The sequence below is a fragment of the Ornithorhynchus anatinus genome, chromosome 6 (assembly GCF_004115215.2).
Source record: "Ornithorhynchus anatinus isolate Pmale09 chromosome 6, mOrnAna1.pri.v4, whole genome shotgun sequence".
In the NCBI taxonomy this organism is placed as follows: Eukaryota; Metazoa; Chordata; class Mammalia; order Monotremata; family Ornithorhynchidae; genus Ornithorhynchus; species Ornithorhynchus anatinus.
Genome location: NC_041733.1, coordinates 18,771,742 through 18,825,575, shown reverse-complemented (window position 1 = coordinate 18,825,575; position 53,834 = coordinate 18,771,742). Strand labels below are relative to the sequence as shown.

The following is a 53,834-nucleotide window of genomic DNA, read 5'->3' as shown; positions in this document are numbered from 1 at the left end:
AGCGATGCCTGTCAACCTGAGTCCAGTCAGTGGTCGTCTCACGGCCTGACGGCGGGCGAGCCCCGCGGGGAGGCGTCGGGGAAGGGTACGTCTCCCCCCGCGGGGGGGACATTGGTTCGTTCCGGGCGGCCTGAGGCGAGGAGGGGGGGGGAAGGAGGCCGCGGTTGGCGGTTTCACTTCCGGGTCGTGCGAACACAACTTAACCCGGAAGTGGAGGCCGCGGCGGCGGCGGCGGCGGCGGCGGCGGCTGTGAGGGAAAGCGGCGGAGGCCGGAGCCGAACGGCAGCGGGGTCGCCCTGTCCTTCTTCTTCTCCTCTTCTTCTTCCGGCGGGGCCGAGCTCCCCGCGGGGACGCGGCGCAGGGAAATCGAAAGCGCAACCGAGCGGCGCGGGGCAGGCCGGCCGCCAGCCTCAGGTGGGAGCCGCCCCTCCCCCCTCCCTCCCTCCGTTGTCACTCAGGCGTATTTCTAATAATAATAATGTGGGTATTTGTTAAGCGCTTACTATGTGCCGAGCACTGTTCTAAGCGCCGGGGGAGACCCAGGGGAATCAGGTTGTCCCACGTGGGGCTCCCAGTCTTCATCCCCATTTTACAGATGAGGGAACTGAGGCCCCGAGAAGTGAAGTGACTTGCCCAGAGTCACCCAGCTGACAAGTGGTCGAGCTCTTCCTCAATGCAGAGCCCCGCGCTAAGCGCTTGGAATGAACAGTGGGGCGGCCACAGAGACCGTCCCTGCCACGGCTCTGCTGTCTCACCTCGGCCTCTCCTCGGGGCCTCAGCGACCTCCTCTGTCGAATGGGGGAGGAAGACGGTTAAATATGGAATAATAACGGTGGTATCGGTGAAGCGCTTACTATAATAGTGATGTTGGTGTTTGTTAAGCGCTTACTAGGTGCAGAGCACCGTTCTAAGCGCTGGGGGAGATCCAGGGGCATCGGGGGAGGCTCCCAGTCTTCATCCCCATTTGACAGATGAGGGAACTGAGGCCCAGAGAAGTTAATAATAATAATGTTTGTATTTGTTAAGCACTTACTAGGTGCAGAGCACTGTTCTAAGCACTGGGGGAGATCCAGGGGCATCGGGTTGTCCCACGTGAGGCTCCCAGTCTTCATCCCCATTTGACAGATGAGGGAACTGAGGCCCAGAGAAGTTAATAATAATAATGTTTGTATTTGTTAAGCACTTACTAGGTGCAGAGCACTGTGCTAAGCGCTGGGGGAGATCCAGGGGCATCGGGGGAGGCTCCCAGTCTTCATCCCCATTTGACAGATGAGGGAACTGAGGCCCAGAGAAGTTAATAATAATAATGTTTGTATTTGTTAAGCGTTTACTTTGTGCAGAGCACCGTTCTAAGCGCTGGGGGAGATCCAGGGTCATCAGGTTGTCCCACGTGAGGCTCACCATCGTCATCCCCATTTGACAGATGAGGGAACTGAGGCCCAGAGAAGTTAATAATAATGATGTTGGTATTTGTTAAGCACTTACTATGTGCAGAACACTATTCTAAGTGCTGGGGGAGATCCAGGGGCATCGGGTGAGGCTGACAGTCTTCATCCCCATTTGACAGATGAGGGAACTGAGGCACAGAGAAGTTAATAATGTCGGTATTTGTTAAGTGCTTACTATGTGCAGAGCACTGTTCTAAGCACTGGGGGAGATACAGGGTTATCAGATGGTCCCACGTGAAGCTCTCAGTCTTCATCCCCATTTGACAGATGAGGCAACTGAGGCACAGAGAAGGTAATAATAATAATAATAATGTCGGTATTTAAGTGCTTACTCTGTGCAGAGCACTATTCTAAGCACTGGGGTAGATACAGGGTCATCAGGTTGTCCCACGTGAGGCTCACAGTCTTCATCCCCATTTGACAGATGAGGTAACTGAGGCCCAGAGAAGTGAAGTGACTTGCCCAAAGTCACACAGCTGGCAAGTGGCTGAGCTGGGATTTGAACCCAAGACCTCTGACTCCCAAGCCCTGAGCCAAGCTGCTTCCCAGCTGATTACTGCTTCAGCCTCCTTGCTGACCTCCCTGCCCCATCTCTCCCAGCTTCAGTCCGTACTTCACTGCTTCCCGCATCATTTCTCTGCAAAACCATTCAGTCCCCGTTTCTCCACTACTCAGGAACCTCCAGTGGTTGCCCACCTACCTCCACATTGAGCAGAAATTCTTCACCTTTGGCTTTAAAGCACTCAATAACCTTGCCCCATCCTATCTTACCTCGCTCACTTCCTTCTTCAAATCCGCCCGTTCATTTCACTCTTCTAACGCCATCCTACTTGCCGTAACTTCATCTCGTATATCTCGCCGCCCAAGTCCTTGCCCTGCCTCTGGCCTGGGACTGTCTGTTGCCGAATTGTATATTCCAAGCGCTTCGTACAGTGCTCTGCACATAGTAAGCGCTCAATAAATACTATTGAACGAATGACTTCCCCCATCACTTCGGACAGTCCGCCACTCTCCTTACCTTCAAAGCCCTATTCAAATCAAATCTCCAAGAGACCTTCCCCGACAGAGCCCTCATTTTCTCTCTTCCCACTCAGTTTCTGCGTCACCCTTGGTTTTATACCCTTAATTCACCTGTCCCACCGTCCCACAGCACTAATGTACATGTCCGTATTTACTTATCGAACACTCTGTTGTATTTACTGAGTGCATACTGTGTGCAGAGCACCGAACTAAGGGTTTGGGAGAGTGCAATAGAGCAGAGTTGGTAGATATGCGCCCTGCCCACAATGACCTTTACATTAATGTCTGTCTTTCCCTCTAAACTAAGTTCCTTGTAGGCAGAGAACGTGTCTTTCGACTCTGTTGTATTGCACTCTCTCAGTTACTTAGTACAGGACTCTGCACAGAGTCAACGCTCAATAAGTATGATGGGTGCTGTCCAAAGTGGTGAGAAAGTCCCAGAGAGGCCGTTGTTTGGGTGAGAAGATGAGGAGTTCTGTTTTGGACACGTTAAGTTGGCGGTGTGGACGGGAAATCCAAGTAGAGGTGTCCGAAAGCCAGGAGGAAATGCGAGACTGTCGGGTAGGAGAGAGAGAAGCAGCTTGGCTCAGTGGAAAGAGCACGGGCTTGGGAGCCAGAGGTCATGGGGTCTAATCCCGGCTCCGCCGCTTGTCAGATCTGTGAATTCCCTCATCTGCAAAATGGGGATTAAAACTGTGAGCTCCACGAGAGACAACCCGATCACCTTGTATCCCCCCAGCGCTTAGAACAGTGCTTTGCACATAGTAAGCGCTTAACGAATGCCGCCATCATCATCATCCTCGTCAGGGCTGGAGATGTAGATTTGGGAATCATCCACATAGAGGTGGTAGTTGAAGTCCCTGTCCCACATGGGGTTCACAGTTTAAGTTGGAGGGAGAACAGATATCTACTCCCCATTTTACAGGTGAGGAAACTGAGGCCCAGAGAAGTTAAGTGAGTTGTCCAAGCTTACTCAACAGGCAAGTGGTGGAGATGGGCCTAGAACCCTGGTCCTCTGATTCCCGGGCTCTTTCCGTTAGGCCGCGTTGCTTCTCTGATGGAGTTTAGAAACTCTGGAGGTCTTAAAAAATAGGACAGAGTTACCCATCTGTTTGAAATAGAATGCCTGCCACTCTTAACCAGAATAGGGGGAATGGGAAGGAAACTGGCCAGCCTCTCAAATTTCCTCTTATCTAGACAGTTTTATAATTACAGTTGTTTCCCACAGGTAAGGAAAATATCCAGTCTAGACACTGGTGTTGATGGATAATGTTGGGAACCTGACCCATTTGTGGACTTAACGTGCCAACCAGGCTAGAGTCAGGACCATGAAAGATAGAAGCCTGGGTCTCTAGTTCATTTTCCGCAAAAGAGAAGGTGAGTTCCATCCTGCCCAACTCCTATCTGTCACAGAGATGAGTGAATTTTATCAGGGTTGGGCTCAGTCCTGTGATTTCCGTCACCGTGGCCAGATTTAGCGCTGGACTACTTTGGAAATCTGGATTCGTGATGTTTGGCATATTCTGGGGTGCCAGTTTTAGGAAAGTTGGTTCTACCCAAGAAATGATAGAATTATTAGTAGAAATAGTATTTATAAAGTCCCTAGAGTATACAGAGCACTAGACTAAACGCTGGGAAAGAAAACACTTGAGAACTACATACGATCCGTGGCCCCCAGTAGGATCACAACCCGAGAATAGAGGTGAACCAAAGACGCAGAAGCAACAATAATGATGTGTGGTATTGCTTAGGCACTTACTGTGTGCCGGGCCTCGTACTAAGCTCTGGAGTAGATACTAGAAGCAGCGTGGCTCAGGGGAAAGAGCATGGGCTTGGGAGTCAGAGGTCATGGGTTCGAATTCCGACTCTGCCACTTGTCAGCTGTGTGACTGTGGGCAAGTCACTTCACTTCTCTGTGCCGCAGTTACCTCATCTGTAAAATGGGGATTAAGAGTGAGCCTCACGTGGGACAACCTGATTACCCTGTATCTACCCCAGGGCTTGGAACAGTGCTCTGCACATAGTGAGCACTTAACAAATACCAACATTATTATTATTATACAAGGTAATTGGGTTGGACACTCCCCATCCCACTTAAGGCTCACAGTCTTAATACCCATTTTACAGATGAGGTAAGGGGGGGGCCCAGAGAAGTTAAGTGACTCGCCCAAGGTCACACAGCAGACAAATGGCAGAGCCGGGATCCAGGTCCTTCTGACTCTCAGGCCTGCGCTCTATCCACTAGGCCACACTGTTTCTCCAATGAAACAGTGAAATCAGAAAAATAATAGAGCAGGGCAGTGGAAAGAGCATAGGAATGGAAGTCAAGAGACTTGGGTTCTTATCCCTGCCCTGCCACTGGCCTGTCATGTGACCTTGAGTAACTCCTTTAACCTCGCCATACCTGTTTCCTCTTCAAAAGTAGTGTGCCTAGTGGAAAATGCAGATTAAGACTGGGAGCCCTATTTGCAGCGTGGTTCAATGGAAAGAGCCCGGGCTTGGGAGTCAGAGGTCATGGGTTTGAATCCTGGCTCTGCCACTTGTCAGCTGTGTGACTCTGGGCAAGTCACTTAACTTCTCCGTGCCTGTTACCTCGTCTGTAAAATGGGGATTAACTGTGAGCCTCACGTGGGATAACTTGATCTACCCCAGGGCTTAGAACAGTGCTCTGAACATAGTAAGCGCTTAACAAATACCAACATTATTATTATTATTATATGGGACAGGGACTGTGTTCAACCTGATTGCCTGGCACATAGTAAGCACTTAACAAATACCATTAAAAAAAAATTGGTGAGACGATACCTGCTGTCTTTGGGACCGCTGGGTCCGATCTGGTTATTCTGGTTATTCTGTATCTACCCCAGTGCTCAGCGCAGTACTTTAGCACCTAAAGATAGCAACAGAAATAATGATGCTTATTAAGTGATTACTAAATACAACAAGGGATATAAGGTATTGTGGATTGAGGAGGTGGGTCCCCCAATGACTGGCCCAGCTTTCCCAGTGCTGCTTCCCCTCCTGGCCGGAGGAAGAGGGACTGATGGAAGTCCGGCAGGGGAGGGGACGGTGTTCTTTCTCCCGGGCAGCAGGTCCCTGCCATTCTCTAAGGCTGTGGGTTCACCTTGCTACTGCTGCTTTCTCACCCTTGGGCAGCGGGGAGGTGGAAACGGTTCCCTTGGAAACACACACACGCGTATGCACTTTCTCTTCCAGGTCTGTGACTTTCTTGGATGAACGGGAATCAGAGGAATCACGCTTGTGAAATGGTGCAGCCAAACGGGGGGCCGGCGAGTGAGTTCGAGACCCTCAGGGAAGATTCTTCCCTGGGAAAGTCAGCCATGCTGCACCTGCCTGCAGACCAAGACCCTCAAGAGGCCCTACAACGGTTCCTGGTAGAGAACCAGGAGCTGAGAGGTGCGAATTCTTCATTCTAGTAATAATAATAAATAATAACTGGTGCCATGTGTAAGCGCTTACTACGTGTCAAGCGTCGTTCTAATTGCCGGAGTAGATGCCAGATTGCACACAACCTCTGTTCCACATGGGCTTCACAGTCTAAGTAGGTGGGAGGACAGGTTACAGTTTTTCGGAACCGTCCCCATTTTGCAGTTGAGGAAACCGAGGCCCAGAAAAGCCAGTGACTTGCCCAAGGTCACACAGCGGGCAAGTGGCGGAGCTGGGATTAGAACCCCGGTCCTCTGACTCCCAGGTCCTTGGGGTTTCCCCTTGGCCGTGCTACTTACCTAGTCTTAGGAGGCCAGTGGAAGACCCCAACCTAGTGGTAGGTGATCCCTTTGAGTTTCCTCATCCCCAGAATCTTTAGGGCGCATCCTTGTGAAGGAATCTGCATGGGACAAAACAAAACAGATGCAATTTGGAGAATGAATTGCGAGCTTCCATTTTTTAAGGATGCAAAAGGAAGCAGGCTTGTTTATGATTCAGCAGAAGCGGGCATAGCGGGGAGTTCTTTGTGAAGTGATTTTTTTTTTTTCAGATGGGTCAAAAGCCATTTGTTTAAGTTGGCACAAATATGAATTTGTGGCCTGGAGAAGGTGTACTTGGTGTGCTTCTCGTCGGGCCTGAAAATCTGCCCCTCGACAGCTGATTCTTGGGAGTGCTGGGGCTCATCTCTGCTCCTCACCTTCCCTGCCAGCCTGCCTGGACTCCGGCCACTGCCACGAGGGTCTCCGCCAGGCAGCAACACCAGCTGGAGAGAGCTGATGGCTGGAGAAGCCCAGTTGCTTTTTGAGGGCAGTGGCACTGGAGTGGATCCCATGCCCGCATCGTGCTCTTTTAACATTTGGCGACGGGAGGTTGAATAAAAGATTAGCCCCGTGCAGAGATACTTAAGTCAAAAATCGGTCTTTCCACTCTAAGTACACCTGAGCCATCTGAATCAAGCCCAGGGGCCTCAGCTGGCACTGGCTTCTGTTCCCAGGAGGTGGTAGGGTTGACTTTAATTGACAGGGACACTGAAGCACTTTAAGATTATGCAACTTGTTCTTCACTGAGTCCTTGCTCCTTCTACCCCAAAAAGAAAATCCTCATCCATCCGTCTTCTCACCGCTCCTCCCGACTGACCCGCCTCCTCTCCCGAGGGGAAAGAACCCAGTCCTGGGAGTCAGAGGCCCTGAGTTCTGATCCCTGCTCCGCCACTTGCCTGCTGTGTGATTTGGAGCAAGTCACTTCACTATGCGCTAGGGAGAGTACAATATGAATTAGTAGACATGATCCCTGCCCACAATGCTACACAGCACAAATGAGAGAGGAGATAAGTTTTATGAGATGAGAAAAGGGCTCATCAGTCAGTCTCCAGGGGAGCTTACAGTCCAGAGGAGATCAACATCAATCAATCAGTCAGTGGTATTGAGCACTTACTGTGTGTAGAGTGCTCCATCAAGTGTTTGGGAAAGTGCAATATTTGTTGGTAGACATGTTCCCTGCCCACAACAAACCATGCAGTGTTGAGACACCTGGGTCATGGGGATGAATGATTATTGATCAATAGAGATTCTTTCTAAAAATGAGCCATGTTAAGGGGACACATTGCATCAAAATAAAAATAATTTTGGCATTTAAGTGCTTACTATGTGCCAGGCACTGTACTAAGCGCTGGGGTGGGTCCAAGTAAATCGGGTTGGATACAGTCCCTGTCCCATATGGAGCTCACAGTCTCAATCCCCATTTTACGAGGTAACTGAGGCCCAGAGAGATGAAGTGATTTACCCAAGGTCACCCAACAGATAAGTGGCAGAGTTGGGATTAGAACCCATGACCTTCTGACTCCCAGGCTTGGACTCTATCCACTGTGCCATGCTGCTTCTCAGGAGCAAGGACGCGTGAAGAACAAGTTGCATAATCTTAAACTGCTTCAGTTGCCTCATCTGTAAAATGGGGATTGAGACCGTGAGCCCCACGTGGGACAGGGACTGTGTCCGACCCAATTTGCTCGTATCTACCCCAGTGCTTAGTGCAGTGCCTGGCACATAGTAAGTGCTTAACAAATACCACAATAATTATCATCATCATCATAAGAAAAGAGGGACCTGTCAAGTAAAAGTAAGCAGCAGTGTGGCCTAGTGGATAGAGCACAGACCTGGGAATCAGAGGACCGGTTCCAATCCTGACTCTTTCATTTACTTGCTGTATGACCCTGGGCAAGTCACTTAACTTCTCTCTGCCTCAGTTATCTGTAAAATGGGGATTAAATCCTCCTCCCTCCAATTAAGACTGTGAGCCCCATGAGGGACAAGGACTGTGTCCAGCCTGATAAACTTGTATCTGCTCCAGCACTTAGAACAGTGCTTGATGTAAGCACTTAACAAATAACATTAAAAATATTTATATTTATACACATAAATATGTAATGTCTATATGAGTATAGATAAAACCTATCTCCTTCCTCATTTTCACTATGTAGCAAATCACATACCATGTATTTGTATATACAACATATAACATATGTATATCAATCAGTGGTATTGAGTGCTTACTATGTGCAGAGCACTGTTCTAAGCACTTGGAAGAGTACAATTTAGCAGAATTAACAGACACGTTCCCCACCCTTTGCTACATAGTGAAAATGAGGGAGGAGATAGGTTTTATGGATGAGAAAAGAGCTTGTCAGTCAATCAGTCTATCATATTTTTTGAGCGCTTACTCTGTGCAGAGAGATGCAGCGTGGCTTAGTGGAAAGAGCACAGGCTTGGGAGACAGAGGTCATGGGTTCTAATCCCGGCTCCGCCACCTGTCAGCTGTGTGACTTTGGGCAAGTCACTTAACTTCTCTGTGCCTCAGTTAAAAATGCCATATGTAAAATGGGGATTAAAACTGTGAACCCCATGTGGGACAACCTGATTACCCTATGTCTTCCCCAGCGGTCTGAACAGTGCTTGGCACATAGTGAGCCCTTCTAGACTGTGAGCCCATTGTTGAGTAAGGATTGTCTCTATTTGTTGCTGAACTACTTTTCAAGCGCTTAGTACAGTGATCTGCACATAAGTGCTCAAGAAATGCGATTGAATGAATGAATGAATGTACTAAGCGCTTAGGAGAGTACAATGTAACTACATAACAGACACCTTCCCTGCCCACGATGAGTGTCCAGCCTAGAACTAGTCACGTGGAAATTCGGGGGACAAAGCCATGAACTAAGAAGCCCAGCAGAGGCCTGCCATGCTGAAAGAACAAGTCTTATCCTCCCTGACTGGCTATGGAATCGACAGAAATGACCAGAAGGGCATTAGTCGTCGGTTGTCCAGTTAACTCTTCCCTCTCTTTGTCTGTCGTTGTCAGAGGCCATCCGGCAGAGCAACCAGATGCTCCGGGAGTGGTACAAAGAGTTCTTAAACTTCCAAGCCAACCATAAAGAGGAGAAGGAATTTCTAAGGAGAAAATTTCAAGGGGCCCGGAACCTGGTGGAGCGGCTGAACTTGGAAAAGATCGACTTGAAGAGACAGAGGGAGCGAGCTCTGCAAGAATTGGAGCAGCTGAAGCGAAGTCAGAAGGTAGGGAAGAGACGTCCACCATGTCAGGGCTGGAGCCGAAGCCTCTCCCCGACCACTGGCTGGACGGCTTCCTCAACCCGAGAGGCCTCACCAGCGGGCCGGACTCCTCACTTGGTTCCCACTCTTCCTCAACCTTATCCCACAGCTTTTGGGCGTCCTGTCAGGTCTTGAGTCAGTAGTTGGTGAGGAAGGGATTGAGTTCTTTCTTGATCCCACTGCTGTCACGTGGCCTGATACTTGGAAATCTAGAGTTTAATGTACCTTCTGGTCATCCTTTTGTAAGGTTCAAAGTACTACAGAGAAGAAGATCAAATTTTGTAGGATGCTAAATTCTACAGTGAAGTTTCTAGAAGAAGTATAGCCTAGTGGAAAGAGCACTGGCCTGGGAGTCAATTCATCTCCCAGTTGCTTGCTGGGTGACTCTGGGCAAGTCACTGCACTTCTCTGTGCCTCAGTTCTCGTATTCTCCCTCCTACTAAGACTGTGAGCCCCATGCAGGACAGGGATTGCATCCAACCTAATTGACTTGAATCTACCCGAGCGCTTAGAACAGTGTTTGACGCAGAGTAAGTGCTTAAATGCCATAAAACAAAACAAGCAAATCTTCCGGTGCCTCAGGTGTGTACCTGGGTTGGTCAGGCAGTGTCATTTCCCTGTGCGTATATCACTTAGTTGTTGCAAACAATTAGAAATATATACCTTTCAAATCATGGCAGGCAGCCCTGGCCTTTGTAATCTTCTTTCCGTTCCTCTTGAAGTTGGAACTCCTCTTTTTTCTTTGTTGGGGAATGCTTGCTAGGGAAACTTTGTTTCCTACTGGTCCAGAGTTCGGTCTCACAGTCTCTTAATCTGAGAGGCCCATATGGGACAGAGACCGTGTCCAGTCTTCTCATCTCATGTCGAACCCAGCACTTTGGCACTCTGATCAGCACATGGAAAGTGTTTAACAGATGCCCCAAAAATTATTAAGAATACATTTATATCAAAGATTATGGGCAGAGATTCAGCACTGGCTGATGCAAGAAGGAAGAGGGATATTTTGAGACACCCAGGATATATAGTGTAGTTACGGAAAGACTGGAACAGGTGTGAGGATCTGGAGCCAATACAAAATGTCAGAGCTTTTCTTTGAAATGCTACTTTGAAATGCAGGATTGTAATTTTAGGAAGTGTAAAGAAACCGTATATCAAAGACAGGATGATTTTCGTTAAGGGCAAGGACACACTTAAGGAAAAATGACCCAGATTCAGGGAATAAGCTCAGAAGAAAGATCTAGCTGTCAGATTAGACTACAAACTGAGTAGGAGTCAGAGATATAATGCTATTGTTTTAAAAGTTGAAAAAATATTTGGAAGCAGTAAGAACAAATCATTCTTCCACCCTGATCTGCCTTTCCCAGATCCTTAATAGAGTGTTATGTCAAGTTTTGATACTCTGTTGTTTATAAACGGGGTGGGGAGGGGAATGGAGAGGGTTCAGGGAACAGCAACAACATTATTCAGATGCTGGAAATCTAAGTCCTTAGAGGAAACCTGAAAGGAGTTGGGGTTAGCAAGCCTTGAAGTAAAGAAGGCTCTGAGGCTTTAGCTATGCAGAGCAGTCCCGTCGAGTAGAACGTGGGGCTCTTTCATAAACCTATTACCATCTCCCTCTTTCCAGCTTGCTGCCCTAGGGACGGAAGCACCGGTTTTTGAAGACACAGAAACGGTCACACTCACCAATGAGCTGGTTGATCTTGCCATGGTAGGCTCTGACTCTTCCTTTGCAGGGAAGGGATATATATATATATATATATGTATATATAAAATAAATAAATTGGACCAATTATTATAATAATATACAATTATATTATAATAAATAAAATGGACCGATATATGTCTGTCCATTTTATTATTGACCTAGCTGTCAATATTTTGATAACCTCTCCCATCGGAGTGCACACTCCTTGTGCGCTGGAAATGAATGTCTCTTGGATATTCCCAAGCATGTAGTGCAGAGCAGTACACTGTTCCTACCGTTTTTATTGTTATATTGTCCTCTCCAAAGCGCTTAGTACAGTGCTCTACACGCTCTAAGTGCTTAATAAAGACAGTTGAGCGAGTGAATGAACGAATATTACATTTCCCACGAAGAACTGGTGATGAACAGTCACCTCTCTCCCTCCCGCCTGCTCACAGGTGCCTGGTGAGAAGACAGACTATCTCCAGGCTCTGAAGGAGCAAAAAGAACAACTAGAGAACCATTTGCAGCAGTTGCAAAAAACTAATCACAGCCTTCTCATGGAGAAACTGGCCCTCTTGACCGAGAACCAGGAGCTGAAGTTGAAAGTGCCCCCGAGGCAGCCTGAAGAGCCACGTCTCAAAGTCAAGGTAACGAAGGAACTGGGGCCGATCCTAGAAGGGCAAACAGCCCCCTCAGCTTCCTCCCTCCGTTGGGCAGCTGAGCCTAGGGTGATGGGCAGTCACTCTCCCGTAGCCTGATGGGCAAAACCAAACTGTAAAGGGGGTGAGGGGATGGGTGAGGGGAAAAAAAGAGGGAGAGAGAGCGAGCCTTATTGAAAGCACATTTCCAAGAGGCCTTCCCTGATTAAGCCCGCCTTTCCTCTTCTCCCACTCCCTGCTGTGTCACCCTGACTCGCTCCCTTTATTCATCCCCCCTCCCAGCCCCACAGCACTATATACATGTCTGTAATGTATTTATATAAATGTCTCTCTCCCCCTGTAGATTGTAAGCTCAGTATGGGCAGGGAATGCATCTGTTTATTGTTGTATTGGACTCTCCCAAGTGCTTAGTAAAGTGCTTTGCACACAAGCACTCAATAAATACGATTGAATGAATGATGTTTGGCTGAAGCATCTGTTCTGGGTGAGCATGACTGGTAGTGACATCTGATATTCCCCCGCCAAGGGGACTTGGGGAGAGCAGCCTTGTTTGGTTTCAGCACTTCTCACTGTCCTCAGATTGAGTCAGTCGTATTTATTGAGAGCTTACTGTGGGCAGAGCACTGTACTAAGCAGTGGGGAGAGTACAGCATAAAAAACACATTCCCTGCCCATAATGAGCTTACGGTCTAGAGGGGGAGACAGATGTGACTATAAATCAATAAATGACAGGAACATGAGAGCTGAGGGGCTGGGAGGGGGATGGATAAAGGGAGCAAGTCAGAGTGACGCAGAAGGCAAATCTCACAGTCGGTCGTCCGGTGAATCGTTCCCATTGTGTGCCTCATGGTTTGCTCCCCGCTGTTTACAGGAAAATGGAATTTTGCCAGAGAGGCTTTTGGAGACAGAGTCCTTGCAGGGGGCAAGTGGCAGGTAAGAACCAAGATGGCCAAGCAGAAATCATCTCTCTCCTCTGAACCATTCTCCGTTGCCTACCGTCCCCGACAAGTGTTATTATTATTTGTATTAAGCGCTGCGTGTGTTAAGCAGTGTTCTAAGCACTTTTTTAAGCCCTCATTCTTGAGAAGGGTCCCCAGAGAGGGCTTCTGGGCTGGTGGTGATCAGGAGCCCCTCCAACAACACAGCAGCTCTGGCTCCCGATCCAACACCCAGCCTTAGAGCTGCTGCTGTTCCGTGAAACTGTCCACGTAGCCTTGCACTGGGAGAGTCAAGGCCCAGCAACTACAAATTCTGTATGGAATTGGGCTTGGCTAGGGTCCAGTCCTAGGGGACAAGCCCTTCCGGCGGGGAAGAGAGACAGCCTTGGTGGTTCTACCAGGGGATGGGGGAAGCAGGGTGAGCAGGATCAAGGGTAGGCTGGAGAGTTGCTAGGCCCCCCTCCCTTAGGATGAGGAAGTTGTTCTCTCCTGTCCCCTGCTTCCACCATCATCATCATCACCATCTGCCTACCTCCCCCGCCCTTGTGGAGAGCTCCTTCATGGAGTAATGCGAAATTAGCGTTTTACTCTTCCAAGGGCTTTAGTAAATACTGTTGGTTATTGATTGAGAGGTGAGGGTTTGGGTGAGAGGGTGCAAAAGTGGAACTGAACTCATCTGTCCCTTTATAGGTGGGAGTGCCGTTCAGCCATTTCCTCTCTATACAAACTATCACCACATCCAAATATCTAAATACCCTATCGTGCTTTGGCTGCTGCAGCAGTGTCCTTGCTGACCTCCCTGCCTCCTGTTTCTTCCCACTCCAGTCCATACTTGTCTCTGCTGCCTAGATCATTTTTCTGCAAAACCATTCAGTCCATGTTTCTCCACTCAAGAACCTCCACCGGTAGCCCATCAGCCGCCGCATCAAACAAATTCCCCACCATCCACTAACGCTCTCAGTTGCCTTACCCTTTTGTATCTTACCAATTTCCTACTAAAACCCAGTCCGCAGATCTCATTCTTCTGATGCCAACCTACACTCTGTACCTCAGTCTTGTCTATCTCGCCACCCACCTTTTGCCCAAGTCCTGCTTCTGCTCTGGATCTTCCTCTCCCTTCATATCCGAAAGACCGATACTCTCCCCGCTGTCAAAGCCTTATTAAAATCACATTTCGTCCAAGAGGCCTTCCCTGACTGAGCCCTCATTTCCTTGACTCCTCCTTACTGCATCACCTTTCCAATAACACCCTTTATTCACGCAACTCAACCCCTCAACGCTGTACTTATGTACATATCTATTCATAGCTGTCATTTATTTTAATGTCTGTCTCCCCCTCTAGACTGTAAGTCCCTCCTGGGCAGGGAACACAAACTCTATTGCATTGTACTCTCCCAAGTGCTTAGTCCAGTGCTCTGCACACAGTAAGCACTCAGTAATTACGACTGACAATTTTTCTTTTGGTGGTATTTGTTAAGCGCTTACTATGTGCCAGACACTCTTCTAAGTGCTGGGGTAGATACAAAGTAATCAGGTTGGACATCCCTGTCCCACATGGGGCTCACAGTGGCTTAGTGGAAAGAAGCCGAGCTTGGGAGTCAGAGGTCGTGGGTTCTAATCCCAGCTGTGCTGCTTGTCAGCTGTGTGACTTTGGGCAAGTCACTTCACTTCTCTGGGCCTCAGTTACCTCATCTGTAAAATGGGGATTAAGACTGTGAGCCCTACGTGGGACAACCTGATCACTTTGTATCCCCCCAGCGCTTAGAACAGTGCTTTGCACATAGTAAGTGCTCAACAAATGCCATCATTATTATTACTTACTTTTACCTTTTTCCTCTCATAGTGCCAGGACTGGGAATTCAGATGAATTGCTGAAGAAGAGGCTGAGAGACACGGAAGATGAGTAGGTTTGGCTGGACCGCCTGAAGGGGTGGGAGGTCGGCAGGGGGAGCTGGGCCCTGTTTAGTCTTGAAAAAAATGCCCAGGGCCACGAGTCTTCATCGGACGATGGCATTTGCCTTACTCTTAGTTGCCAAGTCTCTTGTGGCTCTTGGGTAGCAGAAGATGGAACTGGGTAAGACCTCTATCTGGAGTCTTTGTCATTTCGACCAGCTCTTTCGCTGGCACTTTCTAAAGCCAGAATGTCTGGGCGTTGCCTTTTCAGGAACACATCTCTGAAGCAGGAGCTGGCGTCTCTGCAGGGGGAAATGACCCAGCTATTGACCAGGGAGAAGGAGGGTGAGAGGAAAGCCGAACAGCAGTTGCAGGCGTTGAAGAAGCAAGTTGAGGTAAAGTTCTCTGGAGGCTGTTGTTTCTCTCTCGCGCTCTCTCTCCTCTCTCTCTATCAGGACAAGAAGAAGGACCTAGAACTTCAGTTTTCTCATTTGGGCTCAAGGTTTAGGGCTTTGGGATATTGTGGGTTGCCCCTCAGGATTGTGGCTTCTAGTCAGCCACAGGAATATTAGCAGCTGGGGGCTTCTGGGCTGCAGAGTTGTAAACTGACTTGTAAGCTGGACATTGCTTCCCAGAGAAGCAACGTGGCATAGTGGAAAGGGTACGGGCCTGGGAGTCATAGGCCTTAGGTTTTCATTCCAGCTCCGCCATGTGCCTGCTATGTGACTTTGGGCAAGTCACTTCCATTCTCTAGGCCTCATTTCCTTCATCTACCAAATGGGGATTCAATACCCATCCTCCCTCCTACTTAGACTGTGAGCCCCATATGGAACCCGATGATTTTGTGTCTACGCCGTGGCTTAGTACAGCGATTGGCACATGGTAAGCGCTTAATAAAAAACACAATTCTTATTTTCCATGGTTTTTTGCCTCAGGGTGTTGGCGCCCAGGAAGATGTAGATTAGTGCCCAGAGAAAGTGGAATATTCTGACCTGCAGGGGCCCTCTCTCTCTACAGCAACTGACGGAGGATAAAGCCTCCGTGAAAGCCCAGGTGACATCGCTGCTTGGGGAACTGCAAGAGAGCCAGAGTCGCCTGGAAGTAGCAAATAAAGAGAAGCAGAGCCTCGAGGACAGGTGATGCCCCTCTGGATTCAATCAGTCACAGGGACCTGGGTTCTAACCCCGGCTCCGCTATGTCTGCTGAGTGACCTTGGGCAAATCACTTCACTTTTCCGCACCTCAGTTACCTCATCTGGAAAATGGAGATTGACTGTGAGCCCCATGTGGGACCTGGACTCTGTCCACCCTGATTAGCTTGTATTTACCCCAGCACTTAATATGGTGCCTAGCACAAAACACTTAACAAAGTTCATTAAAAAAAAAAATCTGGGCTTGGGGAATAGGTCTGTTTCTACCCCCGTTTGCTCTGTAATCTCGGTACTGTTGGAAATTTAGGCGTAAATGGAGAGGAGTGACCTGAACATTCCTCTTCTTGGTTCCCCTGGAGATTCCAGGAAAATCTATTAGGCAGATGTCACACACAAAAAAAGAGTTCAAATAGAAAAGGTTACAGTATTCACTTACTGTACTTCTGTTGAAATGAAAGCATTTTGAGGACCCAAACCAGGCTTTCTCTGAATTGCTTAGGGCACTAGGGACATGCTTTGTATAAACTAGTCTGCCTCACCTTCCTCTACTCACCTCCTGGAAAGTCAGCAGGCAAGTGTCATTGCTCGGGATCTCAGCATTCAGAGTAGGGCACCTGGGAAAAGTAGTTTCCTCTATCCCTTACTGGGAAAGAGTTTGTTTTTTCAGCTAGAAAACAGAATGGATATTAAACTTCTCAGGGAAGAGGTCTGTATGATCTCCTTTCTTTGTAATTCCCCTTGAGCTCTGCCCAGAGTAGGCGTTAAATACGTGTCGTCTAGTTGAGAAACTGCCATTGCCCGTCCCTTTGCCAGAAAGCAAACCTATGAGTGTTCAGGAAACTGAGCCAATTTGGGAAGGAACTGTACGCAATACTTTGCCCGAGTTAAGTTCGAAGTGACCTGCTTTCTCTTCCTCCCTTCCCTCCAGCCCAGGATCCTGAGCGTTTAAGGAAACACAGAGTATCACTTAATAGACGTGAGCTTGCCTCCGTCTGTGCTGGCCTCCAAGAGCTGGTCAGATGTGGCTTCTGGTTGCCTCGGTCTTGTGCGAATAGGCCTGAAGCTCATCTTCATTCTTGTCTTGAACCTCTTTGATTTTTAGTTGTGTCTTGAGGAGCAAAATCTAACTGACTCTTGCAAAAGAAGGAGTTGTCTATTTCTGGAGCTTTAATATTTTTCATGTGATGCAGCATTTTTTGTATAAATAAAGGGCTTTATCCATCACGCCAGCCTCTGGAGTTGGGTCCGGAGAAAATTAGATCCATTGACAAAAGGCTAGTGAGTTTAGCCTGGAGAAGAGAAAGCTGTTGACTGACTTAATCAATCCGTCAGTAATCTTTGTTGAGCACCTACTGTGTGCGGAGCACTGCACTAAACACTTGGGAGAGTACGGAATTAGACAAAATCCCTGCCCTCAAGGATCTACAATCTAGCGGGGCCAGACATGAAAATGAATTACAGGTAGGAGGAAGTAGTTGAATAGAAAGATGAGTGCTTAAGTGCAAGTAGGGGGAATGTAATACTTAAGGGCTCAGTAGAGGCAGAGGGCTGAGATGACAGTTGGGGGATAAAAGGTGAGGAGATTAAAAATCAATTGGGGAAGGCATCCTGGAGGAAATTCAATTTGAAGATCGCAAGGACAGTGATCTGTTGGATGTGAAGAGGGAGTTCCAGGCAGAAGGGAGGTCGACTTGAGGATTCTGTTTTCAGGAATATGAAGAGATTCATTTTTTGAGGGAGTACTGACCAGTTTTTTTCAGGAAAAAAAGGAGGGACTAGAGTTAAGAAGCAGTGAGAGGGCATCTAGTTGGTCAAAAGGGAGAACCAGTTGTGAGGGTGATTTACCCTGGAGATGTTTTATAAAGATAAGCACCACATCAGGATAATTGAAACATTCATCTGTCTGGAGGTTGGAGGGCCAGGCCAGTCAAAGGTTCTTTCAGGTGCTACGATTTTTGGATTCTTTTGGCATACGAGGGAAGCAGCGTGGCCGAGAGGAAAGAACACGGGCCTAGGATTCAGATGGGTTCTAACCGCAACTCTTCTATTAGTCTGCTGGGTGACCTTGGGCAAGTCATATAACTTCCCTGTGCTTCAGTTCCCTTATCTGTAAAATGGGGATTTAATCCTCCCTCCAACTTAGATTGTGAGCCCTGTGTGGTATGAGGACTGTGTTCCATCTGATTATCTTGTATCTACTCCCCCGCTTCAGGCTTGGACCTGTAGTAAGTGCTCATTGTGGGCAGGGGATGTGTCCGTTTATTGTTGTAGCGCACTCTCCCCGGGGCTTAGTACAGTGCATTGCACACAATAAGCACTCAGTAAATACGAATGAATGAATGAATGTATAACAACTATAATGATAATTAAATGGAGGTACAGAGGAGTTGAGCTTCTTGTGCAAAGAACACATGGGCCCAGAGGCTTAGCAGTTGCTGAATTCGCATTCATCAACTAGAAGCCACTCTAGTAAACTTGTTTTCTGCTTGCATTGACCTCATTGTTTACTTAGGCCCATTTGGTGTGGCAATACAGAGAGGCAATTTTCTGAATTTAAAAGGGTAAATTCCAATGCTTAGAACTGGATGATTGGGCTCTGTGGCTTCCCCCTCCAGAGGCCTCACTGATCCATCTCTCTCTCTCTCCCCCTCTGTCCTTATTCCTCCCTCCCGCTGGGAAACTAGAGCCCGAATTGCAAGTGAGAAAGCCAAAAAGCAAGAGAGTGAGAACGAGACCCTTCACAAGCAGCACAGCGTGCAGGTGGACCAATTGCGACTGCAAGCCCAAAACCTGGATTCTGCCCTGCGCATGGAACGCCAGATTGCCTCTGAAGAGAAGTGAGCAAGGGGCTCTGGGGGCACTGGAGGGGAAGTTTCCCTGGGGAGTGGGAGGAGAGTGTTTGACAGCAGTGTCCATCACATAACTCAGCTGCAGGGCTCTTCGCCTGGGTCAGCATTGACCCAGCGGGCATTTTAGTTGCCCTGTGCTTGCTGAAATACTTTCCTTCAAGATCCGAAGATAATGAGAGGAGGAGTTTAAGGGCAATTCTCTTCAGCTGCATTTCAGAAAACGGAACATTCCCTTTCCCCTTTGCTGAAATTCTGAACACACCATGCAGAATGACACGCGTAAAGTTTGGCCCCTAGCTGGCTTGAGAAGGATCTGGAGAGCCACCATTCCTGTTCCGCACATCATTCCACTCCCCACACAGATTCCGCTATTGTTTTTGCTTCGTGATCATCCTCAGGGGTTGAGGGGTGGAGGTGATGGGCAGTGGATCTGTGACTGCCTAGAATTCTGATGTATGGCATTCTTATACCGTGCCACATGCGTAGTGGTCGGTTCAATAATTATTGATTGCGGGGGACCGGGAGAGGAAGCACCAGGCTGGATTTGGGCACCTCTTTTTGCTTCCTGGACAGTGCTGGGTTGGGACAAACTGCTGCTTCTGGCTTTACTGCATTTACTCTCAAGATTGGCTCACCTTTAGTCTTCTGCAGTCTGCTGGTAGCCATACAATTTCTGGGTGACATCGGTGTCCGTGCCTGCTGGTTTCCGGTCAGTCATCCACGCTAATACATATTGGAAACCTAAACAGCCCATAGAATATTTTCCCAGCTTGCCATTCCCTGGACTGCCTAAATTGCAGAAGGGTAAAATTAAGGCAATGTCATGATTATGGCAGGTAGCTCTAGATGATCAACTCAAGTCTGAACGAGACTCTAAGGTGCTCACATAAAGGGGAAATCTTACAAGAAAGCTTACAGTTCAGAACAAGGAGGAGTCGCTTTTGAATCAGAATATTCTGGCTTCTAGGCGGAAGCTGGCACAGTTACAAGCCGCCTATCACCAGCTCTTTCAGGAATACGACAACCACATCAAGAGCAGTCTGGCAAGCAACGAGAGAAATCGGGTGAGTGTTTCTTTCTCCAGTCTTTTATTTCCATATCCACTCCCTGCTTGGAGAGCTTCCTCTACCTTAATCCACTGCATTCAAGAACACGGATTTGTTCAGACGGCTTTGGAGACTACCGCCACTGTTTAATTCGAGTGCTGTCAGGTCTCCTAGGCTGTGCTCTGCTTTCTCGTTGGTAAATTGACGAGAAAGAATCTAGAGTGTGTTGACCCTTTAGGTCGTTCAGTGTTTCGAATGGAACCTTCCTTCCGATCCCCTTTTAAAGCGTTGGGCCCTGGATTTTGCCGTCCTAACGTCTCCCAACTGGAACCTTTGCTTTTACAGTGTCTTCAGGGCTCCACTCTCATCCTGTACCCTGCCCAGTTGCTAGCTCCTGCTCCTTTTTCTGTGGAATTGATTTCCCAATTTACAGGGAGACCGAGCACGAATCCTTCCCCTGGTTCAAGGACGTAAACTTCTTTCAGTGACCCTAGGAGGTGCTTGGTACTTTTGGTTCTGCTCACATGCCTTACTCCCTCTCCCTTCTACGTCACCCTTACCCTTGGACTTCTACTTTTAACTACCGCCACCCTCAGCCCCACAAACACTTTTTTTCTGGTATTTGTGCCAGGCACCATTTTTCAGCTCCACCCCAGCCGGGCCACCTTCCACATCCCTTTAATTTGGGGGGTGGGAGAGGGGAGAAGGGGTAAGGAGACCAGTTTTGACCACCCCAGATGGGGCAATCGATAGTTTTTCTCCCTTCCCTGTTGATGAAGAAGCAGCACAGCCTAGTAGATAGAGCACAGGCCTTGGAGTCAGCAGGTCCTGGTTCCTAATTCTGACTCCCGCCACTTGTCTGCTGTGTGACCTTGGGCAAGCCACTTCACTTCTCTGGACCCCAGTTACCTCATCTGGAAAATGGGAATGAAGACTGCCCCATATGGGACAGGGACTGTGTCCAACCTGATTCACTTGTATCTACCCCAGGGCTTAGTACAGCCTGCCTGGCACATAGTAAGTGCTTAATAAATACCATAAAAAAGCCCCAAACCAAACTGTCACCCTGCCCAGATGGAAGGGAGTCAAAAGTTGGGCTCAGCCTGAGTAAGCCCGCTGATCAGAGCGCTGGCCTGCTAGTGGCACCATAGTGAAGCCCAGAGAGAGATTCAGGCTGCCGTCGTCCTGTCCGTCTCTTCCGCACCTCAGTAGAGGTCTCCGTTTGAGCTGACTTGCCCTCGTTCAGGAAATCGACCTCCAGCTGGATGCCCTGAATCAGCAGCTGCAGCAGGCCGAAGAGGCTCTGGTGGCGAAACAGGAACTGATCGACAAACTCAAGGAGGAAGCGGAGCAGCACAGGACTATCATGGAAACCATCCCCGTCCTGAAGGCGCAGGTGAGTCAACGGTGCCCTTCCCCATCTGACCCCCGGCAGCTCCCTCAGACTCACGCCTCGGGGCAAAAAGGGCGGCTGTCGATGAAGCGAGTCACTCCTCCAGAGGAAGGTGAACTGAATCAGCCTTTTCTTTTTGTGTAAATATTGAAAAGTGAAATGTCCTCCAAAGAGAACAACAACGGCTCCTTTCTCTTGGGTTCCTTAGGCTGATATCTTCAAGGCTGACTTCCAGGCCGAAAGGCAAGCCCGGGAAAAGTTGGCCGAGCGGAAAGAGTTCCTTCAGGACCAGCTGGAACAGATGCAGAGGGAGCTTAACAAATTGAAGGCTGATTCCCAAGAAGCAACCCGGTGAGTCCCCTGGGTTCTGTCCCGACAGCACTGTTCACCAAAAGCCAGGTTGCTGAAATAACCATCTTTCCTTGACTCTTTACCATTTATCTGGAGAACGTGGGCTTTCTTTTTTAACTGTATTTGTTAAGTGCTTACTATGTGCCAGGCACTGTACTAAGCATTAAAACAGATGCATGATAATCAGGTTGGAGCCAGTCCATGTTCCATATGGGGCTCACGGTCTTTAATCCCCCTTTTACAGATGAGGTAACTGAGTTAAGTGACTTCCCCAAGGTCACACTAGACAAGTGGCGGAGTCAGGCTTTGAACCCAGTTCCTTATGACTCGTTCATTTATTCAGTTGTATTTGAGCGCTTACGGTGTGCAGAACACTGTATTAAGCACTTGGAAGAGTACAGTATTACAAGGTAACAGACTCAGTAGTCACATTCCCTCCCGGCAATGAGCTTACAGTCTAGAGGGGGAGACAGGCATTGATATAAATAAATTATGGATATGAACGTAAGTGCTGTGGGGTTGAGGGAGGGGTGAATAAAGGGAGCAAATCAAGGTGCAGGGGTGACGCAGAAGGGAGCGGGAGAAGAGGAAGTGAGGGCTTAGGCTTTAGCACAGGTTAAAGGAAATATCGAACTCACTGCGATTCACAGGTCACTGTTGTTCTTCTTGTCTCTGGACTAATCAACAGCTATAGCCTTTCTGGCAGAAGGCTCTTAAGGAAAGAAGGATAATTTATCCACAAGCAGATTGTTATTAGATTTATTATTAAAACTCATTCATTCCCCCACCTCCAAATTAAAAAAACCAACACCAACAGAAAACCCCTTCACTTCATTACTGGAGCAAAGACTTATTGAAAATCTTGTTGCAAGTGAAAACGTTTGAAGTTGTTAATTGATCTTAAGCTTTCAAAGGTGTTTTATTAGACATCTCTTTATCTTTCCAAAGGGAGAGGATAGAGGACATGAGGAGGCGACACTTAGAGAACTCTCAGCCACCTTTACCCCAGCCAGGTGAGTGTTTTCCTTCTTTTGGGAGAAAAAGCTTGTAGGTTTTGTCATTTCCTCACTTTTTTTTTCTTGGCAGGGTGGGTGGGGAGCGGTGGCGGGGGACATGGTTATTAAGCTTCGGTGGTTCTAATCCTGACCCCGTCACTTGTCTGCTGTGTGACCTTGTGCAAGTCACTTCACCTGCTTGTGCCTCAATTCTGTCATCTGCAAAATGGGTATTCGTTACCTGTGCTCCCTCCTACTTAAAGATTGAGCCCTATGTGGGACTTGATTATCTTGAATCTATCCCAGGGCTTATTCAGTGCTTGGCGCATAGTAAGCACCGAACAAATAACACAATGTTGTTATCATCATTATTATCATTAATAACAACAAAACCCCTCCGGCATCGGCCTATCCAGTAAGAAGTTCCTGGTTACTAGAGATTGGCAAATGAAGTCAAGTTATCTTCAGTAGGATTTCTCTTATCATCAGCTTTCACAAAGCGCGACCTGCCTTTCCCGTAATTTTTTTTTATGCTATTTGATAAGTGCTTACTCTGTGCTAGGCATTGTACTAAGTGCTGGGGTAGATAGAAGCTAATGAGGTTGGACACAGTCCACGTCTCACAAAGGGCTCAGTCTTAATCCCCATTTCACAGTTGCGGTGCCTGAGGCACAGAGAAGCCGAGTGATTTCCCCGAAGGTCACACAACGAAGTGATGGGGCAGGATTAGAATCCAGGTCCTCTGACTCCCAAACCCCTGGTCTATCCAGGAGGCCACTCTGCTTCTCGATGGACAAATTTAACCATTTGTTCACCTGGTTGCAGTGAGCAATAACAGCTTGAAGAACCACTTCCTTGCCCAATGAGGTCTGATCTGAGAGTTGCCAAAATGACCTCATCCCTGCAAGTTTTTATAGTTCTCGTCATTCCCGTTTTCCTCTAAAGCCTATCTTAATTTTTAGGATTAGAGTCTAATTTATTTGGCTGGGATTTTATTCCTTTGCTTGGCCTCTCTGTTCATATGCATACCTTTATATAATAATATTCGTTAAGCGCTTACTATGTGCAAAGCACTGTTCTAAGCGCTGGGGTGGGGGGATAGAGGGTGATCAGGTTGTCCCGTGTAGGGCTCACAGTCTTCATCCCCATTTTACAGATGAGGGAACTGAGGCTCAGAGAAGTGAAGGGACTTGCCCAGAGTCACACAGCTGAGAAATGGCGGAGCTGGGATTAAAATCCACGATCTCTGCCTCCCAAGCCTGTGCTCTTTCCACTAAGCCATGCTGCTCTTCCTAAAAACATGTCCCTGCCCATTTATTTGTTCAACCGTTTCCTCTACATTTTTTCCTCCTGCGCTCTCACTTTAAATTATTTTTGCTGGCTTCCTTTCATTCAGTTGTATGTATTGAGCACTTACTATATGCAAAGCACTGTACTAAGCACTTGAAGCTTTCCGACAGCAGGGGACTTGCTTACTGTTCTACTCTCCCCAGTACTTAATGGGGTGCCTAGCATTTGGCAGGGGCTTAGTAAATATCATTCACTGGTTGAAGGGTAAGTTGGCGGGGGGGGGCGGGGGGGGGAGAAACATGAATAATCAGGGCTAACAGTAAGTAAAGGAGCTCCGGGACTGTGCATTCTAAGGAGAATTGAGATGGGAAGAGGCTGTGCCCTCCAGCTGGTGGCATGACAGATGGATATTTTCCTTTCTCCTCAGCTCATCTCGTGAACCATCTCCCCTTCCACTCGTTGTCCACCCAGAGAAGAAGCCTTCCAGATGAGCAACCTGATTTCTGTTGCCCAAAATGCCAGTATCAGGCCCCGGATATGGACACCTTGCAGATCCACGTCATGGAATGTATCGAGTAACACTTCTCAAGGGTGAAGAGAAGGCAGCCGGGGACGTGAGCAGGACCCGCAGCAGTGGTGCTTTTTCTTCAGTGTGCTCAGGGCTGCATCTCGCTACGTCTTTTTTCAACCTAGATTTGAGTTTGAGGTCTCCAGCAACGTGGGTCCCGTGGAGTTCAACACCACACACCTTAGGACCATCAGGGCCGGCGGCCGGGAAGTGACGAGGGGACCTCGTGGTTGGCTATAAGATTTGCGCTTTAGCCTCTGACGGGCTCTACGCTGGCTTTCCTTCCTAGCTAGCAGATCCAGACTGTGGGGGGCAAGAAAAAATAATCACCCTTCTTGCTCCGTATAGTTCCTCTATCGATTTTCACACAAACGGAGCAGACCTTTGCACTATTTTGAGCTTAATTCTGAAGTGCCTCTTGCCACGATATTTTAAAATGCACAAAACAAGCATCGATTTGCATTGTACAGTGAATGTATGTTGAATGTAAAGGACTATGCCCTTAATCTTTTTTCACGTGGAAGTGGGGGTGAAGATGATAAAGGTCACGTTCATACCTCTCCCCACCACCCCATTTTAATGAGGCAAATGTGGGGAGGGGAGGCAGGTCACCGAAGTTGACAGGTAAGGTTACTTTTAGTAAATGAGCAGAGTGAATGCTGATGTGTAGATGGCTGTATTCTTTTAAAGAATGATTTTCTTCAGGTTTCTACAAGATTGAAACTCCCTTCTTTGACAAACTGGCTTCCTCTCTCCTGCCTTGCGGAAGGAGAGATGCCACGGACCACAGCCTGCAAGTCCCTTCCCTTTAATACAAGTGCATCTCTGACCAGGACTTGACCACACCGTGCGATCGAAGGGCTCCGCTTTTCATCTCATCGGGAAGCAACGCCATTTCAGAAGCCCAAGCCCTTTTCCCTCCTACATCAAGCTTAGGGAGAGCCGTGGCCTGTTCCTGGTGTAAGTGTGAGTAGGTGCCTTCAATTGCAGTACTTCTGCTCTGGGGAGAGCAATCAGTTGGTTGAATGTTCGATGTGTTCAGAGATTCTTTCTGATGAAGTTTCTTTCCCCTCCAGAGCCCCCAGGTCTAGCTCCTCTGTTGCAGGTTACTAAACTGTTTTCTGTGCTGCTGCTACCAATCAAAAAAGAACAACTTGTGCCTTTCCATCAATTAAACTAACTTTAGTATTGGTCTCAGAATTGATCGTTGCCCTTTCCCACTTCCGTCACCCCACTTCAACGCCCACCTCGGCCTTGCTTACCAGGTACCCGAAACAACTGTCAAGAACTGCAGGCCTGTAGTAACTTGAAAGAAGAGTTAGAAATGATCACTCTTTATTAATTATGAATGTACAGCCTAAAATGGTACAGTTGAATGATCCTCGGGCCTAGCCTCTGGGGGTTGCCTCAGCCTCTCCCGGCCCTTTAACGGGGTTTGACGGGAGACGCGTCATGAACAGAGACTAGGCCTGGGGTCCGCAGAGTTCTGGTACTCTCCTGCCTCTGGGCAAGCTGCTCAATTCTTACCCGGGGCGTGACAGAGCCAGAATTTCAGCATAATCCAATAAATAATTCCAGACAACTCAGTCATCCCTCCCAACCCCGACGGTTGGGGGGGGGGGGGGGGAGGGATATTTTTCTTGCACTGCCTTTCCTTCCGCTCTGATTAGAGGAAGGGGGTGGATTGATTATTCTTGTATAGAAAATAAGATTTATCGAAAGCAAGTAACACTTTAGGAAACACTTAATTTGGGGAGAATTAATCTCATTATTAATGTTTAACCATCTTATCTCACCCTCAGAAACGGGAAAGAGGTCATTCCCCTTTGGACTTGGAAAAAGCTTAAAATGGAAGTCAGAGGGGCCGTTATGCACCAAAGCAGCTGTTCCCCTTTGACTTCTGTTAAAGTGTTACTCATGAAGGGCAACTTTTACTCCGGGTCTTCAAGGTGGAAAATTCTCCTTCCCCAAGACAAGTCGAAAGCTCATTCTTCCTAACCTTTCACCATTCCGTCCCAAAGCCTATAAAGTCCAAGCCACCGCAGCGTTGCCGCCTCACGAGCCGGTTTCAGGACTGGCACTGGAATTGTTGTCCGGAGGCGGGGCGGCGGCTCCCCGGGGGGTGACCTCAATAATCCGAGGCTTGTCGATGATCCGGGCTGTCTGGTTCCCCTTCTCCACGATGCCGATGATCCACGCCTGGTGGCCTTCACCGTACTTGGGGGATTTGATCTCGGCACAGAAGCGAGCCGCCTGCTCGCGGGGCAGACAGATCAGCAGGCCCCCTGCAAGGTGGACAGAAGCACCGTTAAAACAGCCCCGGCAACTGCAGGGGAAGCAGGCACTAGTGCTGAACAGTCAATCTTGTTTTAAAAAAAAAAAGGTAGATTCGCTGCTTTGGCCCCTGACTCCCGTAAAGGAAGCCACGTGATGGCTGCCCAGATCCAGAAGTAAAGCGCTAGGCCTAGGCCAACTAAAAATTGGCTGGAGGCAAGCACTATGATTAGCGTTTGCCTTTCAAGAGGACGCCTCGGTGGTGAGGTTCGTGCATGGGATGCGGCACCTATGGCCCGCACCGAAAGGCACACTCGACATACTCTGCTAGTACAGCGTGCGGGAGTGGAGGACCTCTTCAGGAGCGGTTTGGGACAATCGGGACGTTTCCCTTCTAACGCCCAGGATTCACGAGGGAAAACTACAGGAGAGCCGTGAGAGACACGTGGCGACGACACCACGGCCTTAATTTCATCCTCACTTACCGGAGGTTTCCGAAGAGGTTCCTTGGAGAAGGCCAAAGCGATTGCCACAGGCTTTGGTGATAGCAGCCATCTTGGCAATGATGGGTAGGTTATGAATGACAAAGGAAACTTCGCTCCGTTGTTGTTTTGCCAGGTTTTGAGCGTGTCCCAGGATGCCAAAGCCAGTGATATCTGTGGCCGCGTGAGCATTGAAGGTGTGCATTAAGCCAGCAGCTGCAATAGGAATTACGTTTAAGTCGCAGACCAGAATTACAGGATCCCTTGGTCCGATGTTCTGAGTGCCTTTAATCACCTATGAATTTGTCCCATTCTACTCGGTAGGACCAGTAATTAGGTTCGCTTTTAGAGGAGGAGGCAGAAGTGGTAATATTTAGCCAGAGCATCGGTAAATACTATCCGCTTCCCCTCATCCATACCGAATGGGAGTCGGGGCACTAAAAAGCAGCAGCATGACATAGCGGAACAGAGTCCGGGCCTGGGAGTCAGAAGGTCATGGGTTCTAATTCTGGCTCTGCCACTGGTCTGCTGTGTGAACTTGGACAAGGAGCTTCGCTTCTCTGGGCCTCAGTTCCCTCATCTGTAAAATGGGGATTAAGACTGTGAGTCCCACTTGGAAAATGGACTGTGTTCCGGCCTGGTTAGCTTGTATTCAGCCCAGCGCTTAGTATAGTGCCTGGACAGAATAAGCTCTTAATACCATAAAAAAATGAAATTCATTCAGCCTAATATTCTTGACACTGGCATCAAACGATTCTGGAAGGAAGAATGTGATGGTTGTCACCTTCTCCTCACCCTCCCTTGGGGTGAGGCCGAACCATCTAACCTTTCTAATGAATATCCCATCATGGACCCAGAGTTTATGGAGAACAAATGGGACTGCTAGTTGTGTGAAACAGACACTCCTGCCTCAAAGGAGGGGAGGGACAGAGATAAAAAGCTTTCACAAATAATAAGCTAATACCCCCATCCTTTTTAAACCACCCTGGAAACACCAGAAATCAATACTTTCTGAGGATAAAAGACTCAGACTTCAAAGCAGCCCCTGGGAAAAAGAGATTCATTATTAATGTAATTGCACCACTTCCTATAGGACTCTTGCATTCCTTGGCATGGTCACTGAAGGTTCATTCCACCAAATTAAAGAGCAAAGACTGAGCAAACACTTCAATACAAACCACAGCTTTATGAGTAAAAAGGCGGTAATGATTATTTCTGGGCTTTTAAAATGACATAAGCATATAACATCAAAACTATTGGTTTATAGGCCTTCAACCATAAAGGCTACTTATTTTATGGTGTCTTCCCACCCAAGTGAGCTTTCTTTGTGGTGAAAATGAGGGCACTGAACTAGTTTGCAACACAAATCTTACTCTATCACGTGCCGGATCAGCAAAACAATCTCTTTAAAAGACAACCGGCTCCTGACTGAACTGACTCCGGCTCCTGACTGAACTGACTCCGCTAGAGAAACCGACTTTGAAATGCAGCACATGGAGGGAATTTTCCCCACCTCTTCCTGACCCCATTAGCTTCTCCTTTTTCACTTCTATCACATATCAGGTCCTGACAGACTCTTACCAGTCCTGTTCAGCATTGCCATACTGAACATAGCTTCCTGATAGGCCAGTTCTACATCTTCTCTGGACACCACCAGCTTGATTTTATTCCATTTCTCTGGCTGGGAAAGACAAAGAAAAAAGGACACACTTTACAGGCGAACCCCTCAAATGTCAATAGAGTTCCATGCTAATGGAATGGGCTTGGACTAAACTCAGGTTGGAAAAAAGCATTTTTGGGGGGGGGGGGGACGCGGAGTGAGGGGGAGACAGGCTGTATTCTAACATCTCCAACTATGGGGCTCTTTTCCACGGTAGCAAAGAGCCAGTAAATGGTCTTTACTAAGTTCACCCCTCTGGCCCTGCAGGCCTTTCTAGATGCTGGAAACAGCCTGTGGGAAGACATTGGGGCAATCATGGAGATAAAGAGCTGGCAGAAAAAAGGCATTGTATAAAATGGAATTTGCCATTAGAATCAGAGGTCTGTATTGACATTCATCACTCAATGCCACTGTTAACCCCACAGTTTTATTCACAACTGGGTGGAGGAAGAAAAGAAAGCCTTACACCCTAGTGAGGGTCAGGCGTTAGGGCTTGAACTAGGGGACTGGCTATGTTTGAGTGGGTTTATCAATCAATGGTAGTTATTGAGCGCTTACTGGGTGCAGAGCACTCTACTACACGCTTGGGATTGAAATCCTTGTCTCTGTTCTACAGTCACTGTGTGACTGTGGGCAAGTCACTTAACTTCTCTGTGCCTCAGTTCCCTCATCTGTAAAATGGGGATTAAGACTGTGAGCCCCACATGGGACAACCTGATTCCCGTGTCTACCCCAGCGCTTAGAACAGTGCTCTGCACATAGTAAGCGCTTAACAAATACCAACAAATACAAATACCAACATTACTTGTAAAAAGAAAAACAAAAAACTAGCTGGGTTAGTCTGGTAGTGACCACAGAGAGTTTCCCAGAAAGTAGGGCTTTTTTTATTTTTTGAGGGGTAGCAGGCACTTCTTCCTCCAAATCTGTCCCCGACCCACCACGGAAATAGAAGGGAACCCAACAATGTTCTTTTTTTATACTGCAATGAAAGAACTCCAACATGTACTTTCCCTTCCTTAAGTGATATAAGAAAAGGATATATTGGGAAGTCATTCCTCAGTCTCTCCCACAGTAAACGAATCACCTCTTTTGGCACAGAGAAGTCAAAGAGTGATTTCTTAATGAGATTACCCCATATGGTTATCATGCTTACATTATCCAGCCATTGGTGAGCATTGACAGCAACCTGTGTCCCCAGTGGTTTGGTTAACACAAGGACATCTCCAGGAACTGCATTGTCTGGCCTACAAATAAACACAAAATTTTTGAATTGACAGAATTTCCCCTAAAAAGGCACTCATGACTTTCCAACACTACTGCACGACTCCATTCAATGTCCATAAAACTGAGCATTTCCTAAAGGGCCCAAAGCCAGGAATAGAAGCCTCACTTATGCTATAGCTCAGTATCCCAGCTACCAGGCCACAAACGCTCTTGAGAAATACAGCCACTTTAAATGCAAGTGGGACAAAGGCACGGGAAATCCCAGAATGACTTGTCTCTTTCCATAGGATTCCTAAATGCAGCCTGTATCTGTTCTGTATTCAACTTGTGCTTCATTTCTGGGAATGGAACTGTTTTGAAGAAAAGGTACTCATATCTGGAACTTATTACTGCTGCCATCTGGCCCACCGAAGAATAATTTCCTTCTGTGATCAAAAAGTCACAGGATACACATCAGCTTGGTTTTAAAGAATTTTCATCTTTCCCAAACACTCTGGACATATTTCTTCCCCTCTCCAAATTCCGGAAGCAACGAGGCTCTCTGACTAGTAATCTTTCACCTCTGTGCCCACCTCCACCCCAGTATACCAACAAATCATCCTGCTAATAGACTGCAATTAAACTTTCAAGACTCACAGATTTACCCCCTAACTGGAATCCTCGTGTGATTTCAAATTCCATGCTGGGAGCCAGAAACCACCAAGTTCATCAATTTATTTCACTTTTTAGCCCCCCTAAGAGGTCAGGGGATTAGAGACAGGAAAACAGAGGGAACAAGAAGCAGACCTATGCACTGAGTTTTATTGGCTTCTGCCGCAGTACTCACATGATGAACTCATTAGGTTGGCAGACGACAGTAGCAACGCCTCCAATTATAATCCAAGGGTTCACCACAGTCTGTCCACCGGTTACTGAGGTTCCTCCTTCCTCAGCAGCATCCCGAAAGCCTTTGATCATAAGTGGCATTATCTTCTCTCGCTCCTAGAAAATGGGAAGAGGAGAATGAAGAAAAAAAAGAAAAGAAACTACAGACCACACCACAATATCACTATCATGTTGGGTGGGTCCTTGTAAACAATGCGGTTGGTATTTTCAGAGACACAAAGACACAAGGCTCACAATTCTAGGGACCATATCTGATCATTTTATTTGGATTTGCCCCAGGATTTGGCAATGCCTTGCTGCGAAATAAGTGCTTCATGGAAGCACTTATTTAAAGGAATTTAAGGAATTCCTTATTTTAAGGAATTTAAAGGTCTGTTCTTAAATCAAAAACCTCCAATCACTTTCCAAGCCAGCTAAGGACCCCAATCCCAATCACCCTTTCATCCTGCCAAGGAATTTCAGATATCAGATGATAAAATGGGTCCCTAAAGATTGCCAAGCACTTGGGAGTGTGCAACAGTTGGTAGGCAGATAACATGCCCACAGATAAACTGGGTTGGTCACATTTCCTATCCCACATGGTGCTCACAGACTAGGTGGGGGAACAAGTACTGAATCCCTGTTTCACCGATGAGGAAACTGAAGCGCAGAGAAGTTAAGTGACTTGCCCAAATCAGGCGGCAAAAGGCAGAGCTGGAATTAGAGCCTACCGACTCCCAGGCCCATGGCCTTTAACCTATACTATATTAAGATGAGACCATTTTCACAACAACTTCTCTACTTTGTACATTTTTTTTCCTCAGAGGGATAGGGCAAAATATCACTTGAGAAGAGGGAGCTGGCAAGGAAGGAAATAACTGCAAACTCTCATTGTTCCTGAAATCTGATTTCTTATTTGGAATTCCATACTTTAACGATTCATTCAATCGTATTTATTGAGCGTTTACTATGTGCAGAGCACTGTACTAAGTGCTTGGAATGGACAATTTGGCAACAGATAGAGAGAATCCCTGCCCAGTGACGGGCTCACAGTCTAAACGGGGGAGACAGACAGCAAAGCAAAAACAGAACAAAACAAAACCAGACATCATCATCAAGATAAATAGAATCATGGAACCTCAGAGCAAAATACCAAAGTAATACTTTACAGAATTTGCACTTCCTTGGCTTTATGGAGTTTCACTCTTTCCCCAAGCGATGTGAGATATAATCTGTTCGTCTACAATGTAGGGGCTAAGGTCCCATGAATTCCGCCTTATCATACATGTACCGTGACTGACACCATGCATGTATGTAGGCCCATTTCTTCCACCACTGCATGTTTTCAACCAGACAGGTTCACATTCCCTAATTCCCTACCAGCTTTCCACCCACAATGTGTAATGAAAACACGTTTTGTCAAAGACAAAACAGAAGCACAACAGGTTAAAGAAGATTCTCCTCTCTCGTCCATATTCTCAAATCGTTTCCCTACAGACTGTAAGCTTCTTCTGGGTAGGGAACGTATCTACCAACTCGGTCACATTCTACTCTCCCAAATGCTTAATACAGTTCTCTGCACACAGTAAGCGCTCAATATATAAGCACTGAAGTCATCACATCTCTTTTATGCCTTAAGTTAGCCAGGTCTAAAACACAGGCTTGTGGGGCCCTTGTGGTATCTTGCAATCTTCCCCAAACTCCCGACTTCAAGAAGTGAACTCTCTGTCATTGGTACGGGCAGCTTTCTGACCCTGAAAATGAGTGCCGCACTTAGGGTGCTTGAAGGATCTCCAAAATCCTTCAGGTCCACCCTTCCCTGCAGTGAGTCCAGTAGGCATCAATTTCCCAATCTCAATAGGTTTGGACCAATTTTTTCTTCCCCTCAGAAGGCCCATCAAAATCGGAACTAAAATTTTAGGCTCTACTTCGAAAAGGGAAGCCAGGAGGAGAACATGAAACTCCATTTCTTCACCCCCGAGTAGAAAGTGCAATGCCGTTTCAGCCAGCTAGGAAGACATTCTCCTTACCTCCTCATTCATCTTCTGGCTGACACTAAGTAGCATCAGCATGTTGTCACATTCGGTAATACCCAACGCATAAAGATCGCTTAACACATTGGCACAGGCGATGCGTCCCTGGAAGGCAAAGTTCAACGTTACAAGATGTACTGGTTGAGAGGTTATTTGATCACACGTGACCGGGCACCCCGTTTGGGACCTGATTATCTCCTATCTACCCCAGCGCTCGGTACAGTGCTTTGATACACAGAAAGCGCTTACAAACCACAATTATTAATATAGCTGCTTAAAAATGGCAGGAATTCTCCCGCCTCTTCCACTTAACCCGGACTGCAAGGTTGTCCAACACTGGCCCCCGGCCCCTTAAAACACTTACCATCATGTAAGGATCTTCCACCAAGGGGTAAAAAAAGTCTGTGGTCTGTACAAGTGAAAGACCCCCGTGTCTCAAGGGAATCACACAGGAGTCCATTCCTATACCTGCACGGAGGAGAAGAGCACCCGTTAGGGACGCGGTCATGGACCATAATTTCTTCGAAAAGCAGCGAGACCTGGTCGCCACCATTTGCCCGTTGTGTGACCTTGGGCAAATGACTTAACTTCACTGGCCAGTTCTCCCTTCCCCCTAGCCTGGGAGCCCCATGTGGGCCGGGACCCTACTGATTTGTACTACTATCTCCAGCACAGTGTGTGGCACACAGTAAGTGCTCAACAAGTACTACAGTTATAACTATTTTCTCTTATTCATCACTTCCTGGTTTAAATTCTGTTGTCATCACCTCAGGCCCCTCTCCACTGTGGCTTAGTGGATAGAGTACAGGTCTGGGAGTCAGAAGGACCTGGGCTCTAATCCCAGCTCTGCCTTGAGTCTGCTGTGTGACCTTGGGCAAGTCACTTAACTTCTCTGGGCCTCAATTATGTCATCTGTAAAAATGGGGATGGAGACTGTGAGCCCCACGTGGGGCCACCTGATTACCTTGCATCTCCCCCAGTGCTTAGAACAGTGCTTGGCACATAGTTAGCGCGTAACAAATACTATTATCATTATTAATATTTTTAATTCCAGCTGTGCCACAAGCCAGGTGACCATGGGCAAGTCTATGTGCCTCAGTTACCTCACCTGTAAAATGGGGAAGACTGTAAGCCCCATGTGAGACAGGGACTGTGTCCAACCTAATTACCTTCTATCTACCCCAAGTAATAGAACACAGCTTGGCACATAATAGGCACTTAAATACCACAATCATTACCACTACGAGATTGCCAGATCCCATGTGGGGCTCAAAATCTAAGTAGGGGGAAACAACAGGTATCGGACCCCCATTTTTTTTAATTACTTTTTTTTTTTAAACAGATGAAGAAAATGAGGCCCAGAGAAATGAAGCTACTTGCCCAAAGTCACACAAGAGACCAGGGGCAGAGCCGGGATCAGAACCAGGCTCTCAGACTCCTAGGTCCAGGCTCTTTTCCATAAGCAGCGTGGTTTAGTGGCAGGAGCAAGGGCTTGGGAGTCAGAGATCATGGGTTCTAATCTCATCTCTACCATTTGTCTGCTGTGTGATTCTGGGAAAGTTACTTCTACGGGCCTCAGTGCCCTTACCTGCAAAATGGGGATGAAGATCATGAGCAGCCTGATGACCTTGTACCCCCGACCCCCAGTGCTTAACAAATGCCCTCCTTATCACCCCACAGGCCCCCTCGGTGGACAGAGTCCGGGCCTGGGTTCTAATCTCATTGGCAAGAGCCCGGGCTTGGGAGTCAGAAGTCACGGGTTCTAATCCCGGCCCTGCCACTTCTCAGCTGGGTGACTTGAGGCAAGTCACTTCCCTTCTTTGGACCTCAGTGACCTCCTCTGGAAAACGGGGATGAAGACTGGGAGCCCCACGTGGGCCATCCAGATGACCTTTTATCCCCCTGGGGCTCAAAATAGTGCTTGGCACCTAGTAAGCGCTTAACAAATACCATCATTATTATTATTAATTAATCACGGATGACCTATCTACCCAGCGCTTAGAAGAGCGCTTGGCACCTGGTAAGCGCTTAACAAATACCATCATCATTACTACTAATCACGGATGACCTATCGCCCCAGCGTTTAGAAGAGCGCTTGGCACCTAGTAAGCGCTTAAATACCATCATAATTATTACTAATCACGGATGACCTATCGCCCCAGTGCTTAGAAGAGCGCTTGGCACCTAGTAAGCGCTTAACAAATTCCATCATAATTATTACTAATCATGGATGACCTATCACCCCAGAGCTTAGAAGAGTGCTGGCACCTAGTAAGCGGTTAACAAATACCATCATCACTATTACTAATCAATCACGGATGACCTTTATTCCCCCAGTGCTTAGAAGAGTGTTGGCACCTAGTAAGCGCTTAGCCAATAGCACCATAATTATTACTAATCACGGATGCCCCATCTCCCCCAGCGCTTAGCACCTAGTAAGCGGTTAACAAATACCATCATCACTATTACTAATCAATCACGGATGACCTTTATTCCCCCAGTGCTTAGAAGAGTGTTGGCACCTAGTAAGCGCTTAGCCAATAGCACCATAATTATTACTAATCACGGATGCCCCATCTCCCCCAGCGCTTAGCACCTAGTAAGCGCTTAAATACCATCATTACTACTAATCATGGATGACCTTTCCCCTAGCGCTTAGAAGAGCGCTTGGCACCTAGTAAGCGCTTAACAAATACCCTCATCATTATTACTAATCAATCACGGATGACCTTTCCCCCCAGCGCTTAGAAGAGCGCTTGGCACCTAATAAGCGCGTAACAAATACCATCATCATCATTACTCATCACGGATGCCCCATCCCCCCAGCGCTTAGCACCCAGTAAGCGCTTAACAAATACCCTCATCACTATTACTAATCAATCACGGCTGCCCTTTCCCCCCAGCGCTTAGAAGAGCGCTTGGCACCTAGTAAGCGCTTAAAATACCCTCATCATCATTACTAATCACAGATGACCTTTATTCCCCCAGCGCTTAGAAGAGCGCTTGGCACCTAGTAAGCGCTTAAAATACCCTCATCATCATTACTAATCACAGATGACCTTTATTCCCCCAGCGCTTAGAAGAGCGCTTGGCACCTAGTAAGCGCTTAGCCAATAGCATCATCATTATTACTAATCCCGGACGACCCATCCCCCCCCAGCGCTTAGCACCTAGTAAGCGCTTAACAAATACCCTCATCATTATTACTTATCACAGATGACCTTTATTCCCCCAGCGCTTAGAAGAGTGCTGGCACCTAATAAGCGCTTAACAAATACCATCATCATTATTACTCATCACGGATGCCCCATCCCCCCAGCGCTCAGCACCTAGTAAGCGCTTAACAAATACCCTCATCATTATTAGTAATCAATCACGGATGCCCTTTCCCCCCCAGCGCTTAGAAGAGCGCCTGGCACCTAGTAAGCGCTTAACAAATACCATCATCATTATTACGAATCACGGACGACCCGTCGTCTCCCCCCCCCCCCCGCGCTTAGAAGAGCGCTTGGCACGTAGTAAGCGCTTAAATACAATTTTTCTTCCTCGCGGCTCCTGGGCGCGCCCTCGGGCCCAGCGCTTCGGTGGTCCGTGTCCGGGCTGGGGGCCCCACGTGGGCCGACGGCCCCAGCGCTTGGCGGAGGGGGAGGGGGAGGAGGAGGCGGGGCGGGGCGTGGTCTCACCCAGGGCCGGGGGCGCGGGTCCCGCGTGGTGCGGGGTCCGGTCCTGGGGGTCCGGGGGCGGGTCCTGGGAGTCCGGGGGCGCGGCCCCGGGCCGGGGGTCGGGGTGGGTGAGTCCCGCCAGGAGTTTGAGCAGCGTCTCCTGGGGGACCTTGCAGCCTCAGCCCTTCAGCTCCGAGAAGCCCGTCAGCCTCCAGCTCGGGCTCAGCCCCAGCGACTCCGGCTCGAACGGCCGGTAGCCCCCGGGGCCCGGCCCGGGCGACGCCCCCGGGGAAGACGCCCCCGCCCCCGCCCCGGACGCCGGCCCCGGCCCGGGCCCCGGCCCGCCGCCCCCGCCCCGCCGCCGCCGCCACGGCCGCCCCGCCGCCCACCGCCACCGCCGCCGCCATCCCGCCGCCCGCCGCCTCGCGACTCTCGCGAGACTGCACGGCGGGCCCGGCGCGCGCGCCCCGCTCTCCTCTCCTCTCTTCTCTTCTCTTCTCCCCTCCCCTCCCCTCTCCACCCCCGGCGCGCGCCGGCTCCAGGGGATGGCCAAGCAGCCCGGCCCCGCCCCTTCGCGCGACGCTCCCCACTCTCGCGAGAAGAGATGTCGGCGCGCGGCCGGAACCTCCCCGGGGGCGGGGGCGCTACCTTTCCCTCCTTCATTCCATCGGAATCATTCATTCATTCATTCATTCATTCATTCATTCATTCATTCATTCATTCATTCATTCATTCATTCATTCATTCATATGCGTTCACTCACTCACTCAATCCTTCCATCTTTCCTTCATCATTCCATCCATTCATTCAGATTCATTCATTCATTCACTCATTCATATGCCTTCCTTCCTTCCTCAATCCATCCATTCATTCATTCAGATTAATTCATTAATTCACTCACTCATTCAATCCTTCCTTCCTTCATCAGTCCATCCATTCATTCAGATTCATTCATTCATTCACTCACACACTCACTCATCCAATCCTTCCTTCTTTCCTTCCTTCATCAGTCTATCCATTCATTCAGATTCATTCATTCATTCATCCACTCACTCATTCTAATCCTTCCTTCTTTCCTTCCTTCATCAGTCCATCCATTCATTCAGATTCATTCATTCATTCAATTCTTCCTTCCTTCTTTCCCTCATCAATCCATCCATTCACTCATTCATTCATTTAATCCTTCCTTCTTTCTTTCCTTTCTTCATCAATCAATCCATCCATCCATTCAGATTCATTCATTCATTCACTCATTCATTCAATCCTTCCTTCTTTCCTTCCATCATATTTATTGAGCACTTACTGTGTGCAGAGCACTGTACTAAGCTCTCAGAAAGTACAGTTCAGCAACTAATACTATTCATTTGTTCAATCCTATTTTTTGAGCGCTTACTGTCTGGAGAGCACTGTACTAAGCACTTGGAAAGTACAATTCAGCAACTAATAATATTCATTCATTCAATCATATTTATTGAGTGCATACTGTGTGCAGAGCATTGTACTAAGCGCTTGGGAAGTACAATTCAGCAACAAATAATATTCATTCATTCAGTCATATTTATTGAGCACTTAGTATGTGCAGAGCACTGTACTAAGCACTTGGAAAGTACAATTCAATAGTACTAATAGTATTAAGCGCTTAATACAGTGCTCTGCACATAGTAAGTGTTCAATACATATGATTGAATAAATAATTAGTATTATTAATCATTAAATAGTATTAATAGTAATAATGATGATGTTTGTTAAGCAGCTACTATGTGCCAAACACTGTTCTAAGCACTGGGATAGATACAAACTAATCAGGTTGTCCCACATGGAGCTCAAAGACTTAATCCCATTTTACAGATGAGGTAACTGAAGCATAGAGAAGTTAAGTGACTTGCCCAAAGTCACACAGCTAACAAGTGGCAGAGTTGGGATTAGAGCCCACGACCTCTGACTCCCAAACCCGCACTCTTGCCACTAGGCCATGCTGTTTCTCTAAAGACAATCCCTGTCTCTATTTGTTGCTGAATTGCACTTACCAAGCGCCTAGTACAGTGCTCTGCACACAGTAAGCACTCAATAAATATGATTAAATGAATGAATGAATGATTGTATTAACATGGAAGCAGTAGGGATGGAGAGGGCTTCTTAATACTACTACTACTACTACTACTACTACTACTAATCATAGCACTTCTTAAGCACTTACTATGTGTCAAACGCTGTTCTAGGCACGGGATAGTACTAGTTAATAAGATTCGACACAGTCCCTGTACCACATTGGGCTCACACTCTTAATCCCCATTTTTTCCAGATGAGGTAACTGAGGCACAGAGAAGTTAAGTGACTTGCCCAAGGTCACACAGCAGACATGTGGCAGAGCCGGGATTAGAACCAATGACCTTCTGAATCCCAGGCCCGGGCTCTAGCCACTATGCTATGCTGCTGCTGCTTCTTCTGTTGGGCTGCCATCTGCCAGGTGGTGAACTCTTCCGCCAAACCAACTGAGTCACTCCAATGTCGATCAACCCGGGATTCCCTCCTCTGGTTCTTTAGAAAAAAGAGTCAAGGGGTCCATTCCAGTTGCCCCCGATCCCACCTTTGACACCAAAGTTCCGTCACCAGGCGGAACCGGCCGCGGGGGTAACTGGGGAGTTTGCGGATCGGAGGTTTGGAAATGGACTCACAGACTAGAGGGTTAATGAGTAGCAGAAGCAGGTTTATTGAGGTGAGGGCACAAAGAATCTGTGATAGGTTACCCTCAGGAGCAAAGCTATTCCCAGGCTAATAAGTAATAAGTATACTGGCCAACACGGTCCCCCACTCTCTCCAGAGCTACCTTTAAATCACCCCAGCGCTCAAGTTCCCAAGAGGGAATACTCACTTCTCCTAGCTCCAGTGAGGAGGGTCAATAAGCAGCGTGGCTCAGTGGAAAGAGCACGGGCTTGGGAGTCAGAGGTCATGGGTTCGAATCCCTGCTCTGCCACTTTCATTCATTCATTCAATAGTATTGATTGAGCGCTTACTATGTGCAGAGCACTATACTAAGCGCTTGGAATGTACAAATCGGCAGCAATAGAGACAGTCCCTGCCCTTTGATGGGCTTACAGTCTAATCGGGGGAGATGGGCAGACAAGAACAATGACAATAGAGTCAAGGGGAAAAACATCTCATAAAAACAATGGCAAATAAATAGAATCAGGGTGATGTACATCTCATTAAACAAAATAAATAGGGTGATGAAGATAAATACAGTTGAGCAGACGAGTACAGTGCTGAGGGGGTGGGACGGGAGAGGGGGAGGAGGAGAGGGAAAGGGGGGAGAAGAGGGTTTAGCTGCGCAGAGGTGAAGGGGGAGGTAGAGGGAGCAGAGGGGAAAAAGGGGGGGAGCTCAGTCTGGGCTTGTCAGCTGTGTGACTGTGGGCAAGTCACTTAACTTCTCTGTGCCTCAGTTACCCATCTGTAAAATGGGGATTAAGACTGTGAGCCTCACGAGGGACAACCTGATGACCCTGTATCTACCTCAGCATTTAGAACAGTGCTCTGCACATAGTAAGCACTTAACAAATACCAACATTATTATTATTATTATCGGTAACTCGGCACCACGCAGGGCCTGACAGGGTGTGCGTCCCAGGCTCTGGATGGAAGCGACTCACCACACTGGGGTAACAGAGCTCCAACCTACTATCAAGAGTTCATGGAGAGCCCTCCCCAGATAAACCTTGCTACTTCTTGATCTTTTCCCCTCTGTTGTCCATATTTGGTGGGGGGGGGGGATGGGGATGATAAAGGATTGTGTGACAAAACCCATCAACATTTACTCATTCGGGTCTAATCGTTCGGCTTTGTTGTTCACCCAGCCCTCCAGGGTTGGTAACTCCAGAAGGTCGGGAATCTGTTTTTTAGCCAAATGCTTCCTATCGTTCACTACCAGCCCCTCCAGGGTTAGTGAGCTAAGCTTATTAGCCTGGTCAAGGCCTGACTGAAATGAACAAGAGTAACTCCAAAGACTAGAATCTCTGGGAGTGCTTGCATACTGCGTGGCTCAGTGGAAAAAGCCCGGGCTTGGGAGTCAGAGGTCATGGGTTCGAATCCTGACTCTGCCACTTGACAGCTATGTGACTGTGGGCAAGTCACTTAACTTCTCTGTGCCTCAGTGATCTCATCTGCAAAATGGAGATGAAGACTTTGAGTCTCATGTGGGGCAACCTGATTCCCCTGTATCTACCCCAGTGCTTAGAACAGTGCTCTGCACATAGTAATCGCTTAACAAATACCAACATTATTATACTAAGAGATGGAACATGATGAGCCTTTAGGCCTGGACTCCATTTTGTCTGGCCAAGCGGCCATTTACTCGAGACAGGCACATGACCTATCCTCCTCTCCCTTGTTTTGTCCTATCTATTTGTCTGTCTTATCGGGAAGTTTGGTTTGCTAAGATCTCCAGACAAGAAGAAGCCAGGTCAGGATTCCTAACCTGCTTATCAATAGTGTTTTCCCACCAGATCCTTACAATGGAGAGAATCAAGCAGGACCTAATAATTATCTCAAGTAGAATTTACTGCTGCTTGTATTAAGGTTTATGCGATAATTTGTGCCCTTCGTTCACTTGTGAAGCTAGGATGCTGTACCAACTGTATATGAAAAACTCTGTATTATGTGGAGTTGAGCTGGCCATCCCGGTCTCCTTGACCCCCTCCAATCTGGCTTCTGTCCCTTCCATCCCTTTCACTCCACAGAAGCCTCTCTCACCAATGTTCTTCTTGCCAAATCCAATGAGCTTCTACTCCATCCTAATTCTCCTCCGTCTCTCAACTGCCTTCTACACCACGGACCACCTCCTTCTCCTGGAAACATTATTGAAGCCCTGCTTCGCCGACACTGTCCTCTCCTGGTTCTCTTCCTATTTCTCTGGCCGCTCATTCTCAGTCTCTTTCGTGAGCTCCTCCTCTGCCTCCCACTCCCTAACTGATGAGGTCCTTCAAGGTTCGGTCCTTGATCCCCTTCTATTCTCAATCTACACCCACACTCTTGAAGAACTCAACAAAATAAATAGGGTAATAAATAATATATACAAATGAGCACAGTGCTGAGAGGAGGGGAAGGGGGAAGAGCAGAGGGTGGAGGGGAGGGGGAGCAGAGGGAAAGGGGGCCTCAGTCTGGGAAGGTCTCCTGGAGGAGGTGAGCTCTCAGTAGGGCTTTGAAGAGGGGAAGAGAGTTTGTTTGGCAGAGGTGAGGAGGGAAGGCATTCCAGGACAGCGGTAGGACGTGGGCCAGGGGTCGGCGGCAGGATAGGCTTGAAAGGGGGACCATGAGGGTAAGTGGCAAAGGAGCAGAGTGTATGGGGTGGGCAGTAGAAAGAGAGAAGAGAGGAGAGGTAGGAGGGGACAAGGGGATGGAGAGCTTTGAAGCCTAGAGTGAGGAGTTTTTGTTTTGTGCAGAGGTCGATAGACAACAACTGGAGGTTATTGAGGAGGGGAGTGACGTGCCCAGGGCGTTTCTGTGGGAAATGATCCAGGCAGCGTAATGAAGAATAGACTGGAGTGGGAAGAGACAGAAGGAAGGGAGATCAGAGAGGAGGCTGACTCAATAATCCAGTCGGGATATTATGAGACCTTGTTCCAGCACGATAGCAGTTTGGATGGAGAGGAAAGGGTGGATCTTGGCGATATTGTGCAGGTGAGACTGGCAGGCGTTGGTGACGGATTGGATGTGTGGGGTGAATGAGAGAGCTGAGTCAAGGACGACAGCAAGGTTGCGGGCCTGTGAGATGGGAAGGATGGTCGCGCCGTCCACAGTGACGGGGAAGTCAGGGAGAGAACAGGGTTTGGGAGGGAAGATAAGGAACTCTGTCTTAGACATGTTGCGTTTTAGGTGGTGGGCAGACACCCAGGTGGAGACGTCCTGGAGGCAGGAGGAGATAAGAGCCTGGAGGGAAGGAGAGAGAATAGGGCAGGAGATATAGATTTGGGTGTTATCTGCTTAGAGATGATAGTTGAAGCTGTGGGAGCCAATGAGTTCACCAAGGGAGTGAATAGATGGAGAACAGAAGAGGGCCAAGAAGTGACCCTTGAGGAACCCCTACAGTTAGGGTGTGGGAGAGGAAGGAGTTGCCCGCAAAGGAGACTGAGAATGAGCAGCCAGAAAGATAAGAGGAGCAGAAGCAGATGGAGTCTGTGAAGCCAAGGTGAGATAAGGTGTGGAGGAGAAGGGGATGGTCGACAGTGTCAAAGGCAGCTGAGAGGTCGAGGAGGATTAGAATAGAGTAGGAGTCATTGGATTTGGCAAGAAGGAGGTCGTGGGTGATCTTTGACAGCAGTTTCGGTGACGTGGAGGGGACGGAAGCCAGATCGGAGGGAGTCCAGGAGAGATTTAGAGTCGAGGAATTCAAGGCAGCGAGTGTAGACAACATGTTCTAGGATTTTGGAAAGGAAGGGTAGGAGGGAGATAGGATGATAACTGGAAGGGGAAGTGGGGTTGAGAGAGGGGTTTTTTTTAGGATGAGGGAGATGTGGGCCTGTTTGAAGGCTGAGGGGAAGAAGCCATTGGAGAGTGAGTGGTTAAAGATAGAAGTTAAGGAGGGGAGGAGGTCAGGGACGATAGTTTTTATAAGGTGAGCGGGAATGGGGTCTGAAGCCCAGGTGGAAGGGGTGGCACTTGCGGGGAGGGAGGAGATCTCCTCTGAGGATACTGTAGGGAAGGATGGGAAAGTAGGGGAGAGGGTTGGGAGCAGGGGGGAAGCAGAGCAGGGACGGGTGACTTTGGGGAGCTCAGAGCTGATTGTGTTAATTTTCGTAATGAAGTAGGTGGCCAGATCGTTGGGGGTGAGGGATGGGGGAGGGGGAGGAACAGGGGGCCTGAGGAGAGAGTTAAAAGTCCAGAACAATTGGCGGGGGTTCTTGCCTGCTACCCACTGGCTTTGGTGAAATCTGTTAAAGTTCAAAATGATACAAGATAAATTTATCAGGTCTCAATCTATAGAGTGATTGATAAAGCTCTGAAATTTTTCAAGAATTTTGAAAGTATTATCAGTTCACAGACTGATCTGTTGACATAGGCAATTTACCCCAATTTGTTACAGATGCAACAGTTCATGGTAATTTCTCAGTAACCTGATGATCAACAATGCCAAATGCTGACGGTCAAATCCTCAAAATTCTCTAAATTCTTAGTGGCATTCTGACCCAGGCTCATGTTAATCAGCCGACCTGGCTTTGTATTACCCTAGTAATGAATTACAACTCTCTGGTGAAAATACATTCCATCCTTTCAGGTCTCTTATGGAAAGATTGGTTGGAAGAAAATGCCTCAAGGTGGCAGTGTCCTATTGCTTTTGTGATTTGGATTTACCCTTTTTACGCTATTTGTTTCTTAATAATTGCGGTATTCATTAAGCGCTTACTACATGCCAGGCATTGTACTAAGCACTGGGGTAGATACAAGATAATTGGGTTGGACACAGTCCCTGTCCCACATAGGGCTCACGGTCTTAATCCCCATTTTCCAGATGAGGTAACTGAGGCACAGAGAATGACTTGCTCAAGGTCATGTAGCAGACAAGTGGTGGAGTTAGGATCTGTACTTGGGTCCTTCTGACTCTCAGGTTCGTGCTTTATCCGCAAGGTCATCCCACTTCTCGCTCTAATAAGCAGTGGGGTTGAGAAAACTAGTCAGGCTGGACACAGTATAGTGCTCTGCACACAGTAAGCGCTCAATAAATACGACTGACTAACTGACCTCCCTCCGGCTCCCAGCAACCGCTAAACCTCTGGGAATAGGGTGGGCGGCACTGAAGCCACAGAACACTCTTCGAGAAGCATTGTATTGGAGAACTAGTGTGTGATCAATAAAATATTAATTTTCTGGGCTTCATCCTTGTCCTCCAAAGTCTTTCTTGTCCCCAAAATGGGGCTAGAGGTTTCCTTCTGTATCACGCAATCAAGGGTGCTCTGCCCATGGTAAGCACTCAATAAATACCACTGATTGACTGATAGCATTTACTGAGCGCTTATTGCTTCCGTATGGAATTGGAGGGAACGTGTCTGCCTGCCCTGTTGTAGTTTACTCTTCCAAGTGCTTAGTATAGTGCTCAGCACATAGTAAGAGCTCACTAAATACCTTGGCGATGATGATGATGATGAAATGACATTTTCAGGCATTCTCTAGGTCCTCTGAACTCTCAGGTGTGCAATTTCAAATTCTTGTCCATTCAAAATGGTTTAGTGCAGAGCCCACAGTCTCATTCAAGGCAATAATTATACCACATATGGTCGTCTTTCAGGAGAATAAAAATAATAATTATATTAATAATGGTACTCGTTAAGCAGTTACTATGTGCTAAGCACTGTCATAAGCACTGGAGAAGATGCAATATAATCAGATCGGACATCCTCTCTGTCTCTCTCTCTGTCAAGGGGTTTATTGCCTAAGGGGTGGGAGAGCAGCTGTTTAATCCCCATTTTACAGATGAGAAAACTGAAGTAAAGAAGTCAAATGACTTGCCCAAGTTCACAGTAGGTGAGAGGTGGAGCCAGGATTAGAATCCAGGCCTCTGCCTCCCAGGGATCATGCTCTTTCCACTAGGCAACACTTCCTCATGGATGCTTTTTTTTTCTGCCCTACCAATAATAATGGTACCTATTAAGTGCTTACTTTGTGCCAAGCACTGTTCTACGTGTCCCATGGATAGGCCTGAGTTCAGACTGGCATCTTCAGGCTTCGGGACTAACGGAAGATCTAGAGAGCCATAGTATTAGGCCTGAGTTCAGACTGGCATCTTCAGGCTTCGGGACTAACGGAAGATCTAGAGAGCCATAGTATTGTCCCCTTTATTATATGGTAAACTGTAAGCTCACTGTAGGCAGGGAACCTGTCTACAGCTCTGTTATATTGTACTCGCTTAAGCGCTTAGGACAGTGCTCTGTAGCTAGTAAGCACTCAATAAATATGATTGATCGAATGATTGGTAGGGAAACCAATCTGGAACACTCTCCCTCTTCATATCTGATACACAATTACTCTCCCCACCTTCAAAGCCCTATTAGAGGCCCATCACCTCTAAGAGACCTTCCCTGACTAAGCCCTCATTTTCTCTTCTCCCTTCTGTGTCACCCTTGCACTTGAATTTGCTCCCTTTGTTCACCCTTCCATTAGCCCCGCAGCACTTACGTATATATCCATAATTTATTTGTATTAATTCCTATCTTCCCCTCTAGACTGCAAGCTTGTGGGCAGGGAACCTATCTACCAATTCAGTTGCATTGTCCTCTCCCAGTGATTAATACAGTGCTCTGCAGACAGTAAGCGCTCAATAAATGATTGACTGATAGCCCAGGTCTATCACAAGTGCTTCATCCAAATTCTTGAAAGTACCCCAAGTACTTACATGCCTTACTTGACAAGTGGTGAGACAGTATCAAAAATATGAAGCCCTAGAACGAAGTCCGTCTGTTAGCATTGAAGTTACGCTTACGTGAACGTAGCTTTGCATGATGGAACATGTGAGGGGAATAATTAACAGCTGCTGTGTCACGAACTGAAATGGGTGACTGAACTTCTCTGTGCCCATTTTGCAAATGAGTACGAAATTCTTGTTCTCCCTCTCCTCTAGACGGTGAGCCCCATATAGGACAAGGACTGTGTCGGAGCTGATTAACTTGTATCTACACCAGCCCTTAGTACAGTGTTTGGCACATAGTACATGCTTAACAAATTCCATTATAATTATTATTAAGTAATAATTATTAAGGAGGACAGCAGAAGTGCTTTAAAGGTTCAGTAAAGTGCAATTTTTAACAGTGCAGCACCATAGTTAATACTGGACTGCAAGTTTAGCTTCTAACGTATAGAAGCAGCTTGGCATAATGAAGAGAGCATGGGTCTGGAGTCAGAAGGATCTGGGTTCTAATTTCAGCTCTGTCATGTGTCTGTTGTGTGACCTTGGGCAAGTCACGTAACTTCTCTGGGCTTCAATTACCTCATCTGTAAAATGGGGATTAAGACTGTGAGCCCCATATGAGACAGGAACTAGGTCCAATCTGATTAATTTGTATCCACCCCAGCACTTAGAACAGTGCCTGGCACATAGTAAGCACATAACAAATACCACAATTATTATTATTATTATTATTAACTGTACTTTGTTTATATTGCTCTCCCTGCCTGGAACTTCCATCTCCTTCCAAAACTAGTGGGCCATAGCTCTCCCAATTTTCAAAGCCCTTCCAAAATCCCACCTCTTCCAAGAAGTCTTCCCCAATTAAATTTCAACATTCTAAGTGGTGTCAATCCACTAATCCGTGTAGTCTAGTGGAGAGAGCCTGGGGGTGGGAGTCAGGGGACCCTTGTTCTAATCCCAGATCTGGCACTCACTTGCTGTGAGACCTAGATATGTCACTTAACCTTTCTGGGCCTCAGTTTGCTCATCTATAAAATGAGGAGAAGATAGGCTGTGAGCCCTACATGGGTGAGGGACTGTGTCCAATCTGACACTTCGTATCTACCCCAGCACACACACACACACAGTCACAGATACACACACTCATTCACACAATACAACTGAACTACAATACAATGATTTATTGAGTTATTTCATCCTCACACCCATGACATCTTCATGGGAAGCAGTGTGGCCTAATGGAAAGAAACTGGGCCTGGGAGCCAGAGGACCTGGAGTCTAATCCCAGTTTTGCTACGTGTCTGCTGTGTGACCTTGGGCAAGTCACTTAATTTCTCTTTGCCTCAGTTACAACATCTGTAAAATGGGGATTAAAACTTTGAGCCCCACGCGGGACAGGGACTGTGTTCAACCTGATTACGTTGTATCTACCCTAGCACTTAGAACTTGCCACATAGTAAGTGCTTAACAAATACCACAATTATTATTATTCCTATCATTAATAATCAGTTTGGGCATAATTCTTGTCCCACATGGGGCTCACAATCTTAATCCCCATTTTACAGTGGAGGTAACTAAGGCACAGAAAAGTTAAGGGACTTGTCCAAGATCACACAGCAGACGAGTGGTGGAGCTGGAATTTAGACTTTTGGGGACTCTATTTCATCTCTAAATTCCCAAGCACATTAAGAAATGTTACTAATAACAATAACCTTCAGTGAGCATTATTAAGGAACAGTGACATAAGATGATGAACTTTTGTCAAATAGAACTCGTGGGAAAAATTTTGAGGGGGGCCTTAAAACTGGATTTGTGAGGAACTTGTATGGACAGTCATAATAAAAATTCCTTGGAGGGACATGCAGTTGGGTTTCTATTTTCTGCTTTCAGTGCAGAATGCTTTGACAGTGCAGAACAACTTCCCCACTGCTGACATATTTCATATAAATTTATCCCAAAAGCCTTCCTTCTTTTGCAAATGAGCAAATCTCAGCCACAATGATTTTAAATCCGAAATTAAAGTACAGATGGTCAGTTCTCAAGGTAATGAGGTGGGATGAGTTAGCGCTCAGCTTTTAGTGGACTGGTAATGTAAAAATGTTAGTTTTCAAACTAGAAAAGATTCCTAGGCATAACATGGCAGCAGGTCTGGGCAACATTCAAAAGCATGGGCTGGTAGTCTTATGCAACACTGGCCATTCTTGAATTATTGAAAATATAAGGGAGGTTGACATGTTGATCAATTTACAGTAATTTCATTGCCCTTTTAATTCAGAACCTTATAAATAGGCTACATATAAATAGAATCAATAGAACTCTACTCACCCAAATTCACCCAGATTTTTACTCTGGGTGAATTTGATAGAACAAGAGAAGTATTTATACAAACAGATTTAATGTCTGTCTGAATGATTAGTGTTTTCTAAGAATTGTTCTTCTACAATGCTTATGAACTATCCCATGCATGGTAGAATTAAATTTCCATTGACCAGTTCATCTAGGTTGCATTTCACATTTATAGTACAGTCTTAAAAGTTAGCACTGATCTGGGGCCTGAAAAAAGAACAAGCACAAAGGAAATCAGGCTGAGAGCATGTAAAAATGCTTGTATTACTACTTAATAACTAATGTCATATTTGCTTAGATTTTAGCTCACTGACCTCAGATACACAATCGTGTGTGTATGCATGCATATACAGAACTCTCTAGCCTGAAAATTTGCTGTGGCGGGGAATGTGCCTATCAACTATGGTATTGTACTCTCCCAAGCGATCAGTACAGTCCTCTGTACACAGTAAGCCTTCGATAAATAACCCTGATTGATTTGGGACCCTATCTAGTATGAAAAGAGTTGACTGTTTTGCAGAATAAAAATATGTCAGCCTGAAGATTTTAATTTTTTTTGATCTGGAATATCTATGAGGCTGGCTTATGGCATTCTTCTTTCAAATTCTTTAGTATTGGTCACAAATAAAAGAGGGAATAGAAAATACAGTAAGAGATAAAAGAAAATACCCTTAGGCTCACTAGTAGAATTAACATTACTGTTGGAAACTGCACTTGAGAATTCCCTAGCATTTGAGAAGTACAGGGACCCTGATTTTTTTAAAAATGATGTTTATTAAGCACTTATTATGTGCCAGACAACTGAAGAAGCATCTGAGATGATACAAGCTAATCAGGTTGGACAGAGTCCATGTCTCATATGAGGCTCACAATATTAATTCTCATTTTATAGATGAGGCACAGAGAAATTAAGTGATTTGCCCGAGGTAACAAGGCAGACAAATGACAGGGCAGGGATTAGAAATCATGTCCTTCTGACTCTCAGACCTGTACTCTTTCATTCGTTCATTCAATTATATTTACTGAGCACTTACTGTGTGCAAAGCACTGTACTAAGCACCTGGGAGAGTACAATATAACAATAAACTGACCCATTCCCTGCTCACAGTGAACTTACAGTCTAGAGACTCTATCCACTAGGTCACTTTTTTTCCTTTGATTTTCCAATAAGGGTCAGATTTCCAATAGGAAAGAAAGAAGAATTGGAATAATTTGACTCTGGGTGAATCTGCCCAGGTCTCAGAACATATAGATTTCAACCTCCACTGAGTGGGGGTTTTACCAAGCAACATCTAGTGTACCAGAAGTTTACAATAGCGCCCTTCACCTGCTGATTCCTCAGTGTGTAAATGAGTGGGTTCAGCATCGGAATCACCACGCTAAACATGACGCTCATCATTTTGCTCATGTACAGGGTGTTCCCAGATGTCTGTCGCCCATACACGAAATTCAGGGTCCCATAGTAGAGGACCACCACGGTAAGGTGGGAGGCACAAGTGGAGAAGGTTTTCTTCCTGCTTTCCTCAGAGCGGATCTTCAGGACGGTGATGATGATAGGGACGTAGGACCCAAGAGTTAAGCAGAAAGAGGTGATCCTCAAGGTCCCTCCCACCAGGAATATTTCCAGTTGGTTGTTCCGTGTGCTGCTGCAAGCCAGCTTCAAAAGCTCCCGAATGTCACAGAGGAAATGGTCGATTTCATTGGGCCCACAGAATACCAACCTGACCGTAAAGGAGATGTGTGATGTGGCATTGAAGATTCCCGTTCCCCAAGCAGCTGTAGCCAACAGAAGGAGGCGTCTGTTATCCATAAGGGCAGGGTAGCGCAGTGGCTTGCAGACAGCCAGATACCGATCGTAAGCCATGGCCGTCAACAGAAAACATTCGGTGCCAGCAAATACTATGAAAAAATACAATTGGGAAATACAGGCTGTGTAGGAAATGGCTTTGAACTGGGACAGGAGGTTTAGCAGCATCCTCGGGACCGTCACTGAAGTGTAACACACATCTAGGAAGGACAGATTGCTGAGAAAAAAATACATGGGCATGCGGAGCCTTGAATCAAAGCAGGTAACGACCAAAATCGTGACGTTGCCCAACACAGTCAAGAAGTAGATCGTCAGGAACAGCAGGAAGAGAAAGGGCTGCAGTTGCGGATTGTCTGTTAAACCCAGGATGAGAAATTCTGTCACTAATGTCTGATTCTCACTTTCCATTTCTCCAGATCTGCTTCCTCCTGCCAGAGCAGAAACAGAAAGATATATGAGTGCCAGATTGAACTGGGAAGGAAGGAGCAGAGAATTCTAGTGCTATGACTCCAATCTGGAAGACAGGTGACTTTCGGCCAAAGATTTTGCTGCACTTTTCAGTCTGACCACTTTACAGATGCTCCAGTGGACGAATGAAAGGTCAAAGTCACACTGGTGAGGGGATCTATGTCTATCAACACTGTTGTATTATACTTTCCCAAGAGGTTAGTACAGGGCTCTGCACACTTTAAGTGCTCAAATAAATACTACTGGATGCAGAATCCACATTGGAAAATGCTCAAACCTATTCTTCACATTATTAAGCTGTTCCTCCACTGCTCTCTTTCTTAAGAATCTTGGGGTCTTAGAATACCTTCCTTACTAGAAAACAGGGTTACATTAGACTCAGTCCTGTTTGAATATTAGTGATCCCAAGGCATGGAATATTCTTCATGAAGGATTCCTCTCAGAAGAGATCCTTCCTTTCGGGCAGTGTCTGCCTTTCAACCAGGACTGGAAGAAGCTATCCCTGATTGCTCATTTTCTCAGCTGATGAATGTGTGCACTATATCCACTAGATTGTAAGCTCACTAAAGGAAGGGAATGTGTTTACCAACTAAGATGTTATCAAGGATATCAGATATGAGATTCCTGGTTAGGAGATTCCACTGGATCCTACCTGATTCAAGCTTTGCTGCTGATGAATGAAAGATAAATGAAGGAATAGCGTTAAACTATGACCCAATAGTGTCCAGGCAAGAAAACATGGAACCTAAACTCTCTTCCTGGTAGAATCCATTGTGAGTTTGGCTGTCTCTTCAATCTCCTTCCCTGACTGTAAAGTGAGATTTACCATCCCTCCACATCTAATCCCCACCTTTCTATTCTCTCCCAGCACTTAGTACAGTGCTCTACACACAGTAAGTGCTTAATAAATGCTATTACTCCTACTTTCAATCATTCAATTCATTTAATAGTATTTACTGAGCACTTACTGTATGCAGAGCACCGTGTTAAGCACTTGGGAGAGCACAATACAAAGAGTACAATACAACAATAAATACGTAGCCTGCCCACAATGAGCTTACAGTCTAGAGAGGGGAAGACAGACATCAGTTTAAATAAATTAGAGATATGTGAGAGCTCACCTCCTCCAGGAAGACTTCTCAGGCTGAGCCCCCCTTTCCTTCTGCTCCCCTCTCCCCCTGCTCTTCCCTTCCCCTCCCCTCAGCACTGTGCTCATTTGTATATATTATTTATTACCCCATTTATTTTGTTAATTAGGTGTATATCTCCTTGATTCTATTTAGCTTGATGATGTTGTCTTTTGTTCTGTTTTGCTTTGCTGTCCGTCTCCCCCGTTTAGGCTGTGAGCCCGTCACTGGGCAGGGATTTTCTCTATCTGTTGCCAAATTGTACATCCCAAGTGCTTAGTACAGTGCTCTGCACATAGTAAGCTCTCAATAAATAAATACTATTGAATGAATGAATGTGCATAAGTGTTGTGGGGCTGGGTGGGGGGAAGAACAAAGGGAGCAAGTGACGCAGAAGGGAGTGGGAGAATAGGAAAGGGGGTGGTGGTTAGTCTGGGAAGGCCTCTTGGAGGAGATAGGTCTTCAATAAGGCTTTGAAGGAGGGGACAGTAATTCTCTGTGGGAATTGAGGAAGGAGGTTGTTCCTGGCCAGAGGTAGGACGTGGGCTAGGGATCGACTGCGAGATACGCGAGATCGAGACTCACTGAGAAGGTTAGCACTAGAGGAGCTAAGTGTGTGGGTTGGGTTCTTCCTACCTCTTGGTATGGGAAAGTTTAGGAGACCATGTCAACCCTTGGCTTTCCATTCTCCAAACCAAGAGGCTAATTAACACGAACTGGGGGAGACGATAGCAGTGTCTTCAGACACCTAACTTGTTAATTGTTAAATTCATTCTGTTGTTACCAAAACAGTGAAGCAGAGGTTCCTAATCCGGGTGCTGTGTCCTTGCCATGCTATTCGTGAACTTCCCTGGTGCCCCCAAGAATTCTGGGGCACTGCTATATTTGATTTCTGTGGAGAAAGTGGGAAGGGGATTGAGTTTGCCATGGGGGTTGGCCATGACCTAAACTAAAAATGTTAGGGAATTTCCATGATGGGAAATGCACTGTAGTCAGCCAGAACCCCAGTCCAGTTACACATTGCTTCTGGAGCGGAAAGTTGACATTATTTAGAAAAGATATTTGAGAATACCTCCTTCTCCATCACAAAATTACGATGAGAACGCATGCCACCAGCCTGCCTCTCTGGATAAATGGATATCTGGATTCAAGATTCAGTAGAATATTTCCTCCTGAAACCAATCCAATTGACCTGACAAAACTACAAAGTAGGTTTCTATTCAGAAACCACCTCTATTTTGAGAAATGCTTAAATTCTGAGATTATGAGTCCAATAGCCCTTTCCTCCATTGGATCTGAACGTTGATTCTCATTGGCTAAAGTCTTACCTCCATTGAAAGCCATCTTCGAGGAACTTCAAGCACTATGATATTAAGCGGCTAAAATATTTACCACTGGATCCCAAATCCCCAAATTAGTTAGTAAAAGTCAACCGGGGAGAATCTTGAAGATTGAAGAGCTTCAGGAAGGAAAGGGGCAATGAATAAGCTTTCCTTATATGATAAGGATGGTATTTATCAAGCACTTTCTAGATGTCAGGCACTGTGCTAAGCACTGAAGAGGCAAGCTAATTAGATGTAATATTATGCAGTGATCTACCGCCTCATTAATCCCCCAGTGAATAGAGACTTTTTTTTAGAAAACAGTAGGGAGTAATTTAATGTGTTATGGGACATATAATGAGGCAGCTTTCTTAACCTATGAAAAGTCAATAAAGTTTAATCTGGAAAACCTAAAGATAAATGGATGAAACATTCTTGGATTAAAGGTGGGGAAGAGGGATTTTGAATTCTATACGCAATAATGATGTAAGATCTTCATCTCTCTCCATTTAAGTGGTCCCCAGTGTCTGACATACCCCTGGGACAGGAAGCAAAAATAAACATGCCCATGATTTCTAATTTAATACCACAGACAGCTGATAATTCATTATAAAAGTTCATTGTTCTGGAAATTAAAAGTAATAAAGCCCAGAGAAGAGCTTTAAACAATCAATTCTAGACAGTTTTCTGGGAATCTGCATTTTCTTTTCTCTTCTAAACTTAGGTTCTTGGTAGATTTCCTTCAATGGCCATGGCTAATGCTGGATAATTAGTCTGTGAGAGCTAAACCCCTAACATTACAAGAAAATATTCTCTTTGGGATTTTCAAATGTTTTCTGAG

General features: G+C 46.9%; 3 protein-coding genes across 4 annotated transcripts; 1 reads left to right on the top strand and 2 right to left on the bottom strand.

Moving 5' to 3' along the window:
• The first annotated feature begins 242 nt into the window (after positions 1-242).
• Positions 243-25,533, top strand: IKBKG (inhibitor of nuclear factor kappa B kinase regulatory subunit gamma). 2 transcript variants are annotated; one of them, XM_007670780.3, is made up of 16 exons: positions 243-414; positions 3,697-3,845; positions 5,685-5,885; positions 9,267-9,478; positions 11,139-11,222; positions 11,657-11,848; positions 12,732-12,793; positions 14,642-14,701; positions 14,963-15,086; positions 15,709-15,827; positions 18,526-18,678; positions 19,658-19,754; positions 20,983-21,132; positions 21,338-21,480; positions 22,429-22,493; positions 24,193-25,533. In XM_007670780.3, the coding sequence occupies exons 3-16, from the start codon at positions 5,702-5,704 to the stop codon at positions 24,342-24,344; spliced, it is 1,797 nt and encodes a 598-aa protein (XP_007668970.1). In that variant the 5' UTR covers positions 243-414; positions 3,697-3,845; positions 5,685-5,701; the 3' UTR covers positions 24,345-25,533. The 2 variants fall into 2 exon arrangements, with proteins under 2 accessions (XP_007668970.1, XP_007668968.1); XM_007670778.3 differs by lacking the exon at positions 3,697-3,845.
• Positions 25,534-25,635: 102 nt separating this feature from the next.
• LOC100073651 (selenide, water dikinase 2) lies at positions 25,636-36,817 on the bottom strand. The gene is made up of 8 exons (XM_007670781.3): positions 36,554-36,817; positions 33,235-33,338; positions 32,868-32,975; positions 30,800-30,954; positions 29,903-29,993; positions 28,671-28,770; positions 27,093-27,305; positions 25,636-26,618 (listed from the first exon to the last, which is right to left on the bottom strand). Exons 2-8 carry the CDS (start codon positions 33,328-33,330, stop codon positions 26,389-26,391), a joined length of 993 nt encoding a protein of 330 aa, XP_007668971.1. The 5' UTR covers positions 33,331-33,338; positions 36,554-36,817; the 3' UTR covers positions 25,636-26,388.
• Positions 36,818-48,451: 11,634 nt separating this feature from the next.
• Positions 48,452-53,015, bottom strand: LOC100076317 (olfactory receptor 1009-like). Its single transcript, XM_039912443.1, has 3 exons — positions 53,000-53,015; positions 49,571-50,504; positions 48,452-48,476 (listed from the first exon to the last, which is right to left on the bottom strand). Exons 1-3 carry the CDS (start codon positions 53,013-53,015, stop codon positions 48,452-48,454), a joined length of 975 nt encoding a protein of 324 aa, XP_039768377.1.
• Between the last annotated feature and the right edge of the window lie 819 nt (positions 53,016-53,834).

Coding starts and splice junctions, on each gene's coding strand:
- LOC100076317 (XM_039912443.1), bottom strand. Junction 48,477..49,570: donor GGCGCTATTGTAAACTTCTG/GTACACTAGATG, acceptor TTCTTTTTTCAG/GCCCCAGATCAGTGCTAACT.
- IKBKG (XM_007670778.3), top strand. CDS start 5,702: ATGAACGGGAATCAGAGGAATCACGCTTGTGAAATGGTGCAGCCAAAC. Junction 14,702..14,962: donor CTGAGAGACACGGAAGATGA/GTAGGTTTGGCT, acceptor TTGCCTTTTCAG/GAACACATCTCTGAAGCAGG. Junction 22,494..24,192: donor GCCACCTTTACCCCAGCCAG/GTGAGTGTTTTC, acceptor CTTTCTCCTCAG/CTCATCTCGTGAACCATCTC.
- LOC100073651 (XM_007670781.3), bottom strand. CDS start 33,330: ATGGACTCCTGTGTGATTCCCTTGAGACACGGGGGTCTTTCACTTGTA. Junction 28,771..29,902: donor CTCACCAATGGCTGGATAAT/GTAAGCATGATA, acceptor TGTCTTTCCCAG/CCAGAGAAATGGAATAAAAT. Junction 27,306..28,670: donor GGCAATGCTGAACAGGACTG/GTAAGAGTCTGT, acceptor TTCCTATTGCAG/CTGCTGGCTTAATGCACACC.